At 46.0% G+C, this 72,089-nt stretch overlaps 1 protein-coding gene across 1 annotated transcript; it reads left to right on the forward strand.

Annotated features, from left to right (window-relative positions):
• The first annotated feature begins 2,895 nt into the window (after positions 1-2,895).
• Positions 2,896-46,246, forward strand: LOC119457054 (neprilysin). The gene is made up of 4 exons (XM_037718880.1): positions 2,896-3,042; positions 16,622-18,566; positions 42,612-42,759; positions 46,240-46,246. The coding sequence occupies exons 1-4, from the start codon at positions 2,896-2,898 to the stop codon at positions 46,244-46,246; spliced, it is 2,247 nt and encodes a 748-aa protein (XP_037574808.1).
• The last annotated feature ends 25,843 nt before the right edge of the window (positions 46,247-72,089 follow it).

The raw sequence follows: 72,089 nt of genomic DNA on the forward strand, positions 1-72,089 counted from the left end.
GCTGAGGTGTGTTTGGCCACTTCCAGCACGGCAAGGTAAACACCATCATTTTTTAAACTACCGGTTGTGCCATGATTTCAATTAAAAGCTTTATTTCATTGTGTTAAATAAAAGGAGCAGCCACAAAAAAAGCTGCTGCATTGAGTTCTAGAGGTGGCTGCTCCAGCCAGATAGCAATGGATGGTTGGCAGAACAAATGTAGAATATAGAGTAAAAATGTTAAGGATTATAAACAGGGATAAGGTGCCTCAGAAAGGCCAGGACAGGTGCCTCAGAAAGGCCAGCCTTTCTGAGGCACCTTATCCCTGTTTATAATCCTTATTCCTCGTGTGCTACTCCATTAGTCAGCCACCGTTTTTGATTTCAGAGTAAAAATGTTGCATTTCAAGCTACACGAGCGCGCATTCTATGAGGGGCGTCTATCATGGCTTCATCTTGCACACAAACCATTCTTCGTACAATACACGGCATAAATAACTTCGGAAAAGCACACGTTTACTGTTTCTCCTGCTCAAAACGGGAGAGTCGTTTCCAAAGGAACTTTCCAGCATAACTTTGATACACGCATTTAGTGTTTTCCTGCAGTGAGCGATAACATTTTCTTTAATTATTACATTTGTGAAAAAGCATAAAATTCCTCTATTTTACTATGGCATTCACGCTGCCACGAGAATACGTTTTGAAATGACCCTACCAAGCGACGGCTTGCCCCAACCAAACATTTCTGCTGCAGAATATTCAATTAGATTATGCATGATCGCTCCGACGTGGCCATCTCGCGACAAACAAAGGCAGAAAATATATTCGAATGGCGACATTCATACTACTCAGTAATCTCGTTCCGAGAAGTTGGGAAATTTATTTAAATATGTACATTCCCACTCCTATTGCCTCCATAGGATCGCCCGTACAGTACACAGCGCTTAGTAAATTCAGAGATTACAAAAGGCAGTTCTGAAAGGAAGCAACCATGCCTTCTCCTACTAATTCCCTAATCTCAGTTCTCCGCTTTCATCCACGAATCTTCGCTGTACGGTGCTTTGGAAAGCTGGTAAATCCGGCGGGATCACGCGGGAGAGCCATTTAATAGTAATTACCTTGATGCGCTTTCAGTCATCAAGCACATATTTTGATTGGACGAAACCATTTGCATAGATAAGCCGTTCTGTGCAGTAATTTAATTGGCAGATCATTGCGCCTGAAAACAAAGTATATCACAAAGCCGGGTCATATTCCTCGTGAATTATTTTTAAGCGGCTTAAGTTAAATGCAATAAGATTTAGGGGCATATTTTCAAAGCTTCCTATCCAGAAAAAATTGCAATATTGCACATATGCATCGAGATAAGACAAATACTGATAATTGTACAGAAACCGCAACGAATATCGTCGCACTCTGGTATTTATGGCCGCATAGCTTTGCTTCCTTGAACCACTCAGCTCTGCATAAGCGTTCTTTTCGCGCCAGTGATAATAACACTTTTATTTAGTGTGCTGCGAATGAAGTTAAACAATTTGCAAAAGGGTGAAATGCTGTGATACTTAGTCATTGTTAAAAGATGAAATCTAAAGGGCGGGCGTAAAAACTACCAACTAGGTAAAACGCCTCAAAGTAAGTGCTGAATTGACAATTGTATCACTATTGCTCCGCAAAAAAAAAAAAGAATTAGAAAACTCAACGCGTCTTTTTCTTATTATTTTATAAGAATATGTGAAGCATAAAAGTAATTAAAATAAGGTAACGCACGAAGTTGTGAAGGCCGAGTAATGAGGGGCGGCCCAGACAAGCAATATCTTTTTCGGGTTTTGCAAATGAGCACCATTTTCCAATATTCCTCCACAAACCAAACAAAAATGCGTTGCCTCATCAATGGCAGACATAGGAGCCCCATATTTAAATCATAAAATTTATTTCCTTCAATATTAAAAAGACCAGAGCGAGCACAAAGTAAATGCAGTTTTGGATGTGAAATGATAGCAAGTCCAAATAAAGCTAAGTTTTTGCAGCTATTCAAAACATATGGAATGCATAGTTGGTTGAATTGCCAGAATGCAAGCGACACAAGCAACTTCGCTTGGGATATACGTTGAGGCTGTATTTGATCGATGACGTTTGTAGATGGAAACATTTTTTTTCTATCGTTTGTGATTAACAAGCTGGTTTATTGCCATGGTAGTTAACAGCTCACGAAAGGGTAAAAAAAAATATGGGATAGGCAGACAGTAAAAGTTATGGTGGCCTCCTCTTTACTGCGTGGCCAAGAATTTTCACTCAAATAACTGGTGGCGCGGTAGGCATGCTTGTTTCCTTATCATGCTTTTATATAGGGCTACTTATGCTGCCCGAGAGATACAATGAAGAAAATCTGCACGTGAACTTTTAAAAACTTGGATAGAGTCGTATAAGCTACAGTATTTAACGCTACAATACACAAACGCCGTAAAGTCACCAAAGAGGGCGAACTTTGAATAAAAAAACAGGAATTCATTTGAAAAACTATGATTGGAAGACAAGTCAGAGCGTAGCGTCTATCTTGCATTTAAAAAATGTTTATTCTGGTGGCGCGGAGTCTCCCCTGCGTCTTCTCTGGACCGAGATAAAGTTATTTCCCTCACTCACTCACTCACTCACTCCCTCTGGCGGTAAAAAAAAGCTGCCTGCTTTGGTACGAGTTATCATTGTCACTACGATAGCGGGCATGCGCAACGGAAACGAAGAATAGCACTAGACCGTCACCCGCGCGCTCTCGTGCAAACAGAAGAAGAAGAAGTGACGAACCGACCAGGCGACCAAGTGATCTTCGTCCCCGCCCAACGCGTCCTTCGAGTGGTCCCCTCTACCAGAGTCAGCGAGGATTTCGCCGCGCCGCGGGAACGCTACGTTGTCCAGCCAAACATGTCTAATCCAGCCAAAGCCGGCAGTATAAAGTTGGGCTCAATATCCGGCTCAGCGGGCTCCAAGAAGTCCATCCCCCCCGACGACGCAGTCAAGACAGTGAAGCCCCCGACACCGGCTGACACAGCGCGCGAGGGGGCCACCAAGGTGAGTAAAATTATCGTGGCGAATAATCTTCGAGACACGTTAGCGTCTATATCTTGCAGCATGTTGCAATATGAATTCCACAGAAACCATTTGCACGGGCAACAGAAAACAATGTACACGGCACTGAGGAAGCTAGATTAGTCGCTGTAAAGTTGGAACACTATAGTATCTGTCAGCACTGGTCTCCGTCTGTTTTCTGCCGAAATCATATTTCAACGACAATAACGCTGTCTGCTACTATTGTGAGTCGTGATCGTCTAACCATTATGCAGCACAAAATGAAAAAAAAATCAACGAAAACAAAGCACTTCACTGTTGCCTTCACTTAGTGGTGTTCTTCATACTCTCCTGGGCTATGCCTGATTACAATACTAAAAGATAAACTTGGGAGAGTTGGTGAGAATTCATGTTTAGGAAAAAAAAAACAGCACTGGGTAGACAAGGACACAAAGAAGAACACGACACAAGCGCTGGTGTCGTGTGCTTCTTTGTGTCCTTGTCTACCCAGCGCTGTTCTTTTTTTCTAAGCATGATTACAAGACTGAAGCACACCAACTCATCAGACTGTTCGTTTTATTTGTTTAGAAATGGTAACGCTTCGTCGATGACACCCACGTCCCGCTCGGCGTAGTAAACTAACATGAAGGCACCCGTTGCCATACTGGTATGCGGATGCTTCACACCACTCCACACTAACCGGTTGTTCCACAAGGTACACATGCCCGGAATTCTCGTCTTCATAAGCGGCAACAGCAGCTGCAGGTCAGATGTTGGGGGCCGAAGGCTTCTCCCAGCAATCTTGAATTATCGCCTTCGTGCATCAGCTTATGCCTGCGAACTTCCTAATCTTGTCACACTTATAATCCGCTGTCGTGCTCCTCAGCGTTGGTTTTCATTTGGCATTCATTGTAGGATTCTAGTTGAGAGAGCGATTACCATGTGGTTGAAGACCACATGGATTCGTTGTGATGTTGTTTCTGGTGAGACTCCTATCTATCCCCAGCTATCAGCGGAGTAGCGCGCCGCCGCCAAGCTATTATACCTGTTCAGGCTCGGCAGCTAATCTCTCCTCGTACAAAGGAAACCGTTTTTGCGGCTGTCGAATAAGTCTCCTTTCTGCACAAGGAATTCCATGAGGAGACACATGACGGTCACGGGACTTCATTGTCTCGTGGTGCGCTTTAACGGCGCGGAGATAAATTTGCGAACACTTCTTCACGATGAAGGCCAAGCTTCGCAACAGGGTTTTGACTTCTGTGACCTAGTTTCACTGCTAATCGCCCACGTCTATTAAAGGTCGCTCACGCGCACTATAAAACCCTGCCGCCCCGACAGGATGCCTACAGCGTCGAAGCCACAAGAACACTGCATTAGAACACATGCAGTCACTTTATTGCTGCCCAACCTTGAGGTACTCTTGTTGGCTTTATTTATTAACACGCTGGATCTATTGCTTCGAGAACAAATAATGTCATTTGGACAGAACTTTTACTCAAGCTGAAAGTGAAATGGGGTGACCGTGGTAGTGGCTTGTCACCACGTTGTAGGTGACGCTAGATTGAGACACCTACTTGTCTCGCAATCGTCGTGATGTTACCACCAGATCGGTTCTTATTAATCACCTAGAGAATGCTTAATACCTGGAGATCACTAAGAGATAGTCTAATAAATTCGACGGTATTCACCTATCGAGTACCGCAGGTTACGTCCACCTACCTGAAGCGCTGGCAATCAGAGGATGGACTCATTAACCGGTCAGCAGTCAAGATAAGCAAGAGACGTTTTGAGCATATGTGGAAAAAACGCAGACAAAATATTGATAGGAGTGGATTCGTTACGGGCATAAGTAACTGTACAAGGTAGATATATAGGTCTAAAGGTAGAGAGAAAAGTTCAAAGGGGTCCTGAACCACCCATCGGGCTTGGTGAAAAACAGTCCGCGGATGCCATACGCTGCTGTGAACATCTCAGCCAAATTTTGTAGCCGTGCGCGTCACGTGGAGCTTGAAAGCGGCACGTGAAGTCACTTTTTCTTAAACGCTCTTTTTTCAGTAAAAGCCTTCTCCTTCCTCTTTTCGGGCTGCTATATTCCGTCATATGGCAGATTCCTATACGCGACTGCTATTGGCCAATATCTGACATCAACCAAGAAGCATGTCTGGACTGGTGTGTTTCTTCCTAAGGTTACTCCGTATATTTATTGACGCATATCAATGCACAGGCTCACGTAAGCGAAAATCTGCTTTTCAATTTTCGATAGGAATTACGTACTGCCGGAAGTACGATTGTCGTACTATAGCCCCACTGCCCCAACCCTGGCGCCACTGCTTATGAGTGGCGGAGCCGTCGAGTCTCGCTATTTCTATTATTTCTGAACGCTCAACTAGCCTAGAACCACGGGAAACGTACGGTGAAAGCAGACGTAGATATGCCAGCGCGCGCTCACTCCTGGCCGCTCCTGGCTAGACACCTTGACAGACTTTGCCAGAAAAAAAAACCCTGAAACACGCTGTAGATTTTCTTGATACTATTTATATAAAGTTAACTTTGCTGCAGTGCAGCGTTGTTATGCGATGAAGCATACTAAGCGGCGAAAGGTGCCACTTTTATGGGACTTGGAACGTGTTTCTTAATTTATACTTGTACATCCCCTGCATCCGATCACACTACAAGCACCGAGACACCTATTAAGTGTACTGGCAGGCATTCAGTGTTTTAAATAGAGTGCCGCTTTTTTGGTGGCCTTAAATGCCCCTCGACTTTCACAGTTTTTTCATCTTACCATCTTCCTTTTCGCAAGATTTCCCAAAATACGGATGTTTTTCCTTGCTTCTCGTGCACACGTGCATCATTAAGCAATGCGCACTAGGCCCCGTTAACGGTCTCATATACGAGACACGCGGGCGAAACAAGGGCTCAAATCACCGCAGAAACCTCAGAAACACCTCTGAATAGCTGCCAGTATGCTTATTAGGCTTCTAGGTGTTTGTACTGTTACCTGATATGGTGCGTGCGCGCCTGTATAATTAACAAACGCGTACTATGTCCCATGACAGCGGGCTCTTTCCATTATTGGTATGCATCACCGCAATATATTGCGTATTGACACGTACACATGTTTATCTTTCACCGGTAGCCGCTTTCAACATTGGCTGACAAATGTTAAACGTTATCGCTCGGCGCAGGACGCGCCTGCATTGGAAGCTTCTCGGACGTTATCAATGCTTCTATCCGTCGTCTGTGGTCACCGACGCCCATGTAATCTGATTGTATGAGCGACGCGAATTGTCTAGAACTTTCTGGAAGACACGCGGGCATCAGGGATTAATCTGGAACCTTCGATGACTCAGGTATAAAAGCCGACGCGTTTCGCCGCTGATCAGATTTTCGACGATCGCCGACTGTGTTCGCCGCTATCGTTGTGCTTTGAGTGTACCTTGATTTTGTGGGCACAGGTTCGCCCAATAAACAACCAGTTTCGTCGTACACAGTTTTACGACTGTTTTCTTCAGCGTCACTACTACGTGACAGTATGCTTCACTGCATTACAACACTGTATTGCAGCGAAGCTAACAAGTCAAGTTCAGATTATTTGGTGAATGCCAATTTTGAAATCGAAATAACGGAAGTGTGGGCCCATAGAAGTAAATGGGCGCCGGCTACGACTTTCAGTCGGTACCGTCACTCCCAATCTATTTAACTAAAAATGTCGCAGTTTCACCCGAAAGGCGAAGCATCAATTGCGATAGCAAATTAGTAGAGAGCTATACGCAGTAAGCATAGTAGTTTTATCAGCTGTATAAACTGACATGCAGCAGCACCAGCAACTCGCAGAGCTACATGTCGAAGCCGTCGGCATTTTGTCCGCGTTCGCTCCAAACGCGCGCGGTGTTGGTGACAGTTGCCGGTGCATCTGGGGGTGGCTCACAGGTTTTCGACAAGATCAGAACCGGACACTCGTCAAGCAGCGTCGGAAGTCTTTACCACCTTCTCACCTGGTAACGTTTTTATATAAATACCCATTTGGTACCGCAGCTAAACGTCACCTCCCATCCCTGCCTCCCATCTCCCCACGGCCTTTCGCGCGATTGAAGAAGTCGCGTTTGCTTTCTATATATGATGATTGTAAAGGAGGAAAGAGATGCGTAATTCTGCAGTCGTTCAAGGAGCACGGCGCAGAACGCGCGTTTGCTCTCCGCCGTGTGTTCGCTCCCCGTTAAAGCGCACATCCGTCGCGCGCTTTCACTCGCACATACAGCATACGGCCCGCGGCGGCGATTTCATCGCCGTTTGACGTCATACGGAACCTCATGGCGACGGCGTAAATATAATTCCTATATAAGTGTCTATATAAGTGTCCATATTATTGCTATCGCAATAAAACTACTTTAACCGGAGTCAAAATAACGGATATACTGTATACGTTGGTCATTGTGGTGCAGGACATAGCTGGTCCGCACCACATAGTACGGCCACACTGCAGCACTTGAGTGCGAGCGCGCAATCCAGCCCTGTCGCGCACATAGTTAGCCAGTGCTACAGTTGCATGTAGCTGCATCTGCAGAGTATATATAGCGTAGATACTGCGGCTACCGCGGGGTACCGCGACGAGTGCGCTTATTGAGCTCCTGAGGCTAGCTGAGGACAACAGCGTTCTTTGATTGGTATCTGTGGACTCAAGGCCCGAGCGCCAACATCTGACGAACAGGTGACAGGTCCTCTGCTTTCCGAGTTGTACACCCTCGAGGTGTGTCGCCATCATGGTCGAAGCTCGTTACGTTAGGGGTGCTTTCAGGGCGAGTCGGGAGTGCGGCATCCATCGCTTAGCCGATGTTCGCCCTTCTGCACGAGGGAGCATGAAGTTTGTTCGACCCTCGGAAATTGTGTCATTGTCGTAGAGATAAGTGCCAAAGGAAATATGCTACTCCTGTCACTCGGTGGGAGAATAGCCGCACGTAGCTTCTAGTACACTGTAGCACAGCAAAGGGATGGGACACCGTGAACTCATCCGCAAGCTGAGGGATAGCCTCTGAGTTTGGCGTGTCGTAGGCGCCAAAATCGAAAGTAGTGGCGTCTAGGTGAACATCCAAAATCAAACTTGAGCTGGGCGCCATGTTGACGTTCAGTAGGCTTAGCGTTGTGGGCAGTGCCACGCTCCGCCGTAGCCTTCGCAGCGCAAGGTGTTGAAGAAAGACCGGAAGCACTGCGAAGGGGTACACAGGCGATCTTTGACTGCCCATAACTCCGCTTCTACTGAGCGCATTGAAGTGCTTCTTGCGGCTAAGTATTTCAGAAATAGTCCGTTTTAATGTCAAATGTATTTCTAGAGTTGGATAAAAAGCGTTTCAGGACGCCTTTAAGGAGATGTAGACAATATGTTAGACTGACAATCATGTATACAATGTAGATTGCCTGATTAGCTCAATCAGGCTAGGTCACACTCACCACACCGTTTTGAAAGGGATGCCAATATATCATCATCATCGTCATCATCATAGGGCTGATCGTTCTCCCTTCCTCGAAACATTTCTCGCAGGCTGACCTAAGTCTGTCTTAAAAGAGGCATTTTGTATAAGAACAATACACGTGGTATTGACATGGAGCATCATCACGTCGTACCCACCGACCTCTGCAACGGCAACCTTTTCGCATGCCTCGGTGAATCTGCATGAGACGGCTAGGTTAGTAGCGGACTCTCGCCCGAGTGCGCAAGCTGTACCACTGGCCACAACTATTGAGTATTGTGCAGCCCTGCATCAAGAGTTGCCGCAAGAGTCAAGGGGGTAAATCATCGCCTATGAAACCTGCAAGATTGCTTTAAGCCATTGAACCACCGAGAATGTCGTTCAACCTCGTGGGCATCGACCTTCCGGGACCATTCCGCTTGTTGTCTAGAGGAAACAAATGGATTATAGACGCAGTGGACTACCTGACTTGTTATGTCGAGACAAACAGTCGTCTGGCTACTGAAGTTGACAGCATGGTTTTCGATACGCCCAGTCGGAAACTACACAACTACTTGAAATGGTTCATCGCCTCGCCATTGGTTTAGAGAAACAGACCCACATTGACTTCTTATTCTTAGTCATTCAAATAGCGTTTGGTCGCGTTTCACACCGTAGGCTGCTTATAAAGCAAGCGAGTTCTTAATAACAATTGCTTGTTAACATGGATCTAAGCGTATTTAAACTGTAGCATCAGTGTGTCACAGTTTATGGCATTAATTCATCATCTGCACCGGTTCAGTGAGAGATACCACAGGGCTCAATCCTCGGGCCGCTTTTCTTTTTGATATTCATAAACATCTTCCATGACATCCCGGTCAAGATACGGCTATGCGCCTATGACTGTGCTTTATCAGGTAGTGAACCCTAACAGTGACCACGTCCTCTCGAGTAACGTTTTATCAAAAATTCAGAATGTGTGCTCTACATGGCAAATGACTAACCCGAAAAAACTGTAGCTGATGACTTTAACCCGTAAAAAAGACCCCTTAAAATTCCTATACAAACTAGGCAATGATTGCTTGTGTTTTGTTTCATCATTTAGGTACCTAAGTCTAGTCATCGCATCTGATATAAGATGTAACGAAAACGTAGCATATATTGAAAAAAAAAGAGTAACAAAACCTGGAAGGGCGTCAGTAAAAGCAACCCACGAAACTGAACTCCTTGCGTGTAAACAAATGTAATACCAATACTGAATATGGGTCAGCTGTTTGGGACCCACACACACTAGTGAACATAGTTAAACTTGAATCAATACAAAGAAAGACTGTAAGATTTATATTTAACGGCTACCAGTGCGACATATCCCCATTTCTTATTTTTCAAAGTGCCAACTTGGAAACGTTAGACACTAGGCGGTATCGTGAAAGAATTAGGTTATTTTATGATATACGTACCATGGTAAGTTAGCAATAGACAAAAGTACATCAAGCCTATCAACCGCCGCGAAAGGCGTTCATCTCACCCTAAAAAATGTAACCTTAAACCGTAAAAAAACCCTCAAAAAAGTGACCAAAAAAAGTGTTTCTTTTTTCTCGTACGAGTAACAACTGGAACAATCTGCCACAGGAAGTTCTAGAAAGCACTGATCTGAATTCATTCGCTTGTGCGTTGTTTGCATTATCTTGGAGACACTTCTCTCTCGTTTTATTTTGTGTTGTGTTTTCTTCTGATTCAGTACACACAGACAGTTTTTCATTCGTGATTGCATTTGTCGTGAGTTTTGTAACTGCACATGTTATGGTGCACTTGGTCTCTATTGTACACTCGGCCTTATCCTTATAGGTGATATTTGCCGCCAATATTGTCTCTCATCATAATCGTATCGAGTTTTTCTGCTTGGTATTCGAGATTGTTTCTGTACGGTACATATATCTGTTCTGTCGCTACTAATTACTTGTACTATGCAAGTACTATTTGTTGTTGCTATAGTATTATATTGCTTTGTTTTACTCATCTCTCATTCGGCCTTTTTGTTCTAAACGAATAATCCCTTTTTCGATTGGATTCTGTTAGCTCTAAATTTCCCATTGCTCTTTTTAGTCACCGTAAATTTTTGCACTGTGTTTTTTTTTCAATATATCGCCCACTTGTCTGGCAAGTATATCAGACTGAGAATATTTTCTAAATAAAATAAAAATAAAGGCGCTACTCAATGGCACGGCTTCCGAAGGCAGATATTGTCGGCATCATGTTGACTGACGTTTAGTAGAGCGCAGAGACCTTTATTTCGACGGATTTCGTCGTTTCCAAAAAAAGTATTGGTTATGAGAACCGTGGCAGCTCAGATCTCTCCAATAATTTTGCACAGACTACTTTCTTTAGAAATCAGTGAAGTGTTGATACGCGCTTTTTCTTCTATTCATTCATTGTTGATTTGTGCGCAAAGAATTGCGCTGCAGTATTGTCAATACATGGAATTCTGCAACACCCGAGTGATATAATTGTGTGTACATGGGTTTCTTGCGCAGGTAATGGAGAAAGCCAGCAAGCCCCTTCGCAGTCGAAAGCAATCCATGCATCCCTTGAAGCGGAAATCCACATGTGACAGCGACATGAACAGACAAACCACAAAATTCGTGAGTATATTGTGCATGAATTTCCTGGCTTGTTATTCATTTTTTTATTCTAATAAATTAGCTTTCTCCTTGGTCGGTGACTGTGAATGTAGCATTGCATGCAGAACAGGAAGTTCGCGTGGCCCCATGAATTTTACTCGTGGCACCGCCCGCTACGTATCTAGCCGGCCGGGTGCTACAGGAAACCATAACCTAGAAGCCTTGTCTGTCGCTGAGTAACTACGAGGTCTGTTAGAAAAGTATCCGACCTTTGGCCGAAGAAAAAAGTTGTCGCAGTTTCGACCGAAAGGCGAAGCATCAATTGCGATAGCATATTTGTAGAGAGCTATACGAAGTAATGATAGTACCTTTATCAGCTGTATAAACTTGGGCATGCAGCAGACCGGCAACACGCAGAACTGTTGTCGACACCTTCGGCGTTTTGCCCGCGGTCGCACAAAACGCGTGCGGCGTTGGTGACTGTTGCCGTAGTCGCTGGGGGCCGCTCGGAAGTTTTCGACGACATCAGAACGCGACACTCGTCGAATAGCATCGGAAGTCTTTACCACCTTCTCGCCTCGCAACGTTTTTATATAGATAGGCACTTGGTGCCGCAGCTAAACGTCGCCTCCCTCCCCCCCCCCCCCCCCCCCCCCCGTCTTTCGCGGGTCGGAAGGAGGCGCGTTTGCTCTACATATATGGTGATTGTAAAGGAGGAAAGAGACGCCTACTTCTGCAGCCCTTAAGGGAGCACGGCGAAGAACGCGTGTTTGTTCTCCGCCGTGGGTTCACTGATAAGTGGTTCTTGAGGGAAAGGGAAATGTTGGCGCTATCTTCTGCAGCCCTTGAGGGAGCACGGCTCAGCGCCAACGGGGAGGGGTAAGTGGGAGCGAAAGAAGGGATAGAGTGGAGTCGCCATGACTGGGCGAAGCAAAACCGGCAGGCATAGGCGGCATGTATCAGGCCGAGATGGAAGGCCGTGGTGTGCTGCAGAGTCTGCAGGGGTGTTGTGCCAGGCCGGTCAGGCCCGGGGTGGGGTGGGAGGCCGTGAGGCCTTCCCGCTTGTAGAAATGTCCTTAGAGACCGTGGGTTCACTCTCCGTGAAAGCGCGCGTCCCTCGTCCCATTTCACTCGCACATACAGCTTTCGGCGCGCGGCTGACGATTTCATCTCCATTGACGTCATACGGAACTTCACGGTGACGGCGACGCCGACGGCAGAAATCTGCTTTGGAGTGTCCATATAATTGCTATCGCAATAAAAAACTGGCATAACTGGAGCACTGGAAACCTAATCACCCTCAAATTAGTCTCCTTGGGACTCCACACACTTCTCCCAGCGGTGCTGCCATTGTTGGAAGCATTCCGAGAAGGCCTCTTTCGGAACGGAGTTTAGTTAGCTCAGCTGTCGTTGCAGCCATAATGTCATCTCTTGTCTGAAATTGCGCTCCTTTCAATGGCCTCTTGACTTTGTGAAACAGCCAGAAGTTGCAGGGGGCCATATCAGGAGAGTAAGGACCCTGTTGAACTACAGCAGTCTGGTTTTTCGCCAAAGAAGTCTGAATCAAGGGCGAGGATTGTGCAGGAGCATTGTCATGATGGATGCGCCAATTTCCTGTTGACCACAACTTCGGTCTCTTGCACCGTACAACATCACGTAGACGACGGAGGACATCCCTGTAGTACTCTTTGGTGATTGTTGGACCCTGTGGTGCGTACTAGTGGTGTACCACACCGCGGGAGTCAAAGAAAGCAGTCAGCATCACTTTGATGTTGCTGCGCACTTGGCGGACCTTCTTTGGTCGTGGTGACGTGAAATGCTTCCACTGTGGTGACTGGGACTTGGTTTTTGGGTCGTACCCGTACACCAAAGGCTCGTCACCAGTGATTATGGTGTTCATGAAGTCGGGGTCACTGTTTGTGGAATCCTGCATGCCCTGTGAGACTTCAACACGAAGTTGCTTTTGCTCCACTGTGAGCAGCTTCGGCACGAATTTCGCTGCAACTCTCTTCATGGCCAAAGTTTCCGTCATATGTGCGGAAAAAGTGCTGATGCCCACCTCTTCCGCAATTTCTCGGATAGTCACACGACGGTCCCGCATCGCCACAGCGTTCACTTCGGCAAAGACCTGGTCATTTCGGCATGTTGATGGCCGACCGGAACGTCGCTCACTCTCCACCGATGTGCGGCCGTCTTTAAACCGGTTGTACCACTCCTTAATTGGTGTTCTGCTCATAGCATCGTCACCGAAAGCCGTCTCAATCTTCTGAATGGTTTCCACTTGGCTATCGCTAGACTGGACATACCAAAGGAAGCACACACGCATGCGCACATATGTGTGTACATATGTACATGCGTGTGTACTATCGCGATGGAAAGAAACGCGTACAGCGGAGCGCGTGGCCGAAGCATAACTGAATGTATAGTGCTCGCCGTCCAGTCATCACCATTCACAGGCGCGTATGTCCGGTTTGATTGCGCTGTGCGATGATGCACCCCCTATATTGCGATATTTTGTTTCTATTTTACTTCTCTTTTATTTGAAAACGACAAAAGGTGACGGCGCAGTAATGATGACAGCGCAAACTGTACCAACAGAAACAAAAATATCGCAGTATAGGGGGTGCATCATCGCGCAGAGCAATCAAACCGGACATGCGCGCATGTCCATGGTGATGACTGGACGGCGCGCACTATGCCTTCAGTTATGCTTCGGCCACGCGCTCCGCTGTTCGCGTTTCTTTCCATCGCGATAGTACATATGTACCTACTGGAGGCGAAATGCGAAAACACCCGTGTGCTTAGATTTAGGTGCACGTTAAGGAACCCCAGGTGGTCCAAATTTCCGGAGTCCCCCACTACGGCGTGCCTCATAATCAGATCGTGGTTTCGGCACGTAAAACCACATAATTTTTCAACATATGTACCTACATAATTTTTCCACATATATACCTACGAGTGCACATATGCACATATGTGTATATGTACACACGCACGCACACACACACACACACACACACACACACACACGCACACACACACACACACACACACACACACACACACACACACACACACACACACACACACACACACACACACACACACACACACACACACACACACACACACACACACACAAACACACCAGCTCAGGGAAATTGTAGAAGTGGTCACACAACAAACCCATCACTGTTTCGAATGGGTTTGCCCTGCATGGACAATCTCTCCAATTGCTTTAAACAAGATGCATTCGGCATGAAGCTAAAATGCGAAACATTACTTGTAGCTTGTAGAAGGGAAGGGGGAGGCTTGAATTGCCGAAGTAGCCACACACCAAAGCTTCACCTATGCTCGAGTGGGCATCGTAATGCGTAGGTACCCAGAGATTTCCGGCGAAAGTATAAAATTGTAACAACGTCACGACCTGATAACTGGCTGATAACTATAACTGATAACTAACATGGTCTGAGCTTGCTCATTTCAGGCGTGACGCGTAGAAATTTCTTATTCGCTACCTTCCTAGAAATTTAGCGGTGTTGCAGGCGTTACTTTTCCTTTAGCTCAACTCGGCATTAGAGTTGTGGCGTTTTCTCGCGGGGATTATTGATAGTTATTCTCTATATCCAGGAATGAAGACGTAGCCACCGTCATGGGTCTGTATGTGAGTGGCTTGTATTGGTGTGGTTTCAGGCAGCGTAGGTTAGCACACATTGCAGCTCGTGTCTTAAAGTGATTTAAAGGATCATAGGTGATGTTCAGAACAAGGTAGCCATGACACTTCGATTGCCTAGAGTATATTCAAAAGCATGGATCTCGTGGTTGTTTTCCGGTACTCTAAGGGAGCCGTTGCTTTGGGTGCATTGTAGACCCGCTCCCCCATACGGACGCACACAAACAAGCGGACACTTCCGAGCGCTTAAAGGCGCACGCATGGACCGTAAGAAAATTTCGCACACCTTCGGCTTTTTTTAAGACGATTTAAGCAGATATTCACCCTCACAAGCGCACAAATGCATGAAAACGTTTATCTGCTGGTTCATCTGGAGATGGCCTTCAAAACGTCATGTCTGTGTCTGGAGAAAGCGCTGCGTCGACTGCCAAGGACTGGTCAAAGCAAGTGCTAGCTTCCTGGTTGAACTTGAGCGGTGTTTTTCGCATTGAACGGCAGAATAAGGAGTGTGCACACACCCACACTTATTCACCAACATTTTTAAGCATGAAATGCTTTTAGCTCCCATTGTTGGTGACCTTCAAGTGACCTTGAGCCAGAAGCCAGAGCCGTTTTCTCGGCAGTCAAACGAGAACATCCGGGCATCGTTGCGAGAACGAAACGGGACCATCCGGCAACCAGTCAAAAGTTAAGAAAATGCGGTCTCTGTCCCACGACTCTTTGGGCAGGACCGCATTACATACCCTAGTTACTGCCCAAACAAGTTATAAAAATATTTCTGCCAAGTTCTTCCTAATGTAGTTCACAATATCACTCATGCTGTAACTTCTAGTACGCTGAAGTTTTATTTGTCATATCCAATAGCGACGTTCAAAAGGCAGACACAGGGCAATATACACTTGATTGCCATCTTTTGGCATTGAGACATGGTTGCCTGTGCTCTTTTGAACGCCATTGGTCCGTGAGTTCCGCGCCGGGGATTTTGCTTCGCCTCGAGAGATGGCGCTACGCTACGTGGCACCTCCTTCAGGCGCTTTTCTTCTAGCTGGGCAGTGCGCTCTGTCTCTCTAGTGTCTTTCGCTGCCTGTCGTGCCGCATTAAGCCGGTTTTGATCTTGTAGCTGGGCAGAATTCATATGGACCAGTGCACAGTATGACTTGGTGTGTTGGGGTGTGCAGCTGCAAATATGCACTAGACTCATGTTAAGATTGTGGCTAGTATCATCTCCAACCAATCTGCTTTGCCGGTAGCCATTTCATGCTTAAACCTACTCTCGATTACGGGAGAGTCAACAATCCTTTTTTTTAGCTTGTGTACTCACTTACACTCATGCGCACTAAGACTCGCCGGTGGCACTCATTCACGTTCTTACCACTCCCACTCATACTGACCAACATTCGCTCTCCGTTCATAGTCGCTTCCATTCACACTTGCCGGCACCCACTTACGTTCATACCAGCGTCCGCTACCACTCACCGGCACTGCGGAATACCCAATAAGCTCTATCATTTGGTTTGGGAGAGCAGCAGTGTCACGGAGGTGCCCAAAAATACAGCACCATCTAAAGAGCAGTGGGAGGACTAGTGACGACATGGTGCACCTAGCAAGGGGGACAGCCAAGTGGCTTGGCATCCCGGACTAAGGAAGACACCCACCTGAGTTCGACCTGCAAAACAGCGCCGGCTCTATATATTTAATAAAATTTATTTCATCATCAGCATAATCTTTTAAAGTATGCATTTTATACATACCGTTACCGGATCAACTGTGCAAAAATTCGCTATTACTGTGCTGTGGAGCAAGCATTTCTGTTGTCTCATTATCTTTGTTTTCCTTTCTAGGGTCACGCGAGTACTACGAATAGGGTCGAGCATCACAAGGAGTCAGTCCAGGAAGGGCTGAAACACAGTGAAGTGCGGCTGTGGATAGCAGCCGCCCTGTTAGCGGCCGTGGTGGTAATTTGTGTCGCCGTCTACACACTGGTCTTGAGAAAGCATCAGATACCACGCGTTGAATGCAAGTCGAAGCCCTGCCTCGATCACGCCGAGAGACTACTCGCATCGATGGACACCAGCGTGAATCCCTGCCACGACTTTTACGCATTCACCTGCGGACGTTGGCAAAGCGCTTTTCCCCATAAATCTGTTCAAGACGTCATGAACGAAAAGGCAACACAAGATGAGATCAAGGAAGTGAGCACTGATCTTTGGCATGTCGGGAGACCAAGCCGTCTCTACCACAAATGTTTGCATCCAGAACCAAGTGACATCGCAGCCAGCATTGTCGCGCTCGAAGAGATCATGACAAACTTGCTTCTTACGTGGCCCACGGAAAGGCCTCAGCCTACGGACTCGCATCCTTTGGACGTGATGGTTGAAATGGCCTTTAGATGGGACCTCAACTTTATATTCAGTATGGAAGCCGCTCGCACGAGTGCTATTGGCAAGATCTTGGTTTTCCGGAGGGTCTACAGTAGCGCCGCTTGGGTTGATCGCTTCGCGAAGCCCATGAGCGCAGAACAGTACGATGACATTGTGAAGGCGCACTTGGATTACCTAGGCGCTAATATGACGAATGCCAATAGCACACTCCTGCAGTTGCTAGAAAATTCATTCATCGAAACTAGACTCCCTAAAGTAAACACAGGGCAAAAATGGTTCATAATGGCCAAGATTGATTTAGAGACACAGTCATTCAAGCGGGGCATTTGGCTGCAATATCTCCAACTTCATTCTGAAGACGTGGGCTACAAATGGTCTTCCGATGACTCGGTACTACTCGAAGACGCTGATATACTGTCAGATGTCGAGAAGTTGTTTAAGAAACACACTCATGTAGAGCTTCTGATTGGCATTGCCTGGATGTTCATACAGTCTCACCTGTGGGCGGTCGTTGGGAAACCGGAACTGATGTTCGAAAGTGACGTAGAAGAGAAAAGAAAGTACGCCTGTCTGGAATACGCTAACTTACGCTTGGGGCTTCTCTTATCTGCCGAGCATTTAAATCAGCTCTACCCAACGAACGATGACCGCCGTGAGATATTGAGCTTCCTGCTTGGCGTTAAGAGTGAGTTCATAAAACTGATGAGAAACACCTCGTGGATAGACGTGCAGAGCAGATATACAGCCGAAGAGAAGATCACCTCCATGATCCTGAATTTGTTACCAGCCGAGCAATTTTTCGTTCCTGCGCAGCGCGTTCTTCTTTACGAACAGTTCCCGTTAATGAATGATTCTGGTTTCTTTAGGAGCTGGCTAAATGCTTCTCTGGTTTACCAAACACTTCACAGCCACGAGCGCTTCCGTGATGTGTACAAGAAGAGGCGGACTTTTCGTTACGAACCATATTCGTACTCTTACTTGCTGAATGATATCAGTGCGGCGACTGTTGCGCTAGAACCTCCGATGTTCTACAAAGGAGGACCGCACATGATCAACTATGGTGGTGCGGGAATTCGTGTTGCCCGAGAAATCGCGAAAAGCTTCGATCCGCGGGGCGTTAATGTGGACAACCATGGCGAGACCGTCTCTTGGTGGGGCAAGCAGCACTCGGCCGAATACCACAGCCGTGCGACCTGTGGCTTAGGGGAAGGAGCACCCCCGACGATGGGCGTGTTTCCCGCCATACCCGCAATCGAGGCGTCCTACGCGGCGTACAAGGTGGCGCTCTCAAAATTGTGGGCCCTAATAGGCAGGCGCACCGACCCCAGGATTCCGGGCCTTGAGAGATACGACGACGACATGTTGTTCTTCATGACTTACTGCTACACATTGTGCTCCAAGAAAGGTGACATCGCGGGAAAAACAGAGTGCAATGTGCCGCTCAGGCACTTCGAACAGTTCGCCAAAACCTTCCACTGCCCTCAAGGCTCACCCATGAGAGCTGCGGAAAAATGCACTTTTTTTTCTTCTTGATTGCCCTCGATACTTGTCTCATTCCGTTGACATCTGTCGATTGTTATGCATAAAAATACATGCTATTCGATGACCATTAGTGAAACGCCGATACCGTTCACCATTGGCGAGACGTGCAATTTTCTTTATGCTGAGAAGTTTGTTGCTGTTCTAAACTTTCGTTGATATCCCGTTTACGGTACTGCTTGAATAATAAGCGGTTTCACCCATGCAAGACGCTTTGATTTGAGAGCTGAGAGTGCTCCATTGATTGTATTCGTTAATGCGTATATTCAACTGTTGTCATCTTAAGAGCTGCAGGCTGCACTTGTACGGGTGTTGCCAAACTTTAATGGTATTCCTCTGGCCACTGAATGCTTCATGAAGGATTTAGGGAGTAAGAGCGCATATAATTTGTAGACTGCATCGAAACTGTGCTCGTTGATAGGCAACCTGTGTCTTCAAATGCATCTTGGCTTGTTTTTGTTTTCGGTTTTTTATTTGTTTTCAGTATTTATATGTTTTCTTTGCGATGCGATCTCTTAGCCGCCTTCGCTACGACCGGAATGAATGCAGGGACGGACATTGTAGAGAACATCCAAGACATACAATGCTTCTCCAGATTTGCCTAATTGTGCAGCTTATGCCAAGTTTTCTGGTTCTCTTTTTCTTTTTTTTTTCTTTGCGGTGGAGAGAAACGACGGATTTTCTCGATATAAAGGCAAACGCTTGCTGTTGCCTGCTACATCTATAAAGCTTCCCCCGCATCCAATATATTGTCCCGTGATTTGTGTATGCCTCTTGCCACGCCTTCGAATCGCACGTTGCAATGAAGAGCAACTCATCCCATCCTTCTTAACCAGTAATTCTTATCTCGTATTCCATCGTACTCCAGACACTCGAGTCAGACATCCTAGACACTAACATCGTAGAACTGAGACTTAAGTGCGTAGAAGTGAAAATGCCACGACATGCCTGAAATCAATAATATCAGGCGTAGAAATATAAAACAGCAGAGACTTAACGACAGTATACGCAACAAAACACGCTGCAGAAAGTACTGGCTTAAAATTCTTTTTTTTTTTCGATTTGCAGCAGTTGAACCTAAGCGTACGTTTTGACTCTAAAACTACGGCTTTTTTTTTCAGCGCAGCTTTATCTCACTTCCCTTTCCCTTCACACTTATCGAGCGATTTTTAATGTCTGTTGAGCCGGTGTCACGTTTGCTCCAACGCGTGCCTCTCGTGCGGGCTTATATGGAGGGAACCAAAGCTCACAAACAGAAAAAAAGAAGAGGAATACAAGTATATATGTGTGAACCAGAAAAAAGGCAACCCAGGGGCCCGATATTTATTAATCATTTCATAAGGACCCAACAAACATCGACACCAAACACATCATAGGGGAAATTACTTGTACTGACTAATTGAATTTAAAAAATGATAAATTAATATAAATGAAAATGAATGGAAAAAACAACTTGTGCAGGTGGTGGCTAACACTCCCAGAGGTTAGTTCTAGCAGTAAAAACATAAATAACCCAGAAAGTGGATGGGAAATGTTACCGCGGTAGCTCTATTGGTAAGAGCGTCGCACGCGTAATGCGAAGACGTGGGATCGTTCCCCACCTGCGGCAAGTTGTTTTCTCATTTCCATTAATTTATCATTTCTTTAATTCACTTAGCCAGTACAAGTAATTTTCCCTATGTTGTGCTTGGTGTCGATGTTTTTTGGCATATGAGATATATGTATTTTTTTCAATACAGCAGCCTATTCAGGGCTGTTGTAGCAGTGGAGTACAACAAATACAAGAAACAGACAAAAAGGTAGTTGAAGATAATGAAAAATATAAAACAAAAGGACAGTAATCTTATTACACTAGTGCTTCTACAAACTCTGACAGTGTCAACGAATAGAACCGGATAACTCGTTCCAGCATTCCACAACTCTCCGGACATAACTGTGTTTGAACGTGTTAGTGCGCGCCAAGAAAGAATTTAGGTTGAACCTGTGACAACGTCTGGTTGGAAAAGCACTGGCATAGGCAACATAATTATTGGGGGATAGTTGGCAAGACGAGTGAACAATTTAATGTAATAGCATCATGAAATCGAAATGTCACCTGGTGCATATAGAAAATATAAATTCAAAAAATTAATTGTTTACGAGGGCGAAAAATTGCGATCGTAGAGACCACAAATGAAACGAACCCGACACGGTGGCTCGGTTAGCTATAAGCCGTTGCGCTCCTGAGCACGAGGTCGCGGGCTCGAATCCCGGCCGCGGCGGTCGTATTTGGATGGAGGCGGAATGCAAAAACGCCCGTGTGCTTGCATTGTAGTGCACGTTAACGAACCCCAGGTGGTCAAAAATTATTCTGGAGGCCTCCAAAACGGCGTGCCTTATAATCAGAACTGCTTTTGGCACATAAAAACCCGAAAAAGAAAAACAAATGATACGAAGAGCCTTCCATTGTACCGATTCAATTTTGTTAATGGCGCACACTTTATATGGTTTACAGACGCATGAAGCGTACTCTAAGAAAATGTAAATAAGCGTTTATACATTAGTAATATAGTCTATTTTGGCGAGTTAGATAAGGTTCGTCTTAAGTAACCTAATTTTCTAGTGTTTTACATGTAATGTGATCGATATGCTGCGACCACTGCATGTTGTGTGTGAAGATAATTCCAAGGTATTTGTACACCTGTTCCCGAGAACTATTGTGTTTTTGAAAGCACACAGATGCTCTGAAGGAAAATGGCTGTTCGTAAATGACACTACTACGGTTTTTTTTAAGTTAATGCGCATTAGCAATCCGGGCACCAGGTGCAAACTCTGGTGAAGGAATCCTGAAGTAAGGTGTGATCACTAGGAGAAGAAATTACCTAGTATAGGATGCAATCGTCGGCATAAAGGTAAACTTTTGACTTAATATTGCTGGGAAGGTCATTTATAAATATTAAAAATAACAAGAGTCCCACCTGATGAGCCCCTGATGTTACATTTGCAGTTGAGGAACAAGTAGAAATAAATGAAACGAATTGAGAGCAAGAGTGAAAAAAAAAATTGCTATCCACTCGATCAGGCGATGATTATTTTAAATTAGTTTACTTAGTAGCTTGTTGTGTAAGTCTACGAATAACGCATCAGTATGATTGCGAATATCAAGATTGCTAGTAATGTCATGTGAAAATTCGTCCAATTGTGTTATGCTGAAACCACGAAGAAATCCATATTCTATGTTAGAGAGAAGGTTCTTCGATTCAAGGTATTCTGATATGTGCTTTTGTATAATACGATCCAATAGCTTACCGGAATTGGAGGTAAGCGATATAGGTCTATAGTTAGCAAAATGTTGTATTTCACCAGATTTGTGCAGAGGCAGGACCTTGGCTAGCTTCCTAGACTGGGTACGATGCCTGAAGTAGAGGATTTGACAAATTACATCCAAATAGGGGAAACACCAGAGAAAGTACAGTATCGAACCAGAAAGCTTTTCGGAATATTGTCAGGCCCAGTGGGCTTCTTTGTGTCTCAGTGGAGAATCAAGTTTAGGATGCAGTTTTCTCTGAAAAAGCTTTTTCTTTTTCTTTTCTGAAAACAGTTTTTTCTTTCACATCGCCTTTAGAGAGCTCAGGAGTAGTACTTCTGAAAAATGGGACAGAGTTGCTGTCATGCGTGAACACTCATCGGAAGTAGACAATAAAGCATTAGCTATTACAGTGAAGTCTGAAATAGCCGTCTCATCTAATATAAAGGAAACTGCCGCAGTTTTAGTTGGTGTGATAGCAGTCAGGAATTTCTGCATGTTAGAGTGTAATAATCCTGGCAGTTCAACTTGGAAGTAATAGTTTTTAGCCGTTTGCATTTTAATACAGAGTTCTTCCTTAGCAGTGTATGTAACATATATGTAAATATATATGACAGGTGCGTGTCTGTCTTCCTTTTTTTTTACAGTTGGGGAAAAGTGTCCCTCTTCCTTCTTATCGAGGAACGGTGCGGGAGACAGAGCCCAGGCATACGGATGCCCGCCTACAGCCGTGCCGTGATGCAACCTGCTTCTGGTTTGACGACTCAGGCCGCCGCGTCGCAGGGCGGGGCGTTTCTGCCGTCTCATACATAACTCAACAAAGTCCCGTAATATCGTTCAGACTTCGTGACAGAGGCTTTCCTTCATAAAGAGAAGGTAAGATGCATTACCTGCTTAGAATAGAATTACATGCCAGAAACTGTGATACCACACAATGTACGTGTAATGTTTTACTAAGTCCAAACGGTGATAGCACCGTCTAGCCAGGGGTCCCATTATGACAGAAGGTAGGTCTAGTCGCACTAGCACCTTTCTTGAATATTGGGTTGTGATTCAGCAAGATCTTACAGCGAGGTCTGCTAACTTTTTACTTGCAGTGACTTTTTTATTTCACACTCTTTCCTGCCGCTCCTGCTTTTGGAATAACAGTGTGCGTGTTGTGCTACATATCCGGTGGAAATCGGGCGCTTGGCTATGCGTTCTAAATAGGTGAACGGCGGTGCCCGTAGCACAGTAAAAGTAAGTAACTTCAACCCCTAAAAGGTAATGCTCACTCACCTATGATTTAAATCGCATGCGCAGTCTTTGTAAAACATTTTTAAAGTCACTAAGCACGATCGGACTTGTTCTCAGTCCTCGTATTGGGAGTTTTTCAGCTCTAAAGCAGCGGCGATCAAATGCGGCAGTGCTCCTCTTTCTTTTAAACTGTGAGGAAGTTTCGTGGGGCAACTGCCATTATTATTCATGCAAGGAGCACAGGAAGCACAGTGATAACTCGAGATTACCAGCGGCTCCCATTCGTGTTAATTTGAAGGAATTCGTTTTGGCCAGATGTTCAGTAGGAGGAGCAGGACGGCGTGGCAGTCGACGAGGACACGGCGACAACGCTTCTGAAAATCGGTCAAAATACACTATGTGACGCATGCATTCTCGTTAAGGCGTGACCATAACGTAATGTTTCAGGCGTTTACAATGTAAACTATTATGCATTGTGTTCTGATGACCTTAATTTTGTTCGTGTCCCAAAGCTCGTCAAATGTGCTACCCGTGCCCATGGCCGTTACCCATTTTTCTAAAGGCGTCTAGGAAGACCTCTGCATTGATATATGCGTCTCTGCGTAGGAAAGGAAACCTAGAGACTGGTATAATTTCAAATGCCAGGTCTACTGTAGTTCCTCGTTCACAGGATGGTCAACCATAAGGGGAGCGACACCAAACATTTCACAAACATCCCTTTGTTGGCAAATTATGACGCCTAACTTTAACGTCATCTATTATGTTTAAACCATATGCAAACGTTTGTCATTGAAAACAACAGGGAGAAAAAGAAAAAGAAAACCGCTTGTTTCGCGGCTGGTGGACAAGTATAAGGCCTAAGCCTACAATGCCCCAGCAAAAGTTCTCTCTTCATGAACGAGTCTTTCCGCTCTAGCAACGAGCAAACCAAGCTCGTCTGCCGAGTTCACTCCTTTCCCATCGCCCTCCCTCGGTCGGCCACATAAAGGAAGCGCATTAGGGCCTGTCTCCCACTGCGGGTGTTGAGCCCGGGGCGTCCCTCACAGCGCAGCTGGTTTAGGGGAGCCTCACAAAAGACGTCACGCGGCAGGAAACAGAGCGTACGTGCCGGGGACGCCAGCAGTCACGGTGGCGGAACCATGGCGGAATGACATTCACGTCGGCAGCCGGAAATAGCGGGAAAGAAGTCGAGTAAAGAGGGAGGCCGGCGCCCTCACAGGCTCTGCTCGCAGCGTTGCGTTCTCATACGCTATACACAACCACACCAATATATTTGATAATGATGCATCTCTTACACAAAATAGCGTGCGAGCTACGGCTTCACTAGCACATGCGTATCCACGTGCAAACGCTTGCCACAGTATCATGAAGGGCTCGTGTCACGTGCGAACTGCGCCGCTTTTACACGCCGGTGTCACCAGTCGTGCGCAGCCTGCAGACTTGCAGAAAATCTGCTTACTTCTAAAGCAGCCGGAGTTAGCGCCCGAACCACTTCCTCTTCTCTCTTCCGGATGTAATGAGCGGTCTTTCCTTTCAGCAGGGCCTCCCTGCAGAGTATGGGGCTGCAGAAAATCTTCACAGAGTAGTTTCCAGCAAAACACTGAAAGTTTTGTAGCTGATCGGTAGTTTTATCCAGATAAGTTAGAATCATCGGTTTGCTCATTAACTATGATGTTAAGGACTGTGCACACACAGTTCTAGTTAAAGCTAAAACACAGCAATAAGCTGGGGGGTTGGGGCAGTGTTACAAATGTGGGGCATTTATTATGATGTTATCGCAAATAAACATGACCATAAAGACGTTTTTTTGAAGTGGATTAGTGCGACAGACATCATGCATGGCGTAGGAGCGGTCTTCCATTTTCCACCCATTTAAATATGGCCGCTGTGGCTGATGATCGAAACTGCGACACGGTAATCAGCCAAAAAGTGCCGCAGCCACTAAGTCAGCGCTACTCGTGCGGTATTTAGTTGACGATACGCTTCTGCGAAAGAGCTTTCAAGTGGCCACATCATTTGTAAACATCGAACAAGTTGGCAGCGATACCCGAGGGTGTCAACTTTAAACGTACGTGCAAAGCAAAAAAAGCAAAGAAACAGCAATACTGAGCCTAAAAGAATTTTGAGTGTAGCAGCGCCCAACGTTCACAAGAAAAAAAAAATATATATATATATATATATATATATATATATATATATATATATATATATAATCTGCCCTGTACTCCGCACACTCATAATAGTTCTCCGCACATTCCTCGAGAGAGCAATGTGCGGTGGTCTTGTGCGGAGGTGTTCGAGCTTGTGTTCGTTCATTTTCTCTGTATTTTGTCGCGATTCGGTGCAATGAGTTCCAGCAATGTGGACCGCCAACTATAGTTCGTGGTTCCAAATTCTTCGGTATATCCTCCCGCACGACCAGCGTGCATGCCGCGCCTGCATGGCGCAAAATGAACGTCTGTGTGAGCGGGTTTACGTTAATATTGGAAACAGTGCACGAGGAATGAAATAAACGGGAAGGAGCACACAGACGCGCTTATCCGGTCTGCTTCTTTCTTTATCTTTTGTTCGTTCTTGCGCTGTTTCAAAAAATGATTGTATGTTGCGTGCCTCTCCTGCCTAACTCTCTCGACGGGATGAAATCCTACGTACGTGCGTCATTACCGATCATTGACGGCATCCATAACCCTACACTTCTTTCTTTTTTTTGCGACTGTGTGCAATTCTTAATTTCGTTGACTATTACATTTAGTTTCGTGCTGATTCGGCCTCACTTCGTGCTCACACTCTTGTGCTTTGAGCATCTTTGCATTGAGGTCAGGCATACCAGCTGACACGTTCGCCTCGCCTTTGCTTCATAGCTGTTGCGCAGTCCACCAGCTTCTCTCCGTCTGTCTGCCAATTGACGCCTTCTGAATCCTCAGTTCTTCTTTTTTTAACCATTGCATCGTATCGGTCTCATCTCGGCGATCTCTTTATTAATTTCGTATCGATCAAGCGACAAACTTCTCGGAACATTGCTGTGCTTGCTTTTGAGGATTTGTAGCTGCGAATTGCTTTGCTTTCGTGCATACATGTTCCCACTTATTCTGTTTGTCCGTTGCCTACGACCCCAATGAAATTGTCAATTGTAGCAATTTCCCTTTAGTCGCTTCGTGAAGTCGAAATTGAAATTTTTTGCTTTGTTTAATTATCTGCTTTTCTTTCAATTTTTCTCTTCAACTTCCTTTATTTTAGGGTAGCAAACCACAAGCTTCTCTTCAAATTAACCTCCTTGCCTTTCCTGTGTCTCTCTCCAAAAAATAAACGTATTGATTTCGCGCTTAATGATGTTGCTTAATGAAGGAAGAATCAGTTCTTTTGAAGCGGCTGTTATGCCCTTCACGCACTATCCCCATTATATGTTTTCTATTTTTAAGGTGTATAGGTGATGGGTAGTAATGTTGTCGGAATCGGGTTTCGTTGACTTCTTTTTTGAATGCAAATAAATGGCAGGAACTGCGTTAATGTACAATGGTAACCACTACATTGTTTTCGTAGCAGATTTTTGCCGTATGTAATGACAGGCCAAAGTAAGATCCCTCCAAAAAAATTGGAGGACGCTTAAGCTTCGCCCTTAAGAGTGGAACGCGATAGTGTTATCGGGCTCCGTTCGAGCCCAGTTATCGGGCCCCATTGTAAGCTGGCTTTTCCACTGCAACGCAGAACGTGGGAAAGCCGGCTTACAAAGGCCAAGCTTACACCGACTCCCTTAAATACGGCTTCACTTTTAAACAGAAATGCATTGCTGGGAAGACGTTTTTTCCAGGGGTATTATAAGTCGTGTTATATTAAAATGTGAAGGCCCTAGCGCCTTTTTATTATTTTATTAATTGTTTGCTATTGCCCCGACACGTGCGCGTGTCCAAAACGCATTTGGCAGGTGAAGTCCCAATTTGACCTGCCGAGGATGCGAGCGCCATCTGGATATCATTTTCGCAAGTAAACTACCTGAATGCGCAGCTGTAGGTGTGATAGGAATGCTAGAAAAGGGGTTTGTGTTTGAGTTTCCTCGTAACAGAATTATGTTTTCTCGTACATTCAAATTACAATCCGACGCCACCATGTCTGTAGGTTGTGGTCTAGTCCTACTTTACTGTTTTTCTGGCCGATTTCACTGTGAGAAATTCAATTTTATTGCGATAGCAATTATATGGACACTCCAAAGCAGATTTCTGCCGTTGGCGTCGCCGTCATCGTCGCCGTCGCCGTCGCCGTGAGGTTCCGTATGACGTCAGTGGAGATGAAATCGTCGCCGCGCGCCGCCGAACGCTGTATGTGCGAGTGAAAGGGCGCGAGGGACGCGCGCTTTCACGGGCAGTGAACGCACGGCGGAGAACAAACGCTCGTTCTACGCCGTGCTCCCGCTTAATTCTGCAGCCTTTAAGGCTGCAGAATTAAGCGTCTCTTTCCTCCTTTACAATCACCATATATGTAGAGCAAACGCGACTTCTTCAGACACGCGAAAGGCCGTGGGGGGGGGGGGGGGGGGGAAGGGACGCGACGTTTAGCTGCGGCACAAAATGCCTATTTATATAAAAACGTTGTGAGGCGAGAAGGTGGCAAAGACTTCCGACGCTGCTCGACGAGTGTCCCGTTCGCCGCCCGAGTGTTCTCCAATGGAACACCAACTCACTGCGGCGGCGGCATGCAGAGCTGTGCGCGCACCTCCTGCGGTGTGATTTCGACGTCCTCGCACTGCAGGAGGTGTACACTGTGGCCGAGGACCTGCGGCTGCCGGGATACACGGGCTACTCTGGCGCCACCACCTGCTCGACGCAGAGCTGCACGGACGCTCCCTGCCTGCAGGGTGCCCACAAGAAGGGGAAGCCGAGGACTGCCATCTACGTCCGCAGCAGCCTGGCCCACTCGGTGACCCCAGTCTCGGACGTCGTAGGCGGCGCCATGGAGTGCTGTGCTGTCACGGTACGCCTTGACAGACAGGACACGACTGTGGCGAGCGTCTACGTTCGTCCTGGACAACAGTGGGACCCCTCCAGCCTGGTGCGGCTTGCAGCACGCCTCGGCGGACATGCAGTCCTGTGCGGTGACTTCAACGCCCACCACACCGACTGGGGCAGCCGCAGGTGCACCCGCCGAGGCAGGGACCTCTGCAACGCCATCAGCTGAGCAGGCCTGGTGGTACTCAACAAAGGAGGACCCACGTACGTCCGCCGTGGGGTGAGCACAGCCATCGACCTCTCCCTCACCACCGAGCAGCGCTCCTATGACTGGGCTACAACTCCCGACACTTGGGGATCTGACCACTTCCCCATCTTGATCACCCCCGGGTGTGGGAGAAGGCCGAGGTCACGAACATACCACGTCACAGACTGGTCCCTGTTCAGGAAGCGCTGCAGTGAGTTGGAAGATGGCTGTGACCTCCTGAGTGCCATCATGGAGTGCGCCCAGGCAGCCACAGTCCAGTGCTCTGCTCTGCCCGATACTCCTGCCCCGGATCTGCTCCTGCTCAACCTCCGTGCGTCCAGGCGACGCGTGGAGCGCCGAGCAATCCGGACGGGCAATGCAGAGCACTGGACCGAATACAGGAGAGCGGATGCCCGCTGCAGACGACAGGCCAGGCGCAGAAGGAGCCAGAGCTGGGGGAGCCTCTGCGCCACCATCGAGAACCGCTCCAAGGGCCCCCTGGCCTGGCGCCTCCTAAAGTCCCTGACCGGCAGGAAGGTCAACCGCCACCCCGTCCTCGCGGTGGCTATCTCGCTGGGCATCAGCGAGGCGGCCCTGGCGGAGTTGCTAGCGGACCACTTCGCCCCCCCGGCTGCCCTCGCTGCGGCCATCCTGCCGGTCGGACTTCCCCCTGCCAACCCGCCTACCTGCCTGCTGGAGCTGCATCCGGAGTGGGCGACCAGCCAGATCGCGGCCATCTGCCAGGACCCACTGACTCTCCACGAGCTGCAGATGGCCCTGAGGAGGGGCAAGCGTCACAGTGCACCGGGAGCAGACGGAGTGACACTCCAGATGCTCCGCAACCTGGCCACCAGTGAGCAACGACGCCTGCTCGACTGCTACAACAACATCTGGTGGTCAGGACAGGTGCCGGAGGCCTGGCGCACAGCCATAGTGGCCCCCATTCTGCAGAGCAATAAGCCGGCTAACGAGCTGTCCTCATACCGACCGGTCTCTCTCACCTCCGCTGCCTGCAAGGTGATGGAGGCCATTGCTCTGGCATGGCTCGAATGGGTGGCCCGCGCCTGCGGGTTCCTCGCGGACCAGCAGACAGGCTTCCGGCGCCGAAGGTGCACTGCGGACTCCATCGCAGACGTCGTCTCCACCCTGGAGGACGCCAGGGCCAGCGGAGACCTCGCCATGCTCCTCCTCATCGACGTCAAGGGGGCGTTCGATGGCCTCCCACATGCGGTCGTCCAGCAGGCTCTGGACCTCCTGGGCATTGGCGGCAACCTGCGGCGGTTCCTGTCATCGTTCCTGAACGACCGCACCCTCAGGGTCCGCGTGGGCCATGCGAGGAGCACTCCCCGTCCGGTCGCAGCAGGCGTACCACAAGGGTCAGTGGTGAGCCCGTTTCTCTTCAACCTCGCCCTGGCCCGGTTGCCTGCTGCACTGCCGACCGACCCTCACTACAAGGTGGAGTGTTCCATCTACGCGGATGACATCGCCCTGTGGGTGCGGGGACCGCCACAGTCAAGCCGCCACGTGTGCCAGGCCCTCCAGAGAGCCCTGGACACCACGGCCGCCTACCTGGGAAGCATCGGACTCTCGGTTTCGACGGGGAAGACGGTGGCCCTCCTCGTCCACCCGAGAGCAGCGGCACGGCGCTCAGCTCCCCGGCTGCAGCTGGAAGGCGTGCGCATCCCATGGAGTACGACTGTGTCGTACCTTGGGCTGCGCATCGACCACCGGCTAACCTGGCTACCGGCAGTCGGGGCCATGCAGACCCAGACCATCAGGGTCCGCAAGGCCGTGTCGCAGCTCCTTGCCCATGGAGAGGGCTGCTCGGTGAAGTGGGCCCTGCGGCTCTACGAGGCGGCGGCCACATAACGCCTGCGGTACGCCCTCCCGCTGGTGGCGCTGCCGCCACGCCGCCTCGAAAAGTTGGAGCTGCAGCACCGGGCGGCCATCCGACTCTGCCTGGGCGTCCCCCGGAGCTCCCAGATTGCCGCTACCCTTGCGGAGGCTGGAGCATGGCCCCTGTCGCTCCTCTTCCTGCAGCAGGGGCTGAGGCACGTCGACCGCCTCCACCATGCTCCTGATGGCAGAGGCCTGCTGCGTCGCCTCCAGTCCCGGCCTTCCTCAAGGATGGGTCAGCTGTGCCGCCTCTACGAGGAGGTGGTTGGCAACCCACCGCCGAATGCGGTACAGCTGCCCCCACCGCAGAGGCCTCCTGTCCCCATCGCCACGGAGCTGCCCGGGATTTCGAAGAGGCGCTCACCCGCTTGCGCCCTGCAGCAGACGGCCGCCTGCCTCCTGGACGAGACCCTCGGAGACCACCTCCTGGTGTACGTCGACGGTTCGGTGGTACCGGACACCGGCTCTGCCACGGCGGCCTGCACGGCACCAGCCCTGCAGAAGAGCAGGCAGTGTCGACTGCCCAGACACGCCAGCTCGACTGCAGCGGAGGTGGCAGGCCTCCACCTGGCCGTCGACCTACTCTCTGAGGAGCTTCCTGGGGTACCAGCGGCCATCCTCTGCGACTCCAGGGCAGCCCTCCTCGGCCTGCAGAGGCCAGAAAGCGCCAGCCTTGGAGTCGCACTGCTGTCTACCCGGCTGACAGCGCTGCAGGACGCAGGCCACCCGGTGTCCCTGCACTGGATCCCCGCCCACGTAGGGATCCCGGGCAACGAGGCAGCCGACACCCTGGCGAAGGACGCCCACCACACCACTGTGCCCCTCAGTCGGGCCGTGACGGAGGGCGACTTCACAGGACTGAGGCTGCGGCGACACCTGGCGACCCACCACCCAGACAAACGGGTGGCACTGGGATGCCCCCCACGACCACTCCCCCAGCGAGGCCTGGCTCGCAGGGAGACCTCGCTCCTTCTCCGGCTCCGCATCGGCTGCAGCTGGACGGCAGCACGCAGCTACCGACTGGGACGAGCGACGTCCCCGGCCTGCAGCTCCTGCGGGGAGCCGGAGACGATCGAACATCTCCTGCTGGCCTGCCCGGCGTACCTCCAGCAGCGGGGCCCACTCCTGCAGGAGTTCCGCCGCCTGGGCCTCCCCTGTGGCAAGGAGGAAGATCTCCTCTTCCCCGGCCGACACCACCTTTCTGCACTTCGAGGCGTCGTGGAGTTCCTTGACTCGTCAGGGCTCTCCGCACGCCTCTAAGGACATTTCTACAAGCGGGAAGGCCTCACGGCCTCCCACTCCACCCCGGGCCTGACCGGCCTGGCACAACACCCCTGCAGACTCTGCAGCACACCAAGGCCTTCCATCTCGGCCTGATACGTGCCGCCTATGCCTGCCGGTTTTGCTTCGCCCAGCCATGGCGTCTCCACTCTATCCCTTCTTTCGCTCCCACTTACCCCTCCCCGTTGGCGCTGAGCCGTGCTCCCTCAAGGGCTGCAGAAGATAGCGCCAACCTTTCCCTTTCCCTCAAGAACCACTTACCACTTACCACCGTTCTGATCTCGCCGACAACCTCCGAGCCGCCCACAGAGGCTCCTGCAACAGTCACCAACGCCGCGCGCTTTCTGTGCGAACGCGGGCAAAACGCCGACGGCGTCGACAACAGTTCTGTGTGTTGCCGGTGCTGCTGCATGTCCAAGTTTGTACAGCTGATAAAACTACTATCCTTATTCCGTATAGCTCTCTACAAAATTGCTATCGCAATTCATGCTTCGCCTTTCGGGTGAAACTGCGACAACTTTTTGTTCACCAAAACCTTGCACCTTGTGGAGGGCCTGCGCGGTTGGGGTGGTTCGGGATGATTTTCTCCGCCACGGACTCCGACATCGCACGCCGGCGCCGCCGCCGCCGCCGGATTTTCTGCGACACGGGGCCCTTAACGCCATCGCGTTAAAAAGCGTTTCGTTAACTGACGGTACTGCGTGAGTCGCCGGATCTCAGTGGCTATGTCATTTTATTGCTGAGTACGATGCCACATGTTTAATTCTCCGCCACAACGGCCACGTTCCCATGGACGTGGAATAGAGAAAACGCTCGTACTCCTTTCTCCAGAGGCGCGTAAAAGAAATTGAAGCGGTCAACATTATTCCGTAGTCCTTATCCACCCATGTGTCCACCAGGCCTTCAAGTATAACAAGGCTGACGCAAAGCGCTAGCGCTTCTCGAATATGTATTTACAATCTTTTCAATGTGTACCGACCGAATGTAGCTGGTTGCATGACGATCTGTTTCGTTATTCCACACCGTAATCTACCAATATGAACGATAAAAATTAATCTTGAGTCGCTTAGGCATTGAGAACAATCCAAGTCTTTTATAGATGTTTAGCTACACTACACAGTGTGCTGTTGTTTATGCACCATCGTAAATTATTTTTATTGTACTGCACAAAATATCATGGCAAGAGTAAGAGAAGCAACATAATAAGGAAAACTAGAATACACTATGAGCTGGCCCGGTGTAAGATATCCTTCCTACTCACCAAGTAATAATTTCGTTTTCTACATACGTGTCTAATTCCAGCAAAAACTTTACCCAAAGCCAAAGAAATCGATAGCGCTTAATGTGCACTGACGTTAACTTAGTTATTACCGGGTAGCCACGTTTTGTGTTTAATAATCAACACAATTAAAGCTGAATGGTATGAGTACGAAGGTTGGTGTGATGAAATATATAATGAAACAAACATACGCTTACACAGCTGTGATTGCATCATATACGGAGAACAAGACAGACATAAAATCACACACACACAGTAGGAAGTGATTTAAGGCGTACCTGTGTTACCAATAAATGTCTACGTCAAAGGAGCCTCGTAAAATATATAGGGTGTCCAAGCTAAGTTTAGTCAATATGTTCGACGAAAGATCACATTTAAGAAACGCAGTGCAAGGTACAATTTTCAAACTTACGGGGTTCCTCTGACGACCGAGCACCGTAAGTCTTATAATTGTATCTGGCACCGTCTTTTTTTTTTCTTTTTCATTGAACAGCTTGGCTAAAGTTAGCTGGGACCCAGGGTATGCTGTAAAGTTCCCTAAAATAACATTTAATGCTCTGTCATCCTGTTTAAAGACAGATATTAAGTTATTTAAATAAAGATAATACATCTGTAAATCGCGTTGTGCCTCTTGGGGCACCAAGTGATATTTCTAAATATTACCTCATCGGCGCCTTCCTTTCCAACAGTCTTGTAATTCGCGCCACGATCGGATGACTTCCGGCAGCCTACACATCTGTGGCTGACCAGACATCTCGCTTTTCGTTGTCTATCCGGTCGCCTTTCTTGCTATGACCCACTTCCATCAAGGTTCTACTTAGTTCACCTTCTTTTCTGTGGCTTTTCTTTGGTTCCGAAAAGGATTCATCAAACTCGTCGATTGTGCAGTACCCAAGGCCATTGAGCCCCGATCTTTTCAGTTGATTTGTTGGCTCTTCTCGTTAAAAGCCCTCCATGATTCCCTCGAGAAATTCAAGTCTTTCTATGGAAACGGATAAAACGACTGGAATTCCTCGAGGCGCATCAGAACAAAAGTCGAAAATACGCTTGATGGTGGTTCTTATACCCCATTGCGTGGCTACAGTTCGTGGCCTTCCTTGTATTTCTTTTCTATGATTCACGCTTTCAAGTGTTCAGTGCGTGCGCGTGTTCTATAGGCACTTGTTCAACGTGCCCAAAATTTCTACGGTGTTGCTTTGACGAATTTGGATCGGTTTTCACGGCAATGTGCACACCAGAAATTAACTTTTTATTAATGGCAGACTACGCACTGTCTAAGATCCGTTTAGGCTGTACTTGCGCGTAAGAATTTTATACACTGAAGAGCGCCTAAACCATTTAGCAAGTAAGGTTCTTACTTTATTCAAAAGGCATATTATTCTTGATAAGTTATTTTTTAGGTGGGTCATGTGCGTAGTCCAATTCAGGTGCTCATCAAAGTATACCCCTAACAACTTATGCCAACCAACTCGTTCAATTATGCCACCTTGGAAAGGCAGCTTTGTGTTAGAGTCAATTACTTTATTCTTAGCCTTAAATAATATATATTTGGTCTTATCAACATGAAGATTTAGTGAGTTCTCAGGAAGCCGCATGGATAGTTCAGTAAGCCGCGGGTTTGCCTCGTCTATTACACCTGCGAGGTAAGCATCATTAAATAGAATTAAAAAATGAAGCGATTGCGACATTTAATTAGTCAACAAAAGGAAGCAGCTACTTAACATGTGCTTCATGTCGTATAACTGGGCTCCATTGCTCTTGTAGGCGGGACGCACCTAGATCGTAACATCGTCTACATATCTGGTATCATATTGACCCGCGCCTCTCCTACCACTGAAGTAGCGGTCTGGCACCTAAAAGAGAAGGAAGATTCTAGCCACGAATTTCAGCCATCCTTGCTGCAAAGTTTTGTCGTCTACTACTGCATACCGAGCTTTTTCGAAAAAGCCCCCTAGGTGGCCATCAGTGGCGTCTGAAAGAATCAGACAACATGGAAATGACGTCAGAACAATCAACCGAATACGCAGCGCCGTCGCCGAACATTCCGAAGACGCCGACCGCAAGATTTCTTTCCAAGAATCCAAAATCCTTCAAACAGAGACAAATTTGCGAAAAAGGCTACTACTGGAGTCATGGCACATTCAGAATACGACGGGTAATATAAAACGCGTGAAAGGCATCCTTTCTTCTTTGCATGTTCATGGCCTTGCAGACGCGACGAAGGGAAGGACCCCCTGCTCTAGATCACCAACACCAAAACATCTCGTCCCCCTCCACCCCCCGCCCCTCATCAACGGCATCGTCGGGTTAATGAATTCCCTTATTTGGTTGGCGTCACTCTCGAAGTCTTAATCAATTTTCCAAACCAGACAGGTAATTCTGTCAAAATGTTTAGCTTCAGGCTCGTACCTTTGTATGCGCTGTGCTTTCGCCACTCAGTTTCCGTTGAAGCGATAGACCGCACGAACCTTCGCTCGCTGCTTCTAACGCGCTTGCTCACAGCGGTTGTCTGCGGTCATCGAGTGTGATCTATTCATGTTTCCTTGTGCGCACTGACACCGTGCTTGTTAATTCAGTTAGTAAGCGAATGTGTCTAAGTTTATACAGCCTATAAAACTACTATCCTTACTCCGTATAGCTATCTACCAAGTTGCTATCGCAATTGATGCTTCGCCTATTGGGCAAAACTGCAACTTAAAAAAAAAAGAAAACATCAACCTGTGTTTAAGGAGATGACATACCAGGTTTGCGTCCTTACATGCGCACGCGCGCAATGAAAGAGTCGTTCAGGCAATTTACGAGAATTTCAAGTCCGCATATGTTAACTCGGCAGAAGTCTCCAATGTATTTGTTTTTCACTTCAACAAATAAAAATAAGAACCCCCATAAAGAAGTCTGTTTTTCCTGGAGCCGGGAGTCTTCCGAGAAATGATTTTTTTCCACCCTTACACTATACGGAAAAGGAATGGTGACTTAGCTTCGAAGCTTTCTTCTTTATTCTCGAAAAAAAAACTTTATTTATTTGTTGTCTCCAATGTACATTTCGCACCAATGCATGTTTTTCTTTTAATCTGTTGTATTTATGTAGACATAGCGCGTGCGTAGTTATGAATAAATGTAACAGGAAAGAAAGTAAATAAGAAAATAAAAGGGTGGAGGGGGGGGGGGTTGACGTAGCGCAGTCGGTGAACATTTTCTCTCGAATGGTTCCAGTTTATTTTTTTCTTTCTTTTTCAATCTGGTGACCCGTAGAAGTCGTATGCACTGACACGGAAACCTTTCCGCTTACTCGCGGCCAAAACGAAGCGGATGCAAAACGTGTTCCGAGTGAAGGCAAACGCCACTGCTCTGATTATTTTTTGTGCCCACACAGGCAATGATAGTGCGAAATATACTTAAAGAGAAATGAATTCCTGCTTTTTAAAAACAAAGCAAACTTCTTTTGAAAGCCTACACCGTGATTTCTAAACGAGAGAAAGAGATGCCAGACTGAAGGCTGAAAAAAAATACACTTTTCTTGAAAAAGTACCGATGACCTGCTGAGAAAGTGAGTTCTGTTTGGAAGATGTTACGACAGATATCGAAATTTCGTTGCCTACTTTGTTAGTCGGACACTATCGAGTTTGTGGTGTTGCACATTAGATTGCGCACACAGGTCCGCAAAAGAGATGCTTCCATTCCTCTCTCAAAATGCCGGAACACACCCCACGAGTCTTCGTCGGTAGGCGTGCTGGTGCGGGCTAGGAGAATTGTTTAATGCCGAAAGCTCACTCGCAAAACTTTTAGTATGGGTATGATATTGTACTTCGGCACCTTTTCTAGTTCTCAGCAAAATATCCAAATTCAAAGGAACACTGTAGTTGCCTGTGGGGTCTTTTTTTCACGTAAACGCGGTCATCTGCCACCCATTCTAGCTCCAGGGTTAAAAGCATCGCTGTGTTTTTTTTTTTTTTTTTCAGTGGAGCTACCTGTGAGAACGACTGTAACTGCAACACCTTCCTTATTTTATTTCGCCATCTTTCTTTCTTTCTTTCTTTCTTTCTTTCTTTCTTTCTTTCTTTCTTTCTTTCTTTCTTTCTTCCTTTATTTCTTTCGTCTATTTCTAACTCACCCCCCCCCCCCCCCCCCTAACCCCGTGAAGGGCGGCAAACCGGAAACTGTCGTCTGGTTTACCTGTCTCTCTTTCTGCGCCCTGAGGCATTCCGGTAGTCATGTTTCCATGGAATATGCAAGAAAACGTCGTTGTTGTTTGGAAGGCGTAACAAAAGCTTAAAACTTGTGCATCCGAAAGTGCCGACAAAAAAAGAAAGAAAAGTTCAATAGCCAATAAAGACTACCCCACATGATGGAATAAAACCACGGGTTTTATCATTTTGAGGCACTCAAAGGCTATACTAAATGTTTGATTGATTTTCTGTGTATATAAAGCATTCCCTTTAGGCAAAGAGAGAAACACAGAAAAAAAAGACGAGATATTGCTTGCTCGTTCGTTTAAATCGTTCCGCTCCACTCTCCGTAACCTCTATTGCGGGATGCACAGCATGTGTACTTTCGTTAGCCGCTCAGAAACATAACAGGAAGACTGTGCGCGGAAGTTCATCGATCAAAAAAAAATGTTAACTTTTCAGCTGTCGATGAAGCTAATTATATGTGCTTGTGCTATTAAAATCTGAAATGGCAGCGATTCCGATGGACTTCTTCAGCGGAACTGCAGCGAGGCTGTTTATGGCTAGGGTTCCGAGGATTTTTCGCGTGCGTAAGCAAAACCTCAGGTCCCGCGCGAACGCGCTCGTGCCACTGCTCGCACGCTCGTCGTCGCCTTCTTCTACAGCTGGCTCGTCAGTGTGAACGTGCTCGCGCCACTGCTCGGGCGTTCGTCGTCATCTTCTACAGCTGGCTCGTCCGCGTCCCTCGCAAATGCATTTTGAGTAGGTTAGTTATCAATAGGCGCCATACTAAAGGTCAATAGACTCCAAGGTAGTTGATAAAGGTTTCTAAAAGATTTTACACTGTGCGACCCACGTCAGCCATGTCTACGTTCAGCCATTTTGTCGGCGTATGGAGAGGCGGCGTATAGTCCGGACTTCTGAGGAGCAACGGGCCTATGAACAGTGATGGCGAGAGCAGATGCGAGAGTGCAATCGGTTACGGCGGGCCGCAAACACCAATTGCCCATCGATCAAGATAAATAATGGCCACCAATCAAGAGAATAAATGTGTTCGTACCTTTGTTCAAATTCTGTGACTGTGTCGTATGCAGAACAGCTTCGCTGGTCATCCACCTTCACAGAGTGGGATGGCTCATGATTTTTCTTTTTGCCTTTAAGAGAAAGCTTTGTTCCTTTAAGGAAAGAAAGAAAAATTTATATTCAGAGAGAGAGAAATAACTTTATTTTGTCCAAAATGTGGTTAGAGGAGGGGGTAATGACTAGAAGCCTCCCCCGTCCCCCCTTTAGACGGCGGCCGGCAGCCCCTGAGCCGCGGCGGCGTCTTCAGCCATTTGGACTACTCTCGCTTGAACATCTGGGTCCGAGCTGAGCAACACGGCCTCCCATTGCTCCTTATTTCTTATTATTAAACTGGGTTGTTGTGGTCTTGAACAGTTATTGTTATATTGTTTCTTTGGGCATGCCCAGATTATGTGTTGAAGATCTGCTCGGTTGTTACAATGCTTACATATGTCTGTGTATACATCTGGGTGATAGTGACTGAAGGCAATGGGGTTGGGAAAAGTGTTTGTTTGTATTAGCAGCCAAGCCACTGATTGCCACTTGTTTAATGAACAATGTGCTGCCGGATATCTAGCCCTGGCTAGTCTGTAATGATCAATGATTTCCCTAAAGGAAACCAGCCTATCTCTGCCCGACCGGCGGATTGCGAATGCGTCCGTGTTGGTGTTGGTGACGTCGTCTCGGTCTGCGAAACCTCGAGCCGCGTCATGCGCATTCACGTTGCCTGGCAGGCCAGAGTGGGCTGGTGCCCAGATGATTTGTATTCCCCTTGCTCGGTCTCCGTGGAAACCAGCCTGGAGGATTTTTTGCGCCTTTGGCGAGATGCGTCCTTTAGCGTAATTTAATATGGCGGTCTTGGAATCACTTATTACAATTTTATATTTGGGAGAAGATGTCATTGCTAGTGCAATGGCGACCTCTTCGCCTACCTCTGGCGTTGTTGTTAGGATTGTGGCTGACGCAATTGCATGTCCTCGATTATTGACTACTGCCACTGCCATGGCATCTTGATGTTCGTAGTCGGCTGCGTCTACATAGAGCACATTTTTAGAATTACCAAACCTGCTTCTTAATGCTTTGGCTCTTTCGTTTCTTCGTTCTTCGTTGTGCGAAGGATGCATGTGTTTGGGTAACGGGGGTATATATAGGTGTCTCCTAATGTCCGCAGGTATATCTGTTTTGATGTCAGTTCTGGGTTCATAGTTGATGTTCAGTGATTCCAGAATATGTCTTCCAGTTCGACTTTTGGAGAGCCTCTCCATCTGGGCAGTTCTGTGAGCTTCTATCAATTCTTCTATGGTGTTATGGAGCCCCAGCGCTTCAAAACGTTCATTCGAAGTGGAGACCGGGATCCCCAGAGCTTGCTTGTAGGTTTTCCTAATCATGACGTTGATTCTTTTCTTTTCTTCAGTTTTAAGGTCTAAGAATGGCGCTACGTAGACGATCCGGCTGAGAACAAAGGTTTGAATTAGTCTGATCAAGCTATTTTCTTTCATACCGTGATGTTTGTTTGCTATGCGTGAAATAAGACGCGTTGTCTGATATGTATTGCTTTCTGATGGTTTCAATATTGTAGCCGTTGTTCTGAATCCGCATACCGAGGATCTTTATACTTGTAACCAGTGGTATGGGTTGTCCTTGGTTTGCGAAGAGCTGTATATTGGGGACTTCGGTTTTCTTTTTCCCTCTTGACGTTGGCTGGTATAGCAGGAGCTCGGATTTCTGCGGGGAGCATCCCAGACCTCTCGACCCAACGTATGCTTCTACCGCATCAATCGCCTTTTGCAGTGTGTCCTGAATATGACCATCACTGCCTCCCGCTATCCATAGCGTAATATCATCGGCGTATAGGCTATGATTTAGATCTTCAATGTTATTAAGTATTTCTGGGAGGCCTATCATGGCGACATTGAAGAGAAAAGGCGAGAGGACAGAACCTTGCGGCGTACCTCTGCTTCCCATCTCTAGTTCGTCCGACGCCACTCCTCCTATTGTTAAAATTGCTCTTCTGTCAGATAGAAAGTCTTTGATGTATTCGTACGTCTTACGCCCAACTCCTAATTTTTCTAGGTTTTCCAATATTGCTTCATGTTTCACATTGTCAAAGGCCTTGGTTAGGTCTAGTCCCAGTATGGCCCTGGTATCCATCCGGGAGCAGCCGTTTCCGTCTATTATTTGGTGCTTAATTCTCAGCATTATGTCTTGCGTCGATAATTTCGGGCGGAAGCCCACCATTGTGTGTGGAAAGGCTTCTCTGTTTTCCATGTATCTGTTTAATCTGTCGAGGACCACGTGTTCCATCAATTTCCCAATGCACGAGGTCAGCGAGATTGGTCTGAGGTTGTCAAGCTGTAGTTTTTTGCCTGGCTTCGGGATCATTACGATTTTTGCTGTTTTCCACTGTTTCGGAATTTTGCCTCTTTCCCAGCAGATGGTCATGTATTTGTGAGAGCTTCAATAGACTGATCGTCCAGGTTACGAAGCATCTTGTTGTAACTCCGTCTAGGGCCGGAGCAGATTTTGTGCGGAGATTATGAATAGCCCCTCGTACCTCTGCCACGGTAAAAGGACGATCGAGTGCTTCGTTATATGCCCCTGCGTATGCCTTTAGATTTTCTTTGGGATTGGATCCTATGTATTTGTCTTGGATTTCTTTAATTAACTCCTTGTCCGTACCAGGGTAATTATGGATTATCTTGCTTAGATTGTGCTTTTGCGTCGTCTTGCTCTTATCTGGATCAATTAGATGTCTAAGAACATTCCATGTTTTGGCGAGACCAATCTGTAAATCCATTTCTTCGCACGTGCTGTACCAGTTTTGTCTGGTTAGTTGGTGCGCGTAATTTTCTATGTCCTGATTTAGCCTTGCAATGCGTCTTCGTAGGTTACGATTTAGCTTTTGTTTGCTCAATCGTCTTTGCAGGCCTTGTTTCGCTTCCCACATGTGTAGGAGCTTCGCGTCGGCTTGCTTTATCTCTGCTTCCTCTGGTATGGTCTTAGTTGCCTGGTCGACACATTTGTGCAGCTGTTCAACCCAGGATTCAATGTCTTCAATGTCCTTGGGTTGCTGCTGTTTTCTTCGGATTCGCGTTCAGCCGTTCTTATTTTCCTGAATTCATCCCATTCGGTGATTCTTATTTGGTTGCCTTCTCTGGGCTTGGTTGTTCCTGCAACTAGTGTGGTGGCCACTATGTAGTGGTCACTTCCTAGGTTTTCCTGTAGATTTAGCCATCCCGCATCAGCTTTAGCATTTTTTACAAATGTCAAATCTGGCGTTGTGTCCGTACACACGCTGTTCCCCAGCCTGGTGGGATGTGCTGTGTCGGTAATCAGAGTAAGACCCTCTCGCTGAACGTCCTGCCATAGACGTCTTCCCTTCACCGTTTCCAACTTGTAGCCCCAGGCGGGGTGGCGCGCATTGAAATCTCCTGTTATTATTAAAGTGTGCTTTTTTGCTATATCTAGCGCCTTTCGGAAAAGATTCGCGAAGCTATGTTTTTTCTTAGGATTGCTGTATATGTTTAGTACGAAGAGACTGTTCTTGTTTCTGTTTTTTGCCGATATAATTTCAACGAAAACGTGGTCGATGTATTCTGTGCCTATATCATGTCGGATGACCGGCAGATTGCGTCGGACCAGTGTCGCAACCACAGGCTTGTTGTTACTTCCATCCATATTGGCCAGGTCTCCTTGACAGAATGTTTTATATCCCGATAATTTGGCAGTGCATCCGGTTTCTTGCAGGCAGATTGCGTCAGGCACTGGCCCCATAACTTTATTATCTACAAACTGTTGCAGGTTTCCTCGTTTCCTACGAAACCCGCGACAGTTCCATTGCCATATTGTATAAGTGTTATTAGTAGCCATGGTGACGTTATTGGCTATCCTTTGTAGCCCTGTTTACGTCAGCTGCGGTTGGCCTAGAGTACGGTTTTTGGGTCTTAATGGGACCGACTTGTCCCCCCATGCCTTCCGTATGCGTAGCATTTTCTAATACAGCAAGTCTGGCATTAATATTTCCCATGTATTTGGCCATCATTCTTTCTATGCTTGCATTTATCCCTTCACTAATGGAGCTACTAAGAATTTCTAGTTTGCGATCCGTCTCCTCACTAAGCAATTGTAACTTTTCATCAAGAAACTTTTCGTCTATGTACTGTGGTTGTGGCGGCTTGGCTACTACTTGTTCTTTCTGTGTTATTTCGGCAGTAGCCCTCCTTTTCATGGGAGGGGATGCGGAATCTTGGTTAGCGTTAGCTACAGGCCTCTTCTCTTGACTTTCTTGAATCTGTGTGGTATCCATCTTATTGTTGTCATCTATCTGCTTCTTGTTTCTAAGCTTGGTGATCTCTTCCTTAAGTAATTTGTTTTCTTCTAACGAAAGATGTAAAAGCTTTTTAAGTTTGCCCAATTCTGCTTGTACCTCGGCTAGTGCATCGTTTTGCGTATGCTGTGTGGAGCTCTGGGAGACCGTGTTTGCCCAGCTCACCTTATTTGGTTGGTCTTCTCCTTGAGGCGCCTCGGTTGTCCCGTTCCTTGATTGGGACTTGGACCTGGATCTTGACCTGGATATTGACCCGGATCTGGACCTGGACTGCTGTCTCCACGGTGATCTCGACGCCCGTGTGCTGGCAGTGGTTCCGTCGCAGCTCGGCCCTTTGAGGTCGGTGGTCGTTTTCTTGTTGCTGTCGTTTTGTGCTTTTTGCGCGCTGTCCGAAATGGGTAGGCGGGGGAAGGATTCCGATCGTTCCCTTACTGTCTTTAATATGCCTGGATTGTTGAATTTTCCCTCGGCGAGGCGTTCTTGTGCTTTCTTCTTCTCGAGTTGCCGTTTCTTCAAGAGAAATGGGACCTGGTAGCGCTGGCTGCATCCCTTGTCTCCTGTACGGTGGTCCTTACTACATAGGGCGCACTTGGGATCACAGCTATGGCTCTCCGGCGGATTCTTGTATCCACAGTCCGTGCATATTTTGTTTTCCTTATATTCAGAAGTTTTTACAGGGTAAATCAAGTATCTTGAGTAAACATCTTCAGAAGTGACAGATAAAGATGTCAGGTTGCTATTATCGTACCAGGAAAAAGTGGCAACGTGGCAGTTATGAGAATCTCGTCGCTTTTAGCATTCTGGCGTTTCATTGACATTATTGTAAGAAAACTAAATCAGAAATAGACCGCTCATAGGGGATATTTTTCATAATTTACCTTCCACAAAACAATTAGGCCACATATTTAAGGTAAACATAACCGGCTAAGGTGATGGAACAAACAGGGAGATTAGTTTGCGAAGCATTACATAAGAATTGTGGCCACTGAGTTTCATCGGAACGTCTTTCGATGTGCCTTTTTCCGGCAGCCCTTTACGGCCCGTATGCCTTCCTCATTGCTTGAATGCGACCCGCTGCATACCGAACTATTCAAACTCCGATAGTTTTATGGCCCAGTCCACTTTCGTCTGAAAAGAAGTATTACAGAAACAAGTGTCCGTATTCTGGGCCACGGAAGCAATTAGTGCACAGCCAAACACAAAGAAGACATTCTTGCATATTCTGCTGGAAGGCTCTGCCCTTTGTCGAGGCCTGCCAGTGATTTCCTCATTCTTATGTTCAAGGTTTTGAGGCCTCCGTTGCTACAGTATGTCGGATTATCGACCAGCGAAAAAAAGCTTGGCAGTGTTGCCGCTTTAGTGCTTGTTTTTTTTTTTTTTAAGTTTCGCTCTTTGTACGGAATGACGTGCCAGCGAGAACGGACGGGACATCTGAACGAAAAGAGCGAGAGCTATAAAAGTATCAAATGCTTATTTTTATATAATTTATGAAATGCGTCAACTTGATAATCTTCCGCGAACTATTATTGTTCCTTCCGAATAGTATTAAGCATACTTTCTTTTTATGTGCGCGAGAAACAAAATGTTTCCTCTACATGAGCATTATGTCAATTTATTCTGAAAATTTTCCGTGGGCACATGTACTTGGCTTGCAACATTTACATACAATTTAGAGATCATAAAACGTACTGCCTATCGAGTATTAAAAATTCGGCGTTGCCATCTAAATCCATAATATCGCTATGATAGACGCCATGCGTGGATCCGCTTATAAAGTTTGCTCATCCGAGCTATTTTACGTGCGCTCAAAACTCGATGGCCCCGAGCTTTACATGCGACCACGGAATTCCAGTCGGGATGCATCCTTGAGCGCCGAGAATTGAGCCCGCCGTCTTCTGTTGCACAACACAATGCCGTGGCCGCTAAGCCCAGCAGAGCCGACAGAAAGCGCTGTTTACCTCAGATGTGGACAATTGTGCAAATCCTTATCGGAATGTCGACAGTATGCTTTACAACCCTCAATATTGTGTTTTTCGTTTGCTCAGCTACCCTCTTAAATTAAACAAAACAGCCTTTTAACACGACTGCAATCGCACCTGTCAAAGTAAGAAGCAAACTCTGTTAGCTAGACCATAATAGAAGAAAATTGCACATTTAGGAGACATTTGTTTGCTCATTTCTTTTCTGCTGACAGGTGTCGTTCTTCTGTGTTCATAAATGTTGTAATTCAATTAGTAAGTCCAAGTAATTTTCCCTATGTTGTCCTTGGTGTCATTGTGTGTTGGCTTCCTACGGTATGATTATTTCGACAGCACTTATACCACATTTGTGGCGCGTTCGCGCCGTGGTCGTTGACGCCTGTGCCGCCGCCGTGGTGCTGTCCAGCTATCTCGGCACATACGCGGCTCGCGCGCGGTAAGTGAAGGGTTTCTAGAGACGCGGAGTGCATTTGGCTGCAAAAACGAACGAAGCTACTGTGCGTGCGCACTGGTTTGAGCGGAATAAACGGTAAACGTCCAGCTAACCTTATCTAATATTTATCTGGCTGCTGAGTAACGCTGAAGGATATCCGTTGCCATCATTTCGTGCACCCTCCAGGTGTGACGCCTCGCTCCACATTACGCCGGCATTTTGAGATGCCTGGTAGAGCTGCCAGGGCGCTGTTCCCTCTGCTCATCATCAGTTGCCTTTCGTGTGGTGCGTCGCCCGTACACGTCACACCCGCGTTTACTTAGAGCATCGTCCGAGGAGTACGAGTGCTACTCCAGCCCTTACTATCTCTATCAACGATTCGCCCTTCTGGCTAAACTTCCATGTAGAACATCGCGATGCCAGACTTTTGTAAGGAGTGTACGAAATTGATAATTTTAAGTTATCCTGTTGGTGCAAATACCACCTAGCCTGAACTCTGCATAAAGCCCTAGAGACGCCATAAGGCCAATACATGCTGTTAATAAAGCTCCAACTTCTGTTTTATTTCTGCAATCCAACTTACAGGTTCATAACGCCTCGAGGTTCGAAGCGATGATTGCTGAATGAGAGGCCATTCGAGTGAATATTTTGCTACAGATAGTGGACAGCTCTTATAACTATGTTTGAACGGCTGTCTGCTTGTAGTAAATCCTGGCCTGGGTTTTTTTTGTTTTCTTCAGCAACCGGAGTGTTCAAATCACATTTTTTTGCAGTTGCTCTCTGCGCTGAGGAAATAAAATGTGGTGCCTCATCCAGAAACGCTTGCTCCTCTTCCATTGTGATTAACTTGCAGAAACTCTCATCAAAGGGCAATTCATATTCAAGCTCGATGCCTGGATCTTTAAATGGAGCTATATTTTTGGACAACTTATCCCGTTATTCCTACTCCGTTTTGCTGACAAAACCCCAAATATCTTGTGAATTCCCTCCGCTACTGGCCCTTTTTAATGGACTAAAACCTCAGCACGGCGCGTTTTTCTAGCATCTTGCACTTAATCGAGTCCTTGCTTGGTTTATAGAGGCTATTTCTCGACATTTATTGAGTTTTGTTCTTTTCTGGAGAATATTGGCTCGATTCGATCAGGCTCTTTTCTTGTTTTGGTTTTCCTTCGTTCTGACAGAGAACATTTGCATCACGTAATTCTTGAAAAATTGCCGATAGATCATTCGATTGCACAAAACTGAACAAAGAACAATCTCGCCACAACAGAGGCGCATTATCCCAACCAGAACAACGCCAAAAAGACAGCATCTCTAAGAGGTTACACCATTTATCTTTAGCTCTCCTGGCACTCTTGAACTTTGGGGGATGACCCATGTTCTTTTTTGTTTGTTTGTTTTTTGCAGGAGGTAAAGGTTTAGCTTTTCGTTGTGACATCTCTACTCAGGCCAAGTCCTGAAATTGTGTCGCTTTCTGATGACTTCCTGTTCTTTCACAGCCAAAATCGCCCGATTGAATGCTTTCTCGGTCCCGGTTACAGCAAATTCATTTAGTTGCGCTTTTCTTGCAGCCTCAAATATCAAAACACATTCCCAAATAATTTCTCAAACTTTGCCATCGACCTGACCTGGCAGGACCTTGCTTCTTTTAGGTTGTTTTAGGGCAAGCGTGCAATGGCAAATGAAGTTCTAGGATATATGCCCAAGCAAGTGGAGTTTTACGACTCGTAGCGAAACAGCTTGCATAATACTTTCATCTCTCAACAGCATTCGAGTTTGAGTAAAATTCCACAAACTGCAGTGTAAAGAAGCATTTCAAAAAGGTCCTTTATATGACCTATTTTTACGATATTATCATAAAGGGCAGAATACTCGGCTGGAATGCTATCATTCATTTTGATGATGTCCATGCAACAGCAACCTCGTTTCTTGCTGTGGGTCTGATGTGAAGCGAGCGATATGCAATCATGAATTTTGTCAGGACCAGTATATTATATGTAATTTATCAGTGATGACTCGTTCATTCATTTCACATCATTTATCTGCTTATCATTCTGCATTCGTTTGTCTCAATTTCGTCTCTCTCTCTCTTTTTTTTTTTTGATGATGCCAAGTCGATTTTTTTTAGTTATTATTCCAATTTCTTTCTCGCTGCCTCTGAAATCTTAGAGCATAATAAATAAGAGCAGTTGAATTTCATCTGAGAAAGCTGCTATATTATTTATTAATTTTATTAAATGGGAAGTTCGTGCTGAAAATTTAGGGGACAAAGAATGATTCAAGAATTAACTATTAGCTTATTTCCTCTCTGTGCTTCCCTAAGTTAATGGCACTACAGAATATCATGAACAGTGAGATCGCCTAATAAATGCGTACGAACCATCTGTAATTTTAGATATTATGGCTATTTGGCTATTTTGTCCCCGCGGTGTCTTCGGTCAATAAATAGTAAACGACGCGCGGCGACAATAGAGTAGCTAAGATACTAGTGGATCAAGAATCTTGTTTACATGAAACAAAAAACATATTTCCATTTACTAAGACTTCCGCTGCCCCATTCAACATCCCACCATGTGTTTAATAAAGGCAAGAATGTCAAAGAAAGGAGAGAAATACACTTGTACCTCACCAAGTGAAAAAAAAGCAGAACTAAATTGCAGGCTTTTACCTCTTAAAGCCAGAATATGATCAATAGAGACACAAAACATCGTATGCCATAGATAATGGCGAATGCCACTGGTCACTCTTGACAAGGTACCTGAACATTTGAGCGAGTGCTTGCATCATGAAAAATCATACAGCTCGCGCTATATCACGGAGTTAACATGTCACATGATCCCGCAGATGTGAACATATGCGCTGTTAGACTTTTCGGGCCAAGTAGCCGAGTTAGTAGGCCCGAAACAACCAGAGGGAAACAGAGCCTGCTGTGAATAAGCCACTCAAAATTTCTCAGCAGTGCATGATTTCTTATCTTAGTTCAACCTGCACCAATTCGACAAGCAGCAGTCAACGTCCTTCAACGTACCCTTAGAGCACCGTAGCTCTGCTTTTAGAGCCCTCGGCAGAAGCAGTTTTCTTCACACTGGTCTCAACTGTCACTCATTCTCTGTTAAGAAGTACCAACTGTGGGCTGGTATTTTGTATACGATGCCTTTCCGATGCTAATGCCTTTTCGCGCTTTTCGCGCTTGGTCAGTGGTCAGAGCGACGGTTCGCTCACGTTATGAACGGGATCAGCCGGCCGTGAGCGGTGGATGATAAAACTAGCATAGAGTGAAGGATAACGCATCGCTACAAAATACCGGCCGTGGTCAGCAGTTGCGTTGGCTTATTTGTACAGAGCAAGGTGAAGTGTAAGTTTTATTGCTTGCCTTTGAGCTGCTGATTACCAGTGACTCTCTCTACTGCGATACATCTATGATGTTGACGGAAAAGGGCACAACCTATTTGCAAGTCTTTTGCGACAATGGCAGGGGCAAAAGCATAAAGATCAGCTGCCCTAGGTAATATCGCCAGCGTTAAATATCATTGCGTCTGTGTGCCCGTTTTTCGGGGTTGCCGCCAAGCTTGTTGAATTTATGCCAGGGTACACAGGACAGCACCTAATACTAAGTCATAAAAGCTATCTATTAAGCCCTTTAGCACACCACTTGCCGGCTTACCATTTTTCACCAACATATTCTGCAGTGACATCCCCGTCAAGCATTTCATAGCTGCATTCGTTCGCGGCTTGGTTTGGTGGAGCCACGTTGAGCCTGAAAGAACGCCGTCGCACTTTTCACCCTTTGGTTCAAAAAAACTCATTTTGCGTTCTTCACTAATTTGTTACAGCAAAAGTGTGACAAGAGGCATGCGTCAAGATTGAAATAATTTGTGAGTGTTACAAATTGCCTGCGCTTTTTTATTTCATGGAGAAAGTTTTGACAACAGCAACACTATTAAATATACTTAAGAAGCAAAGATGATTGCGTAAGATAGCACGCAGTTTTCAGGTAGCACGCAGCCACCGCATGGCAGCTTCCAAGCCCTCAGCTCACGCGTGTACAGCGGTGAACTGCCACCTCCAAATTAGCGTGGCCTGGCTCGAGCTGTGCCTTTTATTAAAATGTGCTATTTTCTACATAATGATGCGCCTTCCAGAGAATACAAGTATTTGACGCAGTTTAGGTCAGGTGCCGTGATTATCTGGGCTAAAACATTACTGCCATTTCCAGCACAAGTGGTGCTTCTATGAGTACGCTGCGCAAATACGCCTCAGATTTTCCTCGGTATTTAGAATTTAATATCACGGGGAATGCACGAATTCGAACGCATTATGGCATGTTCACGCAGCCTCATTTTATTAAGTGTGCAACAAGTTTTTCGATATGTGGTTCCCGCAGTCATCCAGCCGAATATATTTTGCCTTGCGCAAGGCGAAAGATTGTCGTCGCAGGCCAGGCTGCTTTGTACCATTCCCCAGCCGTAGGGGCTACGAATACAAACAAAAAAAAATCATTGGAGGGGAGAGGAGAGCACGTAACCGCTTTTGCCAGGTTGCCCTGCTAAGACCTGTGCTTGCTAATTTGCACATACTACGGACGCTGCTAACGAACCTAGTTTTCGGGGTAGAGAAAAATGCGATGCTCACTTGCAAAGACCACTGCATGCACTTCACTTATATGTGCCGCTATGTTTTTCCATATTCAGCGTATACACCCAGCACTCATTTACGCCGGAAGTGGGAGGTACAGAGTGAAAAAAAAGAAAGGAAACGCTGACGAGTTCAGGGCATTGTGTCCCTCACTGGATGTCTCGCAGTCTCGCTCTTGTGGACGCATACAGCGAACATAAAATATGCACTGAATGAACTGAGGACCTACGTGGTGACCGGGATCCCTCTCAACACGGAGGGGGAGAGAAAAGACGGCGCAGAGGCTTTCGGCACACTCTTAGGAGCAGCTGCGTCAGCGTGGGAACAGGCTGCAGTCGCGGCGTGGCTTGAGTTCATCATGCAAGCTCAGCAGCGTAGGCACGCCGGCAAGCGAAAAGTACCCAGCGTTGTCTCGCAAAACCGGCACAGCTGTGTTCTCACTCATTTTCTGCCATCTTAGTATCTGCACAGCTGTACAATTTTAATTCAATCATTAGAAGAGTACCGTGAGATGAACAGCGACAAGACTTGAACTTGATATAGATATGTTGGCGCGAACATTGACTCAGAAAAAAAATTAAGTAAAAATGCACTAATAATTGTGACAATGAAAGTGTGACCTCACTAAAAAGACCGTTACAGTTTCACCAAATGAGCGCACTAAATTTAGCAACGTTCCATACACTATGAATACTCGCACTGTAAGTGCGCATCTTTATCCTTGTTTTGTTCCCTACGGACCCACTAAAGATCAAGTTGGTGAAGGTTAATTCCTTGATATTCTTGGCATGCATGATCACTATAGCTTTTCTCTCTCTCTCTAATCACCTGTTTCTTGCGCACTCAGCTGTAGTACATGCCGGTTAACGAGACCAAGAATTTAAATATAGATCCAGAATCCACGTTCCTACTTTTTCCCCAGAACTTTCGTCTAATCCGCTCCTTGAAGCCTCCCGAAAAATGTCTGCACGCCACATATGAGCAACTGCGGATATGCAACAAAGTTCACTGTTAAGTTTTTACTGTTCATTATTTCTTGATGGTCTAGGATGCCTGATACGTGATGCTGCATGTTTTAACAAACCAACACAAATGACAGGTACAAGGAGAGGTGCACGAGGGGAAAAGTTCATAATCAGACGAAGTGATCTTGGCCGCCGGTTTCCGCCTGCTGCCTAACAAGCCACAACACGATGAACGTTGTGCGTTCATACAGCAGAAAGGCCATGTGCTCCAGCTACGCCACCGCCCTTTTGCTTTGATTTGCAATCTGCAACGTGTGCATCGCAGCGGAATGAAAAAAATAAACTTGGAAAACGCTCGTAGACGACGTGAGTTGTAACTCAGACGTGACTTACAGTAGGGGAAATCCTGGTAGCGCTTATCCTCCTCCGCCGATATGCTTACAATTGGAGTCGACCCACCCTTGCCTAGGCTTTATTGGAATTCTGCTTTTTTTTTCAGTAGTGCTGCAGCGCCAGGCCCCTGTGCTTTAGCAACCAACTTCACACATGACTGGGTCAATCGGTCTCGCTTTCGTTGCATTTGTATGATTTCTTTTGTAGATGGGAGCTCGTTGATGGCAGACAATTAGGCATGTATGCATTATCGGTGTAGTTTTCGGTATTGTGGCAGCAAACACAAGTTTAGGTAATGTAATTTCATACTCCCTAACTCGTTCATTCTAGTATTTTGCGGGATCTCTGGACACGTAGTACCAAACGTCCATAGACCGACGTACGTGTCAAACGTGCACGCCAAACTGCAATACATTCCGTACTGCCTGGCATACATGGATGCACGTAATACTTCTGCTCTAATGAAAGTAATGAAAGTAGCCATGGAGTGCTTTGGTTGTTAGGGGCTCGAAACGTGATCTAGGTTGCCTAGTGTAAATCCCAGGAATTCGCGTGCTTTGTAGCTGTTTTCACTTGTTGCATCTGCAGCGTTTCGATATCTGGTCATCCCAGCCGTAAATATTAGGTTTTCTGAATTTAATAAACAGGAAGTTTGGACAAATTGATTTTCATTCAATACACTAAGCGCTAAGGGGCCGTGTCTCAAAACATTTGTAAAATCCAATAGACATTTAAGAGGCACAACTAAATATCAGCATGCACTCAATTCCCTGCTATCTAAACTTCAACAAGAATTTCACAACGAGAAGCGCCCTATCAAGCTGCGTTTCACTGACGGATTATTTATAGAGCGGGGTGATCCCGCTTTATGATTTCGCATTTTTATTTATAATAATTTTAGATAAGATAGCAGATAATAACTGTGTGTATACTGCCACGCTCAGACATCGACGACGCTGTCGGTCGGATACCAACGTTCTGCACATCGTTTCTGTAACTTAGGCGTGTGCATACCCCAGTATCGTTTTATAGTTACGCGTCATATCTTAGGTTAATCATACATCAATATTTAAAGCGACAGTAGCCGACCATCGCTTGAGTGCTGTAACAGTAGCGCGCACGGCTAGGTAAGCCATTTGGTGCATATTTCAAAGCGAAGCGCAATAGGAAGATGAAAAAAAACAGGAAGACAGTGTTGCGTCCTATGTCGGCTCATTTTCCTGTTATGTTTCGTGCTGGGCACTCTAAAATTAAGTATTCTACTCGGAAAGCGTAGCTGCGCAATGTTTATCTCGAACTGACAATATTATCACACAAGTAAAAGCAGGCTCCAGTACGCGACCAGGCTAAATTATAGCTGTAAACGGAAATTACTGTTTTTCAGTATATTTATTAACTATCTCTTATCCCTTTCGTTTTTCCTGTTTGTTCTGCTTCCCTCCTCCCACAGTATTGCGTAGGAAATTAGGCGCGTCCTTTTTTGACTTCCATGGAGTTCCTTCTGCTTCTGCCATTTTCTCTCGATTACATTTCTGTTCTATTGCATCGAAGGCTTGAAAGACGCCAGAATAGCATATCTTACCTCACTTAGATAACTGATCTCAGCACTTGTGACGGGCCGTAAATAATACCTGCTGAGTAGTAACTGCCATTTTAACACTCAAAATGCGGAGAAAAAAGGGTTCGTTCAAGCCGACGATACCTATTCCTTTCTTTCCTCTTCACAGCGTACTAACCGACCAACAGACGAAAGTAACCAAGCGGTACTCATCATCAGGTGCCGCCAATAAGCGTGAAAATTCCCGTAGAGATGATTTACATATAATTTCGCTTAATTTTGTTCCTAAAGTTAGTTCCCCTTTGTCTGTGGGGTGTTTTCTTGCATGCACAATATAACCCGTGAATCGACACCGCAAATTTGGCTCTTCAGACTTGTTTTCTCTTTTGTGGTCACTCATTATTAACCGATCAATCCCTCTTTTATGAATTAATGCGCAGGAATCGAAACAAGAGACAGTGTTGCGTCCTACGTTGGTTCATTTTCCGCTGCTGTTTCGCACAAGGCACTCTAAAATTAAGTGTGTTATTTGGAAAGCAGTAGTAGCGTAATGTTTCTCTCCTACTGGTGCTTATCACACGAGCACAAAATGCAACAAAATGATACCCGTAACAAAACGTTTTCTTCACATCGAGCTCCACCTAACGCAGCAGCTATGTAGATTTAGATCATTGCTGCTGCCTTTCTTTATTCTTCTGTTCAGAGTCCAAGATTATATTCAGCGCCGCGCCATGTTTCCCAATAATCGGGAATGTCTGAATAGTACTTTGCTCAAGGACCACATATATATTACGAAAAGGCTCACATGAGCTATACTGAAAGTTCTAACTTAGTCTAAAAGTTTCCTTTAAGCCTGTCTTCTGCTTAAAAGAGCTCTTCCCCCCTTCAAAAAAAAAGTATAATTGGAGGACGCTTAAGCTTCGCCTTTAAGAGTGGAATGCGATAGCGTTATCGGGACCCGTTCGCATCGCATTTTTCTTTGAGTTGGTTTCACTGTAACACCGAACGTGGGAAAGCCAGCATACAAAGACCAAGCTTACACCGATCCCCTTAAAGTCGGCTTCACTTTTAAACAGAAATGTATTGCTGGGAAGACGTTTTGCCAGGGGCAAGATAACTCACCTTATATTAAAATGTGAAGGCCCTGGGGCCTTCTTTATTATTTTACAAACTGTTTGCTATTGCTCCGACGCGCGCGCGTGTCCAAAACGCATTAGGCAGGCCAAGTCCCAATTTGACCTGCCAAGGATGCGAGCTTGTCCAAAGGGGTTTGTGTTTGAGTTTCCTCGTAACAGGATTATGTTTTCTCATACATTCAAATAACAGTCAGACGCCACAATATCTCTAGGTTGTGGTTAAGTCGTACTTTACCATTATTCTGACGGATTTCACTGTGAGAAATGCAATTTTTGTTCACCAATACCTTGCACCACGCGGAGGGCCTGCGCGGTCGGGCTGGTTCGGAATGATTTTCTCCGCCACGGACACCGACGCCGGATTTTCTGCGACACGGGGCCCTTAACGTCATTTCGTTAACATCAGTGTGCATGCAGCAGGTATTTAAATTCCATTTCAACCAATTTTTTTATATCTATAAGGTAATCAAGTTTCAATTTTCGTTTCGGTAAGGAACCGCCTAAAAGAGATAGAGAAGAACTATGAACCAGGTGGTAGCTCTACTTGCTAACACGTAGAAACACAAAAAAGCATGAAAGTAATAACAAAATGAAGAAAATTACCAGCATATTATTTCCACAGCACACTACTGTATCCTCCTCCATTCTTCGTTCCATGCAGCTGCAACAGTAGAACAGCTTGGAAACACACCTACAGAGCCAATTTAATACGTCAAATGTACAACTATGATTGCTCAACGTGAATTCCGAAATCTACGCAGTTGATATATGACCTACAATGTTTATAACATATCATTCAAGCATGATCGCAAGAAAATAAAACGAGTTTTGCTGATAGAAAGGTTCCCTGGGGCTGACAGGGAAATAACGTACGTACTTCTCAGTTGTACCGGGAATGAGGCGCCACGAGAAGCGTGGAATCGGGATTGATGAAAGCAACAAAGAAAGCAGAAAGCGGAACTTCTCTTCGAGTTGCTCCTTTACACTCCCTAATTGCCGATACGAAGAAGCACTCAAGGAGTTCCAGACACGCACGGTGAACTAGATTCTGGATCAGGCAGAGGTACTCTAAGGCACGCGGAAGACAGACCGGTCTCTTGGAAGATGGTGTAGCGCAATGAATTAGATCGAGTATATCAGGGACGAGTGTCTTGCCAAGTCGTGGATCAAACTGTAAGTGAAAAATGATTAGATTTTCCATTTTTCCTCTTTCTTTTTTCTTCACTAAAAAGCATAAAAACATAATTGGGCTACGTGACCTTTTTTTGCTTATATAAGAGATTTGCGCACTCATACCTGACATTTCTTTTGAAACCAATATAGAAAGTTGGACGAGTTAGTACGTATTTGTGGTGAAGGGCACAGTGCGAAAAACGCGGACAACAGAAGCGCAGAAAACCTTAGCATGTCGCTTTACCACATGTCGATGTACCCTTTACCAGGATTATGTCTTGAGCATAATTAGTCTGTCTGGAACATAATGTCTTGAACATAATTAATATAAGAACGGACAACAGAAACAACATGAACCGGCGCACTTCTGTCGTATACGTTCTAATTGTTGCTCCATATTTGCGCTCAAGAAACTTGCACAGTCCAGCTAAACGATGCTTTATTTAATTATTTAAGTGGGCTTATTAACTTCACTCGCACCATATAGCCTTCGAGATCGAGATTCATACAGGTATAGGTATCTTTAGTGTAATCTTTGGTTGTTGTTAAACTGCGACAGTATGGGAAGTTTGGCTGCTGGTGAGCCCGCTATCCCGAAATCGTAGCTAACACACACACACACACACACACACACACACACACACACACACACACACACACACACGCACACGCACACGCACACGCACGCACGCACGCACGCACGCACAAAAAAAAAAATACACAAGAGAACAGTTTAAATAGAAAATTGAAATGATACAATCAAAGGCTTTCACATTTAGTGCACGGGAGCAACGCTGTCCCGTTTTATGTTTTACCAAAACATATCAAAGCTCTGCCTTTTAAATTAACTCGTATGCCCGTAATTCCAAATTATGTTATCTTATAGCGCAACAGTATTGCAGCAAGATGCAATGGAGAGTGTCCGCTCCAAAACATCGGGTTTAAATGTCTGCTCCGAATGTCAAAATAAAACTTATTATGGAAAAAACTATTAGGCAAGCGCAAATAAACTCGGATAAAATATTAGGTATATCGGAGGTGCGTTCATAAAGTCTTGATAATTGTTGCCGTAAATTTTGAACGAGGCGCATGCACAATAGGCAATATAAGAATTGCGTTTTATATAGCACTAGAAGACACCGTTAGATAACAAAACAAAAATGGCAACATACATCGAGAAAGTTGGTTAAAGCACGAGCAGTGATCCGCTTTTTGCATTTAAAGGGATATAATGTCAAAGCCATATAATGGGATACAATGCAATACAATGCAAGAAATACAAAACAAACCAAGGAATGTAATCCAAGCAACAACAACACCTCGGCATGAATGTCCTTGGCTTTCAGCCAGTGTGCGCTAGGCAGCGACTCCACTCAACAAAATAGTATTCGTGGCAAAAAAAGCAGGGGAGAGGTTGATAGTACCATATTCGCTACAGGCATACTTAACTGTATAGAAGTGTTAAGGAAGAGAGAAAATATTAAGATGTAGGGAAAATGCTAGAACAATAGGCTTGTATAGAATACTTGATTTAGCTCAAGCAGGCTATGTGACTGTTTGCGGCCGCCCTGTTTCAAAGGGGTTGCCAATAAATAATCATCATCATTTGTTGACACCGGGCTAGTTGGTTGCCTTTGTTACTACCAGTTACCGGGCCCACAGGGACAAATACAAGAAAATACGAAGACAAGTGCGCATTTCGAACTGTTCTCTTTCTTTATTTCTCGAAAGTAACATACATATGCACGCACATGAAATTTATAATCACGTAGGAAAAGAGAAAAAAACAAATCCTGTTAAGAAGCAGGCGATTATATGCCGAATGTGAAACGCCCTAAATAGGGACACCGCTTTCCGCGCATCCCAAATATGATAAGTATTTTTGCGATACAATGATGGAAGGCTTGCAAACAGCGCCATCCTTAGCATTTGACACTGCTTCGATAATGATAATAGTTTGATAATTCACGTGCCTTCCGATTACTGTGGTGTCTTCAAAGCGGGGCGCGCATCCGCAAACCGCACAGTGAAGCGCTAAAACCTGTACTTTGTGTTGGTGTTCTTGCAGATGTACATTAAGGCACTCCGCTCAGTCTAGCAGCCAATACTGTGGTGCGCTGGAGGCTCCATCTCTTCTTGCCAGACATGCACACGATTTACATGCAACACTACGTTCTGTTTAGCCATCGTGAAGTGTGGATTCCATGGCGCTCTAGAGGGGGGGGGGGGGGGGGGGGGTAAAAGACTCACACATGACTGATTGCCAGCCAGGTTATTTGTTCTCTCATATATCAAGTATTTCCAAAGCGCTTGCGAGATACCACGCACCAACAATAAAGTCAAGATGTCCCTTTTACCACTCCTTCCAAGTTTTATCTAAAAATACCATATGATATATAGCTGCTTTATATGCAAGAGCCGTAGAGCTTCTGTCAGGTATTCATGGTTGGGGTTGAATCTCTACGGAACCTTTTTCAAGCTCGTCGAGGGAATGACATCATTTGCACCGTTGCACTGTCCGCTTTCGACACCTCAACAACCCGAATGTCTGAAACTTCGACGCGAAGAAGCCATCCTAATGTTAGCGCAAGCACAAAGACACAACAAACCACGACATTTTAAAGCTCCGCGGCACCATTTTAAGAGGTGGACACGGTCGGGAGAAGAACCACCAAAACCTCAAAATGCATACAAGAGCGAAAGCACCTATGGTGCTTTTTTTGCTTACTTTTACTCATTTATATCTTCGCATAGCAGTCCAGTGCTAAAGCTCTTCTTTCCCAACATGCCACTCAAGCCACTAAAGCAAGCTATTATAGCGTATTCTATCAAGAACGGTAAAGCTGCACTTAAGTGCAGGAAGCTGGAGGAAAAGTAAAGGCAGGGAATGAATGAAAAACACAATCTTGTGAGGTGTTTTTGAAAGGACATCCCTCAACTGCGCTACCATAGATCCGAGGATGAAAACTGTCGAGTGCCGAATGTGTGCTCATGCCCTCCGGACCAGTGGTGAGTGTGCGGAATCCATTCTATATCATTTGTCTTGCCCCATCTATTCTTGGTTACTGCAGTCAAAATAATGATACCGTGAACTTTTCTTACGGCGCTGCATTAGCGACGGTGTGAAGCCATCTAGTTTGCTTCACCAGCCTCACATGAAAAGGGGCTCTATATACGGCTTGGAAATGCCCTATCTTATACAAAGCTTTCATCTGATGGCATCGCCCAAAGTAGTGCAAGGTAAATGTCGCGTGTATACCCTATCATATAAGCGCATTTCCTGCTGATGTTAGAATGTGATTTTGTGATAATCTCAGAAATAGAAGCAACATATGATATCGTAGCTAGTTATACACAATGTGAACGATGAGGGGTGCATAGGACGACGGCTGAAATCAAAAGGCGGCGCAGGCTTTTTTTTTTTCTGTACCGATATTCTTTGACGAAATTACACTTCAACACGCCGCCATGAAAAATCGAGAGGGGAAGGAATGGTGAAATGATCTCTAATGAAATATGGACTGGTTTGCCTGGTTGTTTGTTAAACATGCTACTTCAGATGAATTCTGTCCCGCATGAAGACTGGCAGAATACATAACACTCTCACAACATACACACTAGGGCACATTAGCGGCGTAATACGACACATTGGCCGTGCTTACAGTTACCAGTGGTTAGCCGCAGAAACTAGAGAACGTGCCATCCCGTTGCTCTGCTTCCTGCTCTTCTTTTCTAATTGATCGACTATCTGCGCATGTTTGTGCAAACCTCATTGTTGCCGAAATGTTTTAGTTTCACCTCATGTGGTCTTTTAATCTTCGAAGAAATTATAGTTTGTGCAGTAGCTGACGACAAAAGCGTTGAAAGTATTACTGATTACAACCAAGTAAATGAATGAGCAGGGAAAAGATGAGGTGAGCAGGCGTAAGACCGCAGTAATTGGAGATCGCCGGGGAGGCCGCCTTCGTCATGTGGTGGACGTCAATGGCATGATGATGATGATGATGATGATGATGATGATGATGATGATGATGATGATGACACACGCAAACACGTACTGGGCACGCTTTTGCACGCGCGCGCATATATGTAGCGCCATGCTATATGTTTACACTATAAGTCGAGCTATACGGCGGCGCGACATATATAAAAAATGAGAGCAGCTCTGGTTTAAGCCACGTGCCGAAGCCTGGCTCGAGAGTCACCAGTAGAAGCAAAAACTCCTGAATTCTGAATCTAAAAATAACGTGATGCTCAAATATAGCAGACATTCGATCGATTGCCAGACTGAATTCAACACACGAAGGGACCTGCATGTCTGCTTCCGAAGAACTTTCCATCAAACAGTCAAGACACTTTCACGTTGGTGGCTGTCCTGTGGATGTGTTTACCCAGGCGTCGTGAACGAACGGATTACGGCCACCCTGAACACAGATTGTCGTATACTTTCAATATCAAAGCCATGTGACCAGCTGCACGAAATGCACGATATGCTGCGTTTTGTCAGTGATACGTTCAATCTCTCAAACGTCAACATATTGGAGCATTTATTAAGTAAATTCCTGCAAAATTTGTTGCCCGGTAGCCGTCGCGGTAATGGAAGTAGGCCTCACCTTAATGCGGAAGCGCTGTCGAGCCTGGGAAAACAAGATGCGGGATAAATTTTCTTGAGCAAACAACCGCTGTCCTACGGCTTAGAGAAATGATTGCGTTCTAATTTGAACTAATATGGAGGTATCTAAGAAACCGCCTGGCGGCCCAGTGGATATAGGCGTTCTGCTGTAGACGTGGATGCAGGTTTGATCCCCGGCCGTCGCAAATGCATTTCGATGCGATGAAATGAAAATGTTTCGGCACCGAGCACTTGGTGCACGTTAATGGACTCCAGGTGGTCAAAAATATTCCGCAACCGTACACTACGTCGTTTCCAAAGTGTCTGGGTTTGTTTGGGACCTCAAATAGATCGGGGTAGAAAGGGTATCAGAAAACGCATGTTGTGTAGGTAACAATCACAGCCAGTTGCTTCGCCCTCAGTTTCCGAAACGGGCTTTTTGGAGCTCACCCATTGCGAACGTCGGGGTCTCAACAAAAAGCCCCAACTTAGCCTCACTCGCCTTCATCTTGCCTAAAAAAAAAAGAATAATTCGAAAGATTCAGATGTCCCCGACACGTACGATTCTAAATTATTCTAAACTCGACTGTGCACAAATGTGTCAGCGCTTGGACCGTTCGCCTTTCTAGTTTATTATTTGCCAGACGCGTCCCCACTGCGACTATTAGGCAACGCTCTACCACATGGTATGGGCATGCGCAAACACTGCCGAGCTCACACCCTTGACAAACACCTCAACACGGCAGTGGAAAACAGCGCTGCCCAGCTCCGAGTTCACGCACCAGCTCGAAATGGTCGACCCATGGAGAGGGGCAGAGGGACTCCTGCACTGGACTGGACTAGGCCCAACCGCTGAGCGGAGGAGCTACTCAAGCTCGTTTTTGATCAAACTGTTCATTTTCTGATCAATATTGCTGTTCCGATCAAACTTTCTTTCTCGCTTTCTATCACTCTCTCTCTTCAATTCGTCCTAATTATCTGGGAACTGAGCTGTTGCAACGTACAAACGAACGCGGACGCTTCAAAGCCGACACGTACGATACAAGCGCTGGCATACGTAAAACTGCTATTTCGTCTTTTATTCCTTCCAAGAAGGATATGCTTTCTTGAAGTTTCTCTTCAACATTTCTTTTTGTTACAAAATGCATTTTTGTCGCATGAAAGTAAATATCAGAGTTTATTTACAATGAAAAGTCTCAATTTTAAAGCTTAGAGCAAATTATGGCCTGCGGAGATGATTTGGTTTATTGACATGTACCGTGACGATGTCGGCGCAGCAAATGCGCATGCCCTGTCTCAGGAAGAGTTTGACTTTTGCAGGTATGGTGCAATACTCAATTGCACATAATGATGACACTTTTTGACATGTAAAATAGCGTATAATCTCGAGTGAGGGCCACACTTGTGTATGGGCCGCAACCCTAACTTAGTATCCTGGACTTTGGAAGAAAAAAAATTACAGCCCAGAAGAATCGAGTTCAAATTTTCGCGCGCATGGTACTTTCGCGCGCCTGTTCTAAATGACAAGAGCTGCACTTTGACCTTTGACGTCCGGCGTGCGGTCATGGCCGGCTACTCCGCGTTCCGCCATGGCAGCGTGCAAGCCGCCGATGCCATCTTTTCTTTGTGCGGTTAGTTTTCGCAGCCAGCTCATCCTAGCTCCTTCAGTTCCTGTGTCTGCTGCCTGGAGTTTGCAATGAAGAGCATGCGTTTGATGGTGTACGACACCGCATTCAGGATTAAGGTAGTCGCATAGGCCGAAAAGAACGGCAGGTGAGCAGCTGGCCGCAAATTCGGCGTCAACGACCAGTGCTTGCGTCGGTGGCTGAAGCATAGAAGCTCTCCGCAACAAACAAATCGAAGAAGGCATTCCATTGGAAAGCGCGCAAGTTCCCGGAACCCGTATGTGAAAAATTTGACCAGTAGGCCCGGTCCCCTGTAAGAGCCGCACCTCTCAAAATCTCGCGAAAAAAAAAAAATACGGCCCTTAAACAAGCTTGTACGGTATACATAAAACATACTGTAACTGCTACATAAAGTAAAAAAACGATGCTGTGCATAATTATTATAGTCTACTACTTAACATTCTAAACAGAACATCAGAAGCAAACTTTGATAGCCACAGTGATTCTACGTTATTTTGCATGCCAGTTTGCCCATATACTCAATACCTTTGACCATTCGCTTGTGTCGTTTAGGAACTGCCCAAATGCCCAATGCACATCTATGTTTAGTAGAGTGAAAGTAAATAGCAGAAAGAACTTTCATTGCAAAAATTGTGGCATGAAAAGAATAAAGAAGCTCACCGCAGGAAACCGCTGTATTTTGCATGTGTATTGCCTCTTCGCGATGTCTATTTCGTATTGCGAAGTCATGATGACTTCCTGTCAAACGCTGTTAATAGAACTGTAATTATAATATTGTAACTTATGATGCTACTAAAATACGACGATTCCTTAAAAAATGAGGAACGACCCTAATACTTGACTTAGGTCTCTGCTAGTGGCAGTCGCGCCTCCGCCTTGGTGTATCCGGGTGTAGGGCGGGAAACCGAACTCGGAGGAGCGAGCGAAACGGAACTGGCGGAAAACCGCCCGCACAGAGGAGCGGGCGAGGAAGCGAAGGAGGGCGAGGAGTACGAGACGCGTATCCCCTAGCGGATGGCGCTAGAAGCGCACCAACACGCCCCTCCGCCGCTGACGTGACAGCTTGTAACCTCTGTGACAAACTGGAAGTCCGTTCCTAACCGCAAGTTGCTGCGCAAGAAACAAGAGTGTGACTCGATGCTCGTGCCACTCAAAAAACATTTGCCCCCACTTCAGGAAGAGGTTACTTCAGAAAAAGACATAAATCCGCTAAGCGGCTGAGCATAGCCCTGGAGCAAGAACTGTACACCCCAACTAAAAAAAAACGGCTTACGAAATCGGCCGTTAAAGAAAACTAAATAATACAGAACTTGCCGCAGGAGAGGCGGCAGTCGCCGTTAAAGACCAGGAACTACATTCGGGGCTTTAAGCTCCGAACTAAAAGAAGAAAGCTGATTGACCTGTCTTGATCCAAAACCGTAGGAAGGGAAGCCATGTACCGACACTACAGCGCTTCCTATTGAGACGCTACGCGAAAATGAGGAGCAAATAAACCACTGTTTTCTTCCGGTCGCTCGACTGCTGAGACTCTGTAAGCACGGTGGTTCTGGCAACGTGTGAGGCCACCGTAGATTTATTGCCGATAGAGCCGGGCCTGAGAACGTGATGCCGGGCTCAGGAACTGTGCACATAAGCTAGACAGGGCGTGTTGGATCTTACGTGCCCTGCGTCTCTATTCAGCAACGTCTCTATGTTTTGAGCCATTGGTGATTGCTTTCCAATGTTGTAAAGACAAGGTTCACTTTCCAGACAATTGGAATAATCTATTTAGATGAAATGAACTCTAGAGAGGAGACAGATGAGATAAGGGAAATTGAGCTACAATAATGTCACGCAGGCACAACTTTGAAAGTAAAAGGCAATCAGTATTTAATTATTCACTGAATGAGAAAATGGTCTCGGGCACATTTGGACGAACGTTGGCAGCTTGACCGGACAAAACAACGGGGAGGTGCGCAAATATAATGAGACTTCGTTAACTCTAGCTTAGAGACTTCAAGTGAGTCTTCGAAGAGCACATTGGGCGCTGAATTAAATTTCCGTTCAGCCGCTTTCCTCCGGCACCATCGTCTTATAGAAAGCAGTATGCTGCGCTTTGCTCTTCGATAGGAATTATCGCGAATGTCGTTGAGAAAGAGACAAACACGTCATTATTAAAATTTTAGGATGGCATGCTATGATGCCCTCTTGTTTCAAGCATGTGGAGACAGAGGGGATAAATTGTTAAAGGCAGTATGAAAGGGAGGCTTCCATGTTACATGCGTGCTCCTCCAGCCCCTTGCCGAAAGGCAGTATGAAAGGGAGGCTTCTATGTTACATGCGTGCTCCTCCAGCCCCTTGCCGAATATTAAGTCGACAAGCGTACGAAAGATATATCCTACAGTCGTCAGGTGATTTTGCCAGATAGATACATCCCGTGTAGTTATTTGGTCGCATTGGGTGCGACAGCGTCGCCAAGACGTGTTCCCGGTGTGACTTTTGCTTTTCGCACTCCCATAACATATTCTTTGCAGTATACAGGGTGTTTCACGTAACTTGAACCAAGGATGAAAGAAAAAAGTCTTATCCGTTCTCCGGCCATATGTGGCCCTTGCGCCAATAAAATCCATAAATATCCAACCTTATAGGTATTTTTGGAATCTTGAGCAGTGTCACGTATCTTACACGCAGTATGTGGTAATCTTGTTTTACTCCTTGCTTTAACGCTTATCTACCTACCCGCGGTGCGTCACGTACGAGTTGTGGCGTGTGCCGCGTTTTATTGCGATTATAACGGACACTCGAGGCGCGTTCATGCCGTTGGCGCTGACGCCATGCTGGCCTGATATCGATAGCACATGCGCCACCTACGTGCGGAGTATTAGTATAGTGCCTGGAGTAAGTATATTCCAGGCACTATAGTATTAGGTTTCCAGAGAGGCGCAGGGGCTTCAAGAACGGCGAAGCCAAGTGGCGAAACGACAAGTGACGAAACATGACGAAGCCAAGTGACGCAACGTGACGTGCCGTCACGTTCCGCTGAACCGGCGCTGCCGGAGCCAGGCCAGCGTTCTGGCTTCCGCGGTTGGCATGAGCGTTGCACGCGCACAAACATTAACGTTCTTGCTAGTGAAGCCGTGCGCATATACCATAAAAGGATGCATACACTTTGCTGAGCGGAACAGATAGGAAACATCAAGCTAAATCGGCCTAACCATTTCATTAGACGCTGACAAACGCCGACGGTTTTCCGTCGGTGTCGTCTATGGCACTATGTGCGGCTGCGGAAACGCTGCTGGAGTAACACTGCAGTAACTAGGGTTACTGTATATGGCTCCCTGCGGGAGTCCTATACACTAACTCTAGGTGTAACCACATCGAGTCTGCCTCGTGACACGTCTGCGTCCTCTCAGGTCGTTCTTCCTGGCGCGCAGCAGGAGTGGTCTCGCGTGCTGTGGTGGTGGAGAAACATTTAATCATAAAAGTACAGAGAGTTGCTCTACAGAAGCACTTGGGTAGTCTCCCTATTCCGGAAGTCCACTGGAAATGATCGCCGCTCGGGCGCGGGCCACCAGGGAGCGTTGAGCGTCCAGGGTAGAGCAGCCTCGTCACCTGCGCGCATTGTTCAAACAACTTGCGAAAAGCCCAAACGCAATGCTAAATCTTGCTAACACCTTCAATAGTTCGCGTTAGATAGAAACTGCAAATTTTACTTTTTGTTTATTTTTCTTTAATAATGTGCGCACACAACTACAAGACCTGAACATCATCTGAGCAGATATAACACGTTTATCTAGCGCCAGCCATTTTCTATCTTTTTTTTTTTATCCATGTGCCCCAGTTCTCGTCACTCAGACGAACTCATAAGTTTTCGTTATCAAGGTCTTTATATTTGTTTTACAATTTTCTTCTTTCAACGCCCATCCCAAGCGCAAGCGCACTTGTAAATGCTTCACAGAACTGTTTGCAATAGGTCAGTATTTGCAATGTTTCCTCGTTAAGTCAGAATAGTTAATACCCTTGTTAGTACTTCTCTAGTAAATACGTCTCTAGTTAAAGCTTACCAAAGGTTCCGTCCTGTAATTATTGATGTTTCTGTTTCATGCTCTTATTGCATTACGCTGGTATTAATCCTTACTTAAACAAATTCCCCATGCATAACGAACGACACTCGCAGATACTGCCGCTCAGGGTGTCTCGAACATGCGTGGCCGCGAAAGTATTTTCACGCGATAGCGTTATAGGCTCCGTGTCGCACAAAATCCGGCGTCGTCGCCGGCGTCCGCAGCAGAGAAAATTATCCCCAACCACGCAGGCCCTCCGTATATATTTAGGTATATGTATATGCCATGCCTTGCTATAGGACGTGCGGCATATGCGGGTTATATTGCCACACCATTCTATCACTAAAGTTGCTCATACCTTTTCTTACATTCTTGGCAAAGCTATTCCTGGGAATTTTGAGTATGACAACCCACAAAGAAATCTCATGAAACGACACAGTGACAGTGCATGCTTTTTATGTTAAATCTTCTCAGACTGAAATATTAGAAGTGCGAAACAATAACAGAAACCCGAAAATGATGTAATTTTTTTGGCGCGGTTGTGCACTATCTCCGGGATCGGCCCACGCAAGAGGCCATGTTTCTATACCAGAAAGCTCGCCTTCGTGCATAGCGTTCGGCGGCAGTGTTTCCCTTTAACCATTAGGGTTGCATAAGCTGCAGTTGTCGTGAAGCGTAAGAAGCAGTGAGGGATCTTTTAATGCTATGGCGTTCAACTCTTGAACACGAAGCTTAAGCGTCCTCCTAATTTCCGCTTTCCCTTCCGCGGGTCGCAATTGTAACGCGAAAGCGTTAAGGGCCCCGTTTCGCAGAAACTCCGGCATCCGCGGCTGAGAATGTCATCCCAAACCACCCCGACCACGCAGGCCCTCCGCGTGGCGCAGAGGCATTAATGAACTAATTGAATTTCTTAAAGTAATATTTATTAGTAAAATCGTAAAGTACGACTTAACCACAACCCACAGACATGATAGGGTCGGATTGTATTATGAATATGCGAGAAACATAATTCTGTTGTGAGGAAACTCAAATGCAAGCTCCTTTAACAGCATTTCTACCATTCATACAGCGACGCGCCCGAGTAGGTTACTTTAAGAAACATAAACCAGATGGCACCCGCCCCCTCGGCAGCGTAAAATGGCAGAGGCGCGCAGAGGCGAAGATGTAGAAAAGAAGCTGTAGTTGCCGGGAAACCTGACAAGCCTTCAAGGATCTTTGAATGCTATCTCGTTCCACTCTTAAAGACGAAGCTTAAGCGTCCTCCAAATTTTTGCATCTCGTTTGAATTCAACACGAACTAAAGAAGGAGATAAAAGATTATTCGAATATATACAAACCTTATATGGTGGCTCCGAGATTCATCGGTCTCTGCGGAGTCGTAACGAGGTGTTCTGCGCAGATTCACACTCGCGCTTTTTATTTTTTTGGACGCATTAGCGATTAGCAGAAAACGAAACTTCATTTTTATGTGCGGTATTCGCCGTAAGTAGCAATCTGTGTCTCGTTAGAGGCTCTGGTGAAATTTAATAAAACAAATTGTGGTGCTGGTGCAGTACGGCTCTACTTCTGATTTTTTTCGCGTTTGCATGAAACATAGGGCCGTATACGTTTCAGCCTTCATTTGGGAACAGTTGGCGCACGGGATAACCGTTCAGCGCTATTGTCATAGGAAAAGACACATGACAAGATACTGAGTTTCACAAAAGTATACCTTCAAACTAATATAGCGCAAAGGACCCTTACAGTAGAGGCATGCCTACAGCTTTCACGATTCTTTTTCCAGATGAAAATCTTCGTTGTTTTGGTCACTGCATGGTGATCTTCTTCAATTTGGCATACGGCTCATAATTAATGGCGGAAACAATAAAGTGCGGCCAGAGTGGTCACGTGGGGATAACAAGACAAAGCAAATCAGAAACCTTGACTCCTTCAGCGGCAGTTTCATCCGAAGGACAAAGAATTCAGAGCGACAGCAATGTTTAGCGTTGCGCTTGGACTTTTTCGTTTGGGATTTCTACTGTGTGATTCAGCCACAGGGTTGTTTGCTCCACACTTCAGGAATTTCTCATGGAGTGCAACCGAATGACCCGGTTAAAACTTGTATCTTTTTTTTGTGTGCGATAATTTCAATGAATAATTATTGATTCTTCCTGCTGTTCTTGCGTTCATTTTAACACGTAATGAAAGTTTATTTGTGGCTATAACTAGGAATAATCTACGCATTTCGTGGCAAATCTCCCATAAAGGCAGGAACCACGAATTTGATGGGCAACGAGAACAACAACCTTTCCGAACGGTGTTCAACGTATACACGGGTGCGAAATATTGGCGCGACGCGGCATTCAAGGCAACTCCTGCTGGGTAGAAAGAAAAGTGCCCTGACAACTAAAAAACATCTCTTGCACGTGGTAATTTTTTAATGGGGTTCTATTACGCCTGCTGAGGCAAGCCTCCGTGACTTAATGGATAAGTATAGGGCTTCTGCCCTAAAGGTTCTTTGTTCGAATCAAGTTGGCAAATAATTTTATCTGTGTTTATTTGTTTAAATATTTATACAACCTATGCATCCGCAATATCACGGCTACGTCGACGATGAAAATATGCCTCGAGTGTCCATATAATATTAGTAATATTATAATAAATTTAATAATATTATAATAATATTGTAATAATAATATTATTATTATTATATTACACCCACAACGCTACGCCTTCCATCACCGTGATGTGAATTTTGCGCCCGGCACCCTCGTGTTGCTTTGGTCACCATCACGTAAAGTTGGCTTTTTTGAAAAACTGCTCTCCTGTTACACAGGCCCATATCGCGTGCTCCGCCAAGTGACCGATGTCACCTACGAAATCGTTCTAACCACGCCCACTACGTCCTCCGCTGTGACCACCAGTGATATTGTCCACGTCGCCCGACTCAAACCCTACAGCTCTCCAAGCGCCTTGGATATTTAACAGCACCGTGACGGCGCTTTTGCCGCCGGGGGGTAGTATTACGATAGGATCGAAAGATGTTGAAGAGACGAGCCGCCGCGAGAAAGACGATGAAGTGTGTCTGTGCTCTTGGTGCGAGCGAGTGTGGGCCTGGCTGTCTGGCTCCAGTGTAAATAGCCTGTAAATAGCCTCTTTCGTCTGTGTTCTTCCACACGTAACAACACGTTGGTAATATAGTTACGATGTGATTATGTTTGCAACAGAGCAGTGCTCAACTAGTGTGCACATTGCTATGTAGGTTGTCGGCAAAGGCTGAGATTGTGCACTGGAGGTCGCAACGTTTAAAATAGATTGACAGTAGGTGAGCAAGTGAAGCCTCATCCCCGAGCCAACGTTTCGACATGGGGACTTGTATTCGACAACGCTCTGACCAAGAAAAATCTTTTATCGAAACGTTAGCACGGGGCCGCTATTTCCCTCCATCGCCCGCATGTATTCACTTGCAATCTGCATTAATGTGTTATTGTTTGCTGAACAAGTAAATTAGCGCAATAATTGTTACAGACACAAGAAAGGGAGAAAGCGCTTGTTTGTGCCTCTGTCTTTCATCGCTCTAATTTACTTTTTCAGCTATGCAAAACCAACTAGCCCAACAAATAATGCTTCTAGAACAGAATATTTATGTTGCAATAATTAAAATTGAATCTCCCGGCACTTAAAGCTGAAAACTTCCGTCGACTACCAAAAGGTTTCTCACAACAAACCAGTGATAATCATGTGCTGGTCAATAATAGTTCAGTACTGCTTATATATAGTGCTTCTTGAAGCGAGCAGCCCAAATATAACACTTGGCACGAATTTAAGGTAGATGAGCACAGCGCTCTCACAGCGATACAATGATCTTCCTTACCTTTGTATCAAGTCTTCTTCCATATGCGCCGGCCGAATTCTTTGTATTTCAGTAGAGAGCTGTCTGTCCCTCTCGTATTTTAACGCTGCTTGTTTCAAGAGGTAAATACCATCTCGCCCAGGAAACTATCCTTCTGATTTTTAAATTTCTGTGAACGGCCAACAGTTCTGAAAGACGGTTCTATATGAAAAGTGATTTTATACGAAGATAAAATTTTTGTCGGCAGTACATAGGTTGGCCTCTTAACGCGGCCAGCAGACTACTAAAGATGGCAGTGACGCAATACTAACGCTAAGTAAAAGATAAGCTCTCCAGACTCCTCATAGACATTTATGTCGAATCGACTTATGTAAAGATCCATGGCAACCGTTATTAGCGCATTTGTCTCAAGTCCATTTATATCGTTGCTTGAAACAATGATGAAGGTAAGGGAAGGCTCGCACTCGGTACTTAATTAAGAGCACAACGGTGCACGATACATCGGCTTACGTCACAGCTACGAGAAGTAATAATTTGCATCGTAGAGTAATATGATGGTAATGTTGCCTTAGATTGGAAACTAATTGTAGGACGGGAAATAATAATGATGTGCACCACACATAACGTAAAGGCCCTTAAGAAGAAACTTTAGCTAGGGGCCTCCTATTTAAATAAACGGGAAAGGAGAAATTGCTTTCTCGGCAACCAGTATACTGCACCAAACTTGATGCAGTTTGTTGCATATAAAAGAAAAAGTTCAAATCTAGTGACTGTTGTCAGAGATTTTTTTCTATAGACTGCTATATTTTTAATAAATTTGTTGAAGATCGCAAATATTCAGAAAACAAAACTGTCCAGCTTACAACCACGTAACTCAGCAATGAAAACGATATAAATATTCTGTAAATTGCGTCTAATAGTACTTCTGAAGGGGGGAAATTTTATTATTACTCACGTCTCTCAAATAGACCACTAACATGTGAATAACACTTTTGCAAAACCCTTGTAAACAATGCAACATGTTCACATAAGATAGAAATTTATGTATCAAATTTGTCCCCTTGGAATCCTCTAACGAATGCTGTTTACATAGCTGCGTTATCTGTTCTTGGTGCAGACCTACGAATTTGTTAACTTTGTGCTTCTATTATTTTCAAACTTACCAATTTTAGAAAATTTCGTGTAAGAAATTCAAAATTTAAATCAAGATTACGCTTCCAACAGTCACTAGAATTTAGCTTTCTCTGTCAAGTGCAATAGCTTTCATTAAAATCGCCCCAGTGGTTATCTCGGAGAAGTGTTTCTGCGTTTTACAAGTGTTTGAATAGGCGGCATCGTAGTTGGGCCCGTACTAACGCTTCCCCTTAAGTGCATCATAATGTGCCTATATCTGAGATAAAAATGATGAGGCGGTTATACTGAATGAAAAAAAAACATCGCCACTGTGGGAACATGACAAGAGTGATCGGATTATGCAGATTTTAATGTAATTCCTGCATGATCTGCAATGCAGTGCGCCTTTACAAACGATTTTATTGTGCGACGTGAAGAACACCTGAGGCAATGACAAAATTGTTGGCACCACAGGCTGGATCCGCGCAAGAAACCCAGCAGGGCGAAATATCGTGGCAATCTGATATTCCGAAAAAAATAGAAAAGAAACGAGCTGTGTGCATGGGATATTTCTTTAGCGTGAATTTGAATAAAAGTTTTTATTTTCCTCATGCATGTATAGAACACTGCATGTACTGCCAAGGACAGCCTAGACAGAGGACGCAGCCCGCAATTTTCATTCTTGGAGCCACCAGTTGCGAAACGCGCTGCAAGCAGAACAGTGAAAGCAGCCGTGCAGCGAAGGAAACCAATAACACAAGAACTTTAAAAAGCATTGTTCTATCGAACGTCTTTTTGTATACGCGCACTGACACGCAGGATGCCTTTCGTAAGCGACGAGAATTTCGTTCTGGAATAAAAATGGAAGCGGAGCCTATTGAGAACGAAAAATCAACCATGCACGACGGCTGGGAGTGTGCATTGAAATTGGAACCGGACACAGGGTGACCACCAGAAACAAGAGAAGGGAGTGGTGCGGGAATATGAAATCTTGCATTGTGCGGAATGCACGTTAGCAAATATGCGCGGAGTAACCTTCTGTTATCCCTTAATTTATCTTTTTTTTTTCGTTTTCCTTCCTGTGCCCCGATAGGCCCTGGTATTGTCATACTTGTCTCGCTTTCTGATATACGACGCAGAAAGAAAATATGCACACAGCGAAATATTTCTTCAATCTGCCTTGAACGCTTTCATGATTTCCAATGTTCCTTTCACCCGTTCAATCCCACATGATAGAATTTAATAAATCATTTACGATGAACCCATCAGTTCTTTCTTGCAGTAAAAGAGACCGTTTGACACTTTTCTATGCAAGATTCCCGGACATTTTCTGCATTCTGGCTAGGCTCACAGTCTTGTCTAAACTCACTGTAGAACATGCGCGTAACAAACAATAGTGAAACATTATCTGAGCATCCCAGAGGAGAAGGAGGAGAGTGAGTGTTGCTTGCTGTATAGCGTATCTAGCTTTGCAAAAGCTGCCGCTGATTGCTGCCCCGAGCGTAACTTATTAAGTTCGGTAGAGTCTGATATGCCTGTCCAATTACACACAGAAACAGCATGTAGCGGCGAGGATGGCGCTAAACTGGGAGCAACAGGCTGAAGAAGCAAGACAAATGTTTTTGGGCGAAAGTCGTTGCTGCTTCTCCATTCGCTGTGCATAACGTTCCTTTCAGCTAGGGCCCGACGGAACAACGCCAGTGACCAGAATACCGGAATCCTGTCCACTAACTTCGAAGAAGATGCGCGACTACATAATGTATCATGCCTTCCAGAATACGTAATTCATATGCAAGCACCACGTCAATGCAAAATGCGCAGACCTCACCAAGAGTCAACGCAGTCGACTGCGGGTATTAGGACTTCGGGATGTCTCTCAGCCCACTCCATTTAATGCGGTTGATGTCGAGAAGCATCAGGGCGCGTGGTTTGTTGCTGTAGCCCCAACACACTGTGGTGCAACGCCCTTGGTCGTGCGCGCATCATCACTCCCGCTTGTATTCTCTCTACTTTTATTTGCGCCCTTCGCCTACCAACCAAACTCTCCCTCTCGACACAACTTTATTGCGTCGCGTGTGGACGGGACGGTCGCGTTTACGAGCGCTTATTTTTTCGTAATGGTGATGGCCAACAGTGTGGCATGCAATGTTT

Source organism: Dermacentor silvarum, chromosome 6, assembly GCF_013339745.2.
Source record: "Dermacentor silvarum isolate Dsil-2018 chromosome 6, BIME_Dsil_1.4, whole genome shotgun sequence".
NCBI lineage: Eukaryota > Metazoa > Arthropoda > Arachnida > Ixodida > Ixodidae > Dermacentor > Dermacentor silvarum.

What these genes read in the sequence shown, in the direction of transcription:
- LOC119457054 (XM_037718880.1), top strand. Translation starts at nt 2,896, where the DNA reads ATGTCTAATCCAGCCAAAGCCGGCAGTATAAAGTTGGGCTCAATATCC. An exon ending in CGCGCGAGGGGGCCACCAAG is followed by an intron (nt 3,043 to 16,621) that starts GTGAGTAAAATT and finishes TTTCCTTTCTAG; the next exon opens with GGTCACGCGAGTACTACGAA. An exon ending in CACATTGTGCTCCAAGAAAG is followed by an intron (nt 18,567 to 42,611) that starts GTGACATCGCGG and finishes CTTCTCCTTGAG; the next exon opens with GCGCCTCGGTTGTCCCGTTC.